The sequence below is a fragment of the Chenopodium album genome, chromosome 1, assembly GCF_948465745.1.
Source record: "Chenopodium album chromosome 1, dcCheAlbu1.1, whole genome shotgun sequence".
NCBI lineage: Eukaryota > Viridiplantae > Streptophyta > Magnoliopsida > Caryophyllales > Amaranthaceae > Chenopodium > Chenopodium album.
In genome coordinates, this window is record NC_137834.1 from 52,701,361 (window position 1) to 52,773,449 (window position 72,089).

The 72,089-nt window shown below is 38.7% G+C and overlaps 2 protein-coding genes across 3 annotated transcripts; both read right to left on the minus strand.

The window, feature by feature from the left end:
* Positions 1-33,340: 33,340 nt before the first annotated feature.
* Positions 33,341-51,445, minus strand: LOC145555994 (mitotic spindle checkpoint protein MAD1-like). 2 transcript variants are annotated; one of them, XM_081617699.1, is made up of 17 exons: positions 51,032-51,444; positions 50,195-50,294; positions 49,827-49,987; positions 49,431-49,628; positions 49,239-49,331; positions 48,005-48,127; positions 44,009-44,256; positions 42,469-42,640; positions 40,837-40,947; positions 40,544-40,747; positions 38,464-38,626; positions 35,804-35,894; positions 35,661-35,730; positions 34,132-34,260; positions 33,831-33,869; positions 33,667-33,757; positions 33,341-33,572 (listed from the first exon to the last, which is right to left on the minus strand). In XM_081617699.1, the coding sequence occupies exons 1-16, from the start codon at positions 51,200-51,202 to the stop codon at positions 33,668-33,670; spliced, it is 2,163 nt and encodes a 720-aa protein (XP_081473825.1). In that variant the 5' UTR covers positions 51,203-51,444; the 3' UTR covers positions 33,341-33,572; position 33,667. The 2 variants fall into 2 exon arrangements, with proteins under 2 accessions (XP_081473825.1, XP_081473820.1); XM_081617694.1 differs by having other exon boundaries at positions 33,341-33,757; positions 51,032-51,445.
* Positions 51,446-57,729: 6,284 nt separating this feature from the next.
* Positions 57,730-58,275, minus strand: LOC145632699 (uncharacterized). Its single transcript, XM_081685047.1, has one exon. It carries the CDS (start codon positions 58,273-58,275, stop codon positions 57,730-57,732), a length of 546 nt encoding a protein of 181 aa, XP_081541173.1.
* Between the last annotated feature and the right edge of the window lie 13,814 nt (positions 58,276-72,089).

Below are 72,089 nucleotides of genomic sequence, written 5' to 3' on the forward strand. Positions count from 1 at the left end.
CTTCTCGGGATCATTAGGAATAGAAAACTGCCTCTGCAAGCACAAATTAAAACTGATTATTAGTTTCTATTTAAAAACAATCATAAGGTTAAGGTATCTTAAATTGTCTAAATGTGCCAAAAACACACTTACCCTTGTATCATCCCAAAATGCTTGAATCAAACCCAGAGGTACTTGCCGCATTACAAGTGTAATGGGGATTTTCCGCGAACATAAGCCAACTTGATTAGCATATTGTTGACGCCATTTGGGCCCGGGTTGGCCTTTGTTGTCATACTCCAAGACCATGGGACCGTCCGGTTTCTTAAAGCTTCTCGTCGGACCCCTTGTTTTTCTTTCAGCCGGTGCCTTTTCCTCCCCTCCACCACCTGTGTTGTTTTCATCTTGTCCTTGGCCTTGACTTTCAGGAGTCAGGTTCTCACCAACAATCTCACGTGCTGTATTTACAATGGCCGGTGCACGTTCAGCTGACATTTCAAAATCGTCAAGCCTACGCTCGAACTCATCTTGAGCCTGATCCTCTGGCTCACCCAAGTCATCCTCCTTATTCACATCATAAGGAGCATCACTATCATCGGAGGCGTCATCCTCGTACTCGTCCTCATACTCATCATCGTCAATGTCCTCTACCAAACGAGGATCATGATCGTCCGCCATGAGATATAAGCACCTGTCAAAGCAATCATAAAACAATATTAGTGTATAGTAAAGTATATGCATGATAGTTATTATGGTTATGTAGAAGCTATTTTAGCCATTTTCACCTACTTATTATGGTCCTATAACCTTGTATATGCATGATAATGAGTACAAAATGCCAATTTCAATCTACATATGGAAAATAGGTTGTTAGAATGAATAAATGTTAGTTCATACACAAAACAAAGGAGTTGGGTTAAGTAGAAGCTATTTATGCCAGTTTCACCTACTTATGGTCCTATAACCTTGTATATGCATGATAATGAGTACACTTAGGCAATTTCAAACTACAAATATATCATTTTCGCCTACTTATGCTCCTATATACATGATAACTAAACTATATTTGAAATGAAACCATTACTAACTTTTAATCAAACTACCTCATTCTGAAATTCCTTCGTTGTGGTCTGATCGCATATAACCTGCTTCGTTGTCTATGTCATTTAGTACTCCAGGTCTAGGAACAGTGAAAGGTGCTGAATCATCAAACGCATCATATTCTTCCTCATCCTCAACATCTCCAATGCCTAGGATTCTTCTTTTGCCAGCTAGCACTATAGACCATTTTGAATCCATTGGGTCAGTTACGTAGAACACTTGCTTAGCTTGAGATGCAAGGATAAATGGTTCCGCACTATCATTCAAGTGGCCAAGATCTACAAGAGTAAAGTCCTCATGTTTGACGTTACGCCTGATATTATCAACCCACTTACACTTGAAAAGAGCAATCGTGAAGTCACAATAATCAAGCTCCCATATTTCTTGAATTCGACCATAGTATGACAACTCTGCATCGACAGGTGATTTATCCTTAGAACTTGCAAACTCCCTTGACGATGCCACAAGAGTTACACCACTTTTTTGGGTGGAGGAAGATTTCAAATCACGAGCCTCGGTCCAAAAAGTGTACCCATTGATGTCATATCCCTCAAATGAACGGACATCATCCCTAGGACCGTACGCAAGCCACCGTACTGTATCTGTCACATTAGTATCATTCAATCCACTCATTACTCGTTCACGAAACCAATCAACAAATTTCTTATTATGCAACTGCATAAGTGCCCTTTCACCTTTGAATGGAAATTCGGCACGCAAACAAGCCATGTGCTTGTCTAAATATGGGTGCACATCTGAAACATGGTGCAACACATAAAGGTGTGCTTGTAAGAACTGATCTCGGTCTGGTGACATTCGTTTCGACCCAATTGTGCCATGACCATCAAGTCTACCTTCATGTCGAGAAGTAGAAAGACCAATAGGTTGAGCAAGGGCTATGTAGTCCGCCACAAAGTTACCTATTTCCTCACCCACTGTCCCTTGCATTATACTTCCTTCAGGTTGAGCTCGGTTCCGTACTTTATCTTGTAATGTACCCATGTGTCTTTCAAAAGGGTAGCACCACCTCATGAACACTGGACCGCACAACTTAATCTCACGCACCAAATGAAGAATCAGATGAACCATTATGTCAAAAAATGAGGGTGGGAAATACATCTCAAATTTGCACAAAGTCATAACCACATCAGCTTGCAAAGCATCTAGTGTACAAGGATCAAGAACTTTGCTACAAATTGTATTGAAAAACGAACAAAGGCTTGTAATCGTTTCCCTCACGTGTTTTGGTAGAATACCACGGATTGCAATCGGTATGAATACTTGCATCATAATGTGACAATCATGGGATTTCATACTTGTCAGCTTTAATTCTCCATTTAAGGTTACAAATCTTTTCATGTTAGATGAGTACCCTGATGGAACCATAATGCCGTACAAACATGCACAAAACATACGCTTCTCTACCCTTGACAATGTATAGCAAGCCGGGGGTAAATAATTCTTTTCATCCTTCCCTTTACCCTTAACTTTCTTCTTTGACGCATCTTTGGCCTTTCCCTTTCCCTTGCTCTTCTCCTTCCCTTTTTTCGAAACACTTCCATCTTCTATTCTCGGCTCCTTTCCCTTTCTGACCTTTTCTTGAGGCCACAATTCTGGACGAATCCCCATCTCTTGCAAATCTAACCGTGCACCCTTTCCGTCCTTTGTTTTGCCTGGGATATGCATAAGCGTCCCCAAAAGAGCATCACACACATTCTTCTCTATATGCATCACATCAAGACAATGCCTAACGTCATGTTCTCTCCAGTACGGCAGCTTCCAAAAGATTGATTCTTTCTTAAACAGAGCAGCTGAGACCACAGTTTTTTCTGATTTTCCAAACACCGTTTGTATCCCTTTCACCCGAGCACTAATCTCAGCACCAGTCAATGGTCTAGGCGCAGTATCCTCTTCCACGGTTCCATCGAAAGCCTTTTTCTGCCTACGGTACGGGTGATCACACCTAAGGAACCTTCGAGTCCGTAGGTACACATCTTTGTGAGAATGAGTCAGGTATACGCTTGATGTGTCATCAATACATATGGGGCATGCTTTTTTCCCTTTGACCTTGTACCCACACAAGTTGCCATATGCAGGGAAATCATTCATGGTCCACATAAGGGCTGCACGCAATGTGAACATCTCGTTCTGATGAGCATCGAAAACGGAAACCCTTTCGTCCCACATCTTTCTCAAGTCGTCAATAAGCGGCGCAAGGTAAACATCTATGTCGTTTCCAGGTTGCTTAGGACCAGTTATTAGCAATGAAAGCATTAAATACTTACGTTTCATGCACAGCCAAGGAGGCAAATTATAAATCACTAAAAGTATCAGCCATGTGCTGTGTTGGGTACTTAGAGTGCCAAATGGATTCATCCCGTCCGTGCACAACCCAAGCCTTAAATTTCTGACTTCATTACCAAATTCCTCAAACTTCAAATCAATGTTCTTCCACTATGGAGAGTCAGCTGGATGCTTCAGCATTTTGTTTTTCTTTCTTCCCTCTACATGCCACCTCAAGTTTTTAATGGGAAGATACCACAACACCTTAGCAGGAGGTCCCTCCGTGCCAGGATTGCAACTCATGCGCTTGTACCGCGACCGCTTGCATCGTGGACACTCCTGCAGTTTTTCATACTCATTTCGATACAAAATACAGTCATTAGGACATGCATGTATCTTCTTATACTCCAAACCAAAGGGACACATGAGCTTCTTTGCGTAATAATAAGACTTAGGAATTTCATTCCCATCAGGCAACATATCACTTAATGCGGTCAACAAAGAAGTAAAACTGATGTCCGTCCACCCATGCTTCGACTTAATGTTGAAAAGTGTTAGCACGGCCGATAGTTTGGAGTATTTTTTGCACCCGGAATACAAAGGCTTTTTGGAAGCCTCCGATAATAATTCAAACACTTCACCTTCAACACCTTGCAACATCTCATCCACTTGTTCATCCTCGACCTCATCCGCCTGATCTTCATCGGCTCCATCCTCACCATTATCAACAATATACTCATCATTCTCGTATTCCTCGTCCACATGAATCTCATTGCTTCTAACACGCACATCATTCCGATCAAGATCCCCACTGTACTCTCCACTTTCTCCGTGCCAAATCCACACATGGTAAAATTGCCTAAACCCACGACATAATACATGATCTCTAATGATTTCAACACTATCGACCACATTCACACAATTACAATCAACACAAGGACAATAAAGGCCTTTGCCTCCCAGTGTGCGTTGATAAGCTAAAGCCCTCTCGCAAAACTCTTGAACCCCATTCCAAAATTCCAATGTATCGCGTCTACCATACATCCAACCACGATCCTTCTCCATTTAGTAAATTGTCTCTAAACATATATATAGCACCATATAATTATAATGTGTAAGTGCTACATATTTTATGTAAATCAAATTCAAGTACAAAACGTGAATATACCATTCATATAGTGAAAAAATGCATGTTTCCAAAGGGTCCTTATCACTCCAACCTAACCCATCCTTGAATGTCTACTCTGACTAGTGAATGTATGTCAACTTTCCAATTTTAAGGAAAATCCGGCAGCATTTCCCCCTAGTTCTCCAAGTACACGATGTAGATAATTAATTACCCACATATGTACCCAGAGAACATAGTGAGGAAATGGTAAGCCGAGATGTTCCTTAAAATCGAAAAGAAAACATACATTCACCACCTAAGTGAGAGTACACATTCAAGAACAGTCCCAACCGGGGACTATTCAAGACTTTCTCCTAATGAGAAAGCCTTGAACGGGTATCTAAGCATATGATGATGCAATTCAAGTATTCTATATATTGTTGTATTTATTTGCAATTAAACAATACACAAGTTGCAATTTCATGAATAAACTTTTATTAAATGGATGAATAGAAAGAAATATAGCTAAGTAAAGTTTAGTAGTCATACCAATATAGCAACTACCCACTTGAGCTCAATATGTACGTAGTCCTCAAGCTAATTAAACTCTTGCTTCAATTCACATATGAATCTATATATTAAAAAAACAAAAATTAGCAACGTCACTAATTCTCTAATATATTCACAAATCTCTAATGTATTCACAATTCTCTAATTTATTCACAACTAATTAAGTGGCAATATCACTATTTCTCTAATTTATGCACAATTCTCTAATTTAATCACAATTCTCTAAATTATTCACAAATCTATAATGTAATCACAACTAATTAGAAGCAAGGTCACTAATATACACATTAAAACATACAAAAACTCGACTAAGGAACAAGGTAATGCAAAATTACTAATATATTCAATCGAGGATCAAGAGTCAAAGCATTCAATCACAATAATTTGACTAAGAAATCACCATCTGGAACAAAAAGAAAAGTGCATGGAGAAAAATAAACTCACTCTTTTTCACCAAGCTTCACTGTAGTTCCTCCATATTCACGGTATCCCCTTCTTTGACAGCAACAGGAATATGATTCCCCGTCTTGTCACGAAGGCCAGGTCCAACAGCAAGAACTTTGCCAGAATTCAGCTGAAATCGAATCCAAGCAACAAAATTCAGTAATAAATCCTTAAACTGATTCAATTATCAAAAACCAAACTCCCCAAAACAAGGCATCATAAACAAATTTCACAGCCAGCAATGTAGCACAAACATACAATTTTAATCCCAACAATGTAGCACAATTTTAATCTAAAATAAGATGAACCCATTAATTTTCTTTGCATTTCATATACAATCTAAGCACAATTTTAATCTAAATAAAATAAGATGAACCCATTAAATTGAAAAGATGAACTTACCTTAAATTAGTTGGAGGTGGAAGAAGACCCTCGCTGTGAGGAGGCGGTGCGCGCTGGTGGAGGTGGAGGCGGTGCGCGCTGGTGGAGGTGGAGGCGGTGCACGCTGGTGGAGGTGGAGGCGGTGCGCGCTGCAGTTGTTGTTGTTTGTTTGTTTATGAAAAGACCCTCGCTGGTGGAGGAGGCGGTGCGCGCTGGTGGAGGTGGAGGCGGTGCACGCTGGTGGAGGTGGAGGCGGTGCGCGCTGGTGGAGGTGGAGGCGGTGCGCGCTGCAGATGTTGTTTGTTTCGCACAGAGAAAGGTGGTGGAGGGCAGGGTAGGGCAGGGAAATTCACGGCGGTGGTTTTCGACACCTGAAAGCGCCAGTGAAGGTGGCGGCTGTGGTGGAGGGAAAAGGTGGAGGCACGACAAAGAAGCTAAGGGATGAATACGAATGAAGGGAAGGGAAGGGAAGGGAAGGAAAGAGAAAGAGAGGAAGAAAAGAGGAAAGACGCGGTTTTTTTTGTTTTGAATATGGCACCGGTTTGAAAGGCACCGGTTCAAACCGGTGCCTTTTTTATTTTTGGCACCGGTTCAGGCTGAACCGGTGCCTTTTCTCTTTTGGTAAAAAGCCGCCCAATTCTAGACCGGTTTTTGGCACCGGTTTAGGCTGAACCGGTGCCATATGGGGGGTGCCTAATGCTTTTTTTCTACTAGTGAAAGTTGATTAATTTGCATAAAGGGTGAAGGACCCATCGATTGCAAATAAGTTTTCAAGGAGAAAACTAACAAATGTGGAAATGTATATGCATACATAGCTAGATTGGATGAAAGGATACAATTAAATTCACGGAGTTGATTTTAATAAAAACCTATTCACCAATCGAAATGCTAAAGCCTTTTCGTGATTGTTTTAGCAAAATTGCTCATATGAAATATGGCAAAATAGATACCAAAACCGCCTTCCTAAAATAGGATTTTGGAAGTGACAATGAAAATAGTCTAAGGGTTTTGAAAATCTAAATAAATGCTAGATTTAAAATCAAGCTTAAGGAATCCGTCATGGGATTAAAGGAAGCATTGCATATAGGAATTGGATCGTGTTTTCTCATAAAGTTAATAAGAGGATTGACTTATGGAAAAACATTGAAATTCTGATGAATAAGAAATTTAGTGGGAGAAAAAGTAAAGGTCCAACGAGAAGTTTACGAACTCTATTGTGAAACAACTATCAAATGCAAAATGTTTAGATTTGAAAGTATTTTGACAATGGACCAAGCTGAAGGCGATACTTAGTATACATTTTGGGAATTAATTTCTATGGTATAGACTTAATTAAATGTTTAAATGAGTAAAGGAATTTACTATATTAAACATGAAAGACTTTGAAAGGCTTTCAACCCATATGTATAAAACTATGTAAATGTTTGAACTAAGTATAAGCTAGGCTAAATACTAAGTCAAACAAGAAAGACTCTAGTAAGAGACTTTCAACCATATCACATAGCGAACAATTTAGCAAAGAGTCGGTGAAATTGAATGAGCTAAAATTTCAAATTGATGGGATAAGGATTTAGAATCATTCTACAATTAAATCCATCATGTAAAGCTATGATATGGTATCGTCACACGACTTACTTGCTTAGAGCATCTAAAGTATGTATGTAGTACCAATCAACCTGAATCTATGTAATAGATCGTTAGATTATGGCCAAGAACATCCAAAGTACATATATAAGTAACAGGATGAGTTCTTGACTTGTGGAGAAAAATACGATTTGAGAATTGATGTTGCAAGCACAAACCTTAACAAGGATTAAATCCTTCACAAGGAAGCCGTTTATAAGCACGAGCTAACAATAAGTCGTGGCTTGAGATTGGTAACATAGACGTGGATCCATGTGTAATGTGCAGGAATTTAAGGAAAATTTCCATGATCACAAGTGATTAGGGTATCCCAAATCATTGTGAGCCGTTTAGAATGAAACCCAAGAAATGCATCATCAGGAAGTCTACTAAAATATATGTTGAGAATATTGTTGCCTTAATGGCGATAATCATCAGGAAAGTTCGTTGCTGAACGTTAATGATTGTAGGTCGTCAAGTTGAAGGTCTCAATCATGAAAATGAGTGGGAGCCATCACTTGGACAATAAATCCTAAACAACATATAATCCATGACACTCTCAAATTTTATCATCTTATTATGAAAGTGATCAGTAATGAAGATGCTAAGATTAGCAAAGTAATTATAACTAAACCTATGCAATGAGTGAACAACAACATTCATAATTGCATGAATGAAATCAAGCATATTAGATATGGGGGTGATTTCTATAATGTTTTATAAAGAGTGATACTCTTAAAACATTCGGAAAAACCATTTATCATAAGATGAACCATTAAGTTTTAGAGTAATTTAAAATTTCATGCAATTTTATCACTCCGTTTGCTATTTAATTGTGGTTTAGAATTAAATAATGAGTCCATTCGATTCTTGGAATATTCAAAATAGGAAATCAAGACCAGTCTTGGTAAGGAAACACCTATTAAGTTAACGCTGAATATTATAATAAAAAATTATCCCTATCGAGGTCATTTAAACGATGGACGATTAATGACCAGTTGAGATTAGTGTGTAGTTTGATTCATAGCACCATTTCATGTGCTACAAGGACATGATTGTCATGAATCATTTGCACGGTATTGGTTTAGAACCATACTGGATCGACCTATGAGAATACTTTAAGAGATTAAAAATCGTCATAAGTATACTTCTCATTATGGCTATCGGAACCTATTTCCTCGACCATGAGTATTGTGAGTTCTCTTGTTTGAGTACTAGTCCGCTTTGAAGTTGTCAAACGTCTACCGTAATAGGGGATTATAACGGCAACACTCGGGCGGCTTGGTCCTCTCAGTAAGAGGAGCTACATTACAAGACTGGGTATGTCCCCCTACTAAAATAGGGAAGATGTCTTTGTTGTATACAAGGCCTCTCGTAGAGCGACAAGACTGTGAAAATGCATGGTCGTGCTCTGATGGATTTCAGAAATCATCTGTTTATTGACAGTCGGACTCGGAATTGAGAAACACTTCTGGACCTAATAAGGATGACAAAAATAATCTTACCATATAGTTCATGAATAGACATTAAGCGACATAGGAAAAAGGTTGTACACTAAATGCGCACTTGTCCGGAAGGACAAGTGGGAGATTGAAGGGAATGGTGTCGTTCGAACATATGTACTATTCAGTTAGTGGGTTCAGAATTACTAGAAAGCTAATATATTAAGTAAAGTCAAGTGATCGGAATGCCTAGGTGGAGGCCGCTTCCGATCAGTAATATTAATGCATAATCAATATTACAGCTTAATCTTGACTGAACCCTTCGGGTCACACCCTTAGCAGTAAACGAACCGACTCGACAAATTAATTCGGAACAAATTAATTCGTCGCCCGAGTATTAAATATTTAGACGTCAGTAATTCGAGCTTGGAGCGTCGAAACCAAGCGTCGGAGAATCTCAAATGTCGAGCCAAAATTTAGGATTTAGCAAGACGGAAAAATGCTTCAAGTAACAAGTAAAATCCTAACCACTCGAAAGGCTAGGAAAGCGCGCCCAATAGGAGCGCGACAGGTGGCCGCACACATGGAAAAACGCCATGTGGCAGCACACAAGGCAGCCACGTTGGCAGCCACCAAGTGGTAGTGTGCCACGTAGGCAGCGGGCCATGTGGTAGAACGCCACGTGGTAGCGGGCGACACATGTGGCAAGGGTCGTGGATCCGGGGCGATGGGTCATGGACACGGGCCAAAATAAAATGGCTCAACTTAACCCAACTTGGGGCTCAAGGTTGGTTGACACATGGTTAGTTCACAATGCATGTGAAGTGCCTTGGGGACCAAGTGGGAAATTGGTCCTCACTTAACCATATGACACTTGTTACTTGTTCCTTGTTTTATTTAACTAAGGATTGAATTCATCAATCTTTCCATGTGGGATCTTTTTGTGAAAAAGTCCCACATTGAAAGATGAGTGGAATTCACAAGCTATCCTTCCTTATAATTAGCCAAAGCATGGCTTGAGAGTTCTTTGCTTGAGTAGGAGTTCAATAAAGCATTGCATTGGCAAAAACTCTTAAACTCACATAATACTCGGGTTTTGGTCGGACCTCGCTAACCTCGAGGTAACGGACCTAAAAGTCGCTAGTAGTTTTTGCGGGTGGACTTTCGTTGGAGGCTCTCGTGTTAGCGGGGCTAAGCTTTCAAGTAAGAGCCCGACATAGTGGGCGAAGCACGCGTCAAAGGTAAATTCCGATTTTATCTTTTTCTGTTTATTTGTTATGCTTTATGGTTTTATTAATTGCGAGTGGTTCTTTGGGTCGGGGTTGTTTCCGCGGTAAGTTGGACTTACCAAACCCCAACACGAAAATCTAGCTAGGAGCAACGAAATCGAGCATCGCAAGTCGAGACAAATAAATAAAAGACGAGACGGTAAAATCACTTGTTACTCAATAATTTACCGAAATATATCTACGATCGGAACGCCCGACGAAAACCGAGTGTTAGGCGCTTTTGGTATAGCAAGGTGGTTAGCATGCGCACCAATACGAGCCTAAGATGGCTGGCTAGGTGTTGCGGCATGCTAGCGCACCATCGCTAGCAAGGCTGACAGCATATTGCTAGCAAGCCATGCTAGCATGTGCGGGGCAGCTGCAACAATAGGGTAGTAGTGCTAGCTAGCAGCGCTCGAGCGTGCTAGCACTGCTAGCAGCAATGCATGCTTGGTGTTGAGGCCAGCCACACAGCCAAACATAGCAGTAGGCCAACCCCGCACAACAAGCGCAAGCTAGGCTGCTTGGGTGCCAAGGCTCGGCCTGTGTAGACACCCATTTATGTCTCCCCAAAACCAAACCCAGTGATGAGTACCTTCACGTCGAATCATAATCGAATGAAGTGAAAGTGTGGAAAGTTTAGTGTTGCGGATAGTTTTAATTTCTTTTCTCTTCTCTCTGTTTTTGAAAACTTATTTTAAGAAAACAGCCAATACATTTTGGTTGGTCCATGGTATAGGTCCAATAGTAGTGTAGTTGGATGGGGCTTGAAAAGACCTTTCCAACGATATATTATAAGCCCAATTCCGATGAATATTGAGGAAGTTATGGCCAATTTACTAAACTAGGCCTGGTTTGAACATTATATGCGGCCCAATGATCTAGGGGAGGGCCTAATATGATTTATCATTCCTAATGCAATTAGGAATGGTTTTAGTCTTCTAAATTCTTCTAGAAGGTTCTTTTCATTCCTAATTCAATTAGCATTGATAAATTGACTTTTGTTGACTTTTCAGAGTTTTAATTAAAATCAAAGAGCATTTTTGAGGGAAATACGATTTTATCCTCCTGTACGACAATTTTAATCTGATTTTAAGAAAACACGTGATTTTCTAAATCTGCGCCAAACGCCAGCTGTAGTGCCTGGCGCTACGCTTGGCGCCTGGCGCCAGCTTTTGCGCCTGGCGCTGGTTCAGTTTTTTGTGCGCCAGACTCTGTTTTGATATTTTATCTTTTTGGCTGACTTTCTCTATAAATAACGTATTAAAAAATCCTTTTTCAATAACCAGTTTCTATCAAGAACCAGTTTTTAATCAATTTTCATTCATCTACAATCACCGATTCTCTCAATCCACCAATTGTCATCAAGATTCTCTTGATTACTCTCTCTCTTTTTCTAAACTAGCTTTTATATACAAAATTCCGCATGCATTAGATCTAGATACACCTAGCTGTTTAGGGTAATTTTACCCCGCCACGTGGTCCAATCAGAGGATGACACGTGTCAGCCTCAGGATGGCCCAAAGTGGACCAATCCCTGCTTGACACGTGTCACTCCAGAAATTAAGGGAAAAAGGCGGCCTTCAAGCCCAAATCCCGAGAAAGCCGCAAAACGGCGCGGCCCACCAATGATTAGGGTTCAGTGACCTAATCAGGGGCACAATTCCCAAAGACCCTATAAATAGGGAGATGTCCCTCTTTTTGAGGGCACGTTTTACCATTTATTACACTTCCATTCTCTCATATCAGAGAAACACCTGAGCTTGGAATCCGAGCAGATACCCACCTATATTTCCGTCCTCTTTATTCCTTTTCAAGTTACTAACTTGACCGTCGGAGGCGGAGCTCCAATCACCCGGAGTCTCCGTTATTTTGCAGGTACAGCTCGGCCGGATCAGACTTCGTGTTGTAACTCTCCCGAGGGACAAAAACACCCAAAACATTTGGCGCCGTCTGTGGGGAGAGTACCTCGAAGATGGTTCAAGAGTCTGTACCACCCCCTAACCGTCTAGGCGATAACCCAGAAGTATTTACAGACTAGGAGGATGAGGATCCTAAGGTCGAAACCTTTACAGCCGATGATGGCTCGCTCAGAATCAAGAGCATCCGGCCCAGAGATATTCTTAAGCGGGGTGCCTCCCAGGCGGGTCCAAGCCGACCCACTGGGCAGCCGGAAGGGGAAACCCAAACGGCCGCTGGATCAGCCCCTGTCACCCGAGACGAACTCATGAGATTCATGACAAGTTTCAAGGGTGAAATTAAAGAGCTGATCACCAAAAGTCGGGCTGGCCCAAGTAAAGGTCAGTCGGCAAAGAAGACTCCACCAGAGAAGGGGAAGTCAGTCAGAGACCGGCAGCCCACTCCTCATCCAAAGGAGAAGGAAGCCGGGACCATTGATTGGTAAAAAATTCTCCTTCTTAGGAAGAACACCAATAACACTCACCGGACTCAGCAGCCGGTGAGAAGTAAAAAATCAACTCTTGATGCCCGGGAGATCATAAACCGGAAGAGAAATCAATCGCTGTCTGAGTCGGCTTCAACGTCGAACTTTCAAGACAGCTTCAACAACATTTCTGCAGGGAGTGCACCCTCCTTGCATGAGAGCCAGACAGGCGGAAATACCGTCCATTCTGGCCCTCACATGATTGGAGTTGTACCGTATGTGCCTACTCAGGCTTACGGACAGTATCCCCCTCACTTCATGCAGCCGACCTTCTTTGGAGGTCAGGCGGCATATCCAAATCTCCAGCCATTGGACTGGCAGCTTCGTTTGCTGCGCCAGGGTGAACAGCCTTCTGCGTTCACCCGGGAGATAACCGAGGCGGCCTAGCCGGCCAAGGTTAAGAATGTATTGGTTGGTACCTATGATGGTACCACCAATCCGGAAGACGACCTCATGGCTTACATCAATCTTATGTATTTGCAGGGGTTGGATGATGCCACTTGGAGTCGGTGCTTCCCGGCTACATTGAAGGGCATTGCCCAACAATGGTTTGGTAATCTGCCAGCCGGGTCCATCGATAGCTTCAGGAAGCTAGCCTTCTTGTTTGCTTCCAACTTCTCAATGAACATCCCTGCTAAGAAAGCAAGCCTTGATTTGAGCATTGTTAAGCAGGGAGAGAGAGAAGGGTTGAGCTCATATGTCAGGCGGTTCAATCTGATAAGAATTCAGATTTAAGAACTGTCTGATGAGGTAGCTTTTACAGACTTTTTCAAAGGTCTGAGAGACAGGTCGACCTTTAAGTTTGACCTAGTCAGAAAAGGGGCTTTCACCCTACAGGCGGCTCTGAGGAAGGCGGAAAGCTACATTCAAGCTACCAACCTCTGCTCGCCTGGTAGCCAGTCAGATTCTAAGAAGTCCGACAAGCAGAAAGACAACCGGCCTGCTCAGCCGGCTAAAAAGAAAGAAGAGAGCAAAAAGAGAAAAGAAATTTGGGCGGTTAGTGATTCTGACCAGCCGTCCCAGAAGAAAAAGAAAGAGTTTAAACCGTACGTCCCCAAGTACAAGTTTAATAAAGACTCCAACTCCATCCTCATGGAGGTAAAGGACCGGTTGTCCATTGAGAAGCCGAATCCTATGAAGAGTTTTGTTCAGTCACGAAACAAAAATAAATTCTGTCAGTTCCATGAGGAGGTCGGCCATGATACCAACGACTGCTTCAGTCTTCAGCGGGCGTTGGACCGTCTGGATGACAAAGTGCTGCTAAAGTCCTACATTTCTAAGTCCCCAGCCGGGGCAAAAAAGAAAAACAAGGGTCAGTCCTCCAAGACTACCCCCAGCCTGCTAGTAGCTCGGATACCGACAAGGAGTCGGTCTACACAATAGCAGGCGGGTTCTCCTGTGGTGGCCCTACCATCCGGGGCACCAAGAGCCATCTTCAAAAGATGGACAAGGATGATGACGAGAAGGCGTCTGCAAGCACCTCCTTCCCAGACGTCTTGATCACTGAGAAGGATAGGGGCAGCGTCCGCCGTCCGCATGATGACCCGGTTGTCATTGAATGTAAGGTTGTCAACCAACTGGTTGAAAGAATCCTTATTGACACCGGCAGCTCATCAAACATCATCAGCCTCCGGTGCTTGTAAAAGCTGAAATACAACGTCAGCAGCATGCATCCGGTCACCCACCCCTTGGTTGGTTTTGGGGGTGGGATGGTCTACACAACCGGAAGAATTGACTTACCCATCCGGCTGGGAGAGAAGGGCCAAGGACGACATATTGTCGTCAGATTCTTGGTCGTTGAGGAGTTGACCGCCTACAACATTATCCTTGGCCGACCGACCCTCAACGTAGCCAAGGCAGTAATCATCCTGTCTCTCATGCTATCAAGTATGAGAGGGATGATGGCACTGTTGGTTCCCTGAATGGGGATCAGAAGATGGCCCGAGAGTGTTATCTCTCAGCCGTCAGAGACACTGTGGCCCCATACGGCCAAGAACCAATAGACCTTGACAATGTCAAGGATGCCGACCCAGCGCCTGTCCCACCAGCAGCCGGGAAGAAAAGAAAGGCACCTATGCTGGTGGAGGTGAAGAAAGGAGAAAAAATAGCAATCACTGACCGGTGAACGGTCAGATGAGCTCCGTCCTCAACCGGCTGGTGAAAGCATTGATCTCGTTTTGGATGACAGCCGTCCAGAACGTACTGTAAAGGTTGGGACGGTTGCTCATGCTACTTTGGGTGCAAGCTTGCACCTTATGCTGAAGGAATTCAAAGACATTTTTGCCATTGAAGTGGAAGAGATGCCAGGCGTCAGCCCGGATCTCGCTGTCCACAAACTCGCCGTGGACCCCAAAAAGAAGCCCATCCGGCAAAAGAAAAGAAACCACGGTGAGGAAAGGAGTCAGGCGGCAGCTGCCGAAGTCAAAAAGCTGCTAGACGCCAGGTTCATTCGGCCTTGTAATCTTCCCGACTGGGTGGCCAATGTGGTCCTTGTTAAGAAACCGAATGGGACCTGGCGCATGTGTGTTGATTACACAGACCTCAACAAGGCGTGTCCAAAGGATAGTTACCCGCTTCCAAAGATCGACAGTCTGGTCAACTCTACAGCCGGTCACGCCTTGATGAGCTTTATGGATGCCTACTCCGGCTTCCATCAGATACCCCTGTGGAAGAAAGATCAAGAGAAGACGGCCTTCGTCACTGATCAGGGGTTATTCTGTTATACTGTGATGCCGTTTGGCTTGAAAAATGCGCCTGCCACTTTCCAACGGATGATTAATACGGTCTTCATTAATCAGATTGGGAGGAATGTGGAGGCGTACATTGATGACATGATAGTCAAATCCAAGCTACAGACGGATCACCTTGCTGATCTCCGAAAAACATTCACCACCCTCAGGCGGCATAAGGTTATGTTAAATCCTAAGAAATGCGTCTTTTGTGTTGAGTCTGGGAAGTTTCTCGGATTCCTGATTGATCAAAGGGGGATAGAGGCTAACCCTGAAAAGATACAGGCGGTGATAGACATGAAGTCACCCCGCTCTGTCAAGGTAGTGCAGAGACTCACCGGCTGTCTGGCCGCCTTGGGGAGGTTCCTCAGTCGGTCAGGCGACAAGTGCCTCTACTTCTTCCAAGCAATAAGGAAAATTTTGGCCTTGCTTTGTATATGGCATTCAAAAAACTGAAGCCTTACTTTTTGGCCCATCCGGTGGTGATTTACACCGACCAGCCACTAAAGCGACCAATGTCTACTTTGGACTCATCCGGGAGAATGTTGAAATGGGCTATTGAAATGCAAAGTCTTGAAATCACTTACGAACCAAGAAAGGCAGTGAAAGGTCAGGCGTTTGCCGACTTCATTGTTGAAATGACCTGTCCGGTGGCTCCGGATAATCTTGATCAGGTTTGAAAAGTGTATGTAGACGGGAGCTCTACTAAGAACGGCTGTGGTGCTGGCGTAATCTACGAGTCTCCTGAAGGGGACAGATTTGAGTATGCACTACGCTTCAAGTTTCAGGCCTCAAACAATGAGGCGGAATATGAAGCCCTGCTAGCCGGCATTCGCATGTGTAAGGAGGCAGGGGCCATGAAAATTGACGCCTACTCTGATTCCCAATTGGTTATTAGCCAGTATGAGGGAAGCTACGAGGCTACTCATCCGGCTATGATCAAATATCTTCAGACAATCAAAAAGAGACCGGGGCACTTGAGGAATTCCGGCTGAATCAAGTGCCTAGGTCGGAAAACAACCAGGCGGATGCGTTATCAAAATTGGCGTCTTCCGCCTGCCATGATACGCCTCGGTCTGTCTTTTGGGAAGTTCTTGAAAAGAGAAGCATCTATGAATATCCCATTGGAGTGCTGGACCAAAGCTCTACCTGGATGGATGGCATCCGGGCTTATCTTTCAGACGGCACCCTTCCTGATTCGCCACAGGAAGAAGTCGTTCTGAAGAAGCGAGCTGCAAGCTTTGAGTTGAAAAATGGAGAACTCTTCAAGGCGGGGTTTCTTAAGCCCCTGTTGAAATGTGTCACCCCTGAAAAGGGGAAGGAAGTTCTCGAAGACTTGCACTCGGGATTCTGCGCCTCCCACATAGGCGGCAAGTCCCTAGCCTTCAGAGCCAGAAGACATTATTTTTGGCCTACTCTTGAAGCAGACGCCAAGGAGTTGGTAAAGAAATGTGACAAGTGCCAAAAATTTGGCAAACTCATTCACCGTCCGGCTACTGATCTGACGGCCATCCACAGCCCAATCCCGTTTGCAAAATGGGGCATGGACATTCTAGGTCCTTACACGCCTGCTCCAGGCGGAAAGCGCTACATCTTGGTGGCTGTGGATTATTTCACCAAGTGGGTGGAGGCTGAGGCGGTTAAAAACATCAAGACCTCAGACGTAATTTCCTTCATTTGGAAGAACATTATCACCCGGTATGGGGTACCTATGTCTATGGTGTTTGATAATGGTCCTCAGTTTGAGACGCCTCAGCTAAAAACTTGGTTGGGAGATCAGGGGATCTCAAGCTATTTTGCATCTGTTGGCCGGCCCCAAGCAAACAGCCAAGTTGAAGCCTTCAACAAACTCATCTCAGAAGGCATTAAGAAGAAAATAGAAAGAGTCGGTGGCTTATGGGCAGAAGAGTTAATCCATGTCCTATGGGCCATCCGGACAACAGCAAAAGGGGCAACCGGTGAAACCCCATTTCTCATGTTTTACGGTGCTGAAGTCGTCTTGCCCATCGAACATTACGAGCCGACTCTCAGAGTCAAGCTATATGATGAAGAGGCAAACTGGGAAGCAATGCGCCTGGCATTGGATTCACTCCCAGAACGCAGGGGCAATGCCGCCTTGCGTCATGAGATTTACCGTCTGAGAATGACTAGAGCCTACAACAAAAAAGTACACAAGCGTCCTTTGAAAGTTGACGACTTAGTGTTACGAAAAATGGAGGCAACCGGTAGGGAAAATGAGCTGGGAAAGCTAACCCCAAATTGGGAAGGCCCCTACCGGATCTATGAAGAGGTGAGAGACGGCACCTACCGCCTAGAAACTCCAGACGGCAGGCTCCTGCCTAGAACTTGGAATGTAGACAATTTGAAAAAGTACTACTTCTGAGAATGTAAGTTTTTTGTAAACAGTTGGTCAATTAATAAAGATTCAGACTTGGTTTGCAAAATTGTTTTGTTGCTTTTTTATTATCCGCCTAGGTAATACTCAGACGGATTCTTCACTTACCTAACTAAGTTTGATACTCAGTAAAGGTTACATTTGCTTGACCTCCTGGAAAATACTCAGACGGATCCTTTGTTTATCTACATAAGTTTGATACTTGGTATGATTTAATAATTGCCCGTCCGTCTGGGTAATACCCAGATAGGATTTTTGGTTTAACCAACTAAGTTCGACACTTAGTGTAAATTAACTGATTAAAAGCTAAGCACAAAAACGCTTAGTGGCTATACAACCGGTCCTAAACAAGACCAAAGGCTAAAATGGCCGGATGGTTGCTCATTTTATAAAATCGTCTGTCCCAACATGGACAAAGGCGTCCAGCGACACCCCTCCGGGTGCAATCGTCGCAGAGAACAGACTATTTGTCGGTTCTACGTACCTATGCAGACGGCAAAAATTGAATGACCGAATCGGTCAACTCATAGCCGTCTGACCAGAATGATTTGTGAAGAACGATCAAGTTACCGAATACCGGATGCCTTGGGGCATCAGTCGGTCACCGGCTGAAGTTCTCACTTCGGTTATTTATTCCAATTTTGCACTCTCTATCCCAATTGGGGCAAAAGAGTTGTTCAATGGCTATGAAATCTCTACCAAGACGGATAAACGCCGTCTGAGTAGTGACTGGAACGCCTGTTGATGTACGGTTGTGCACTTGGTTTGGGGCAATCACTACTATGATTGATTGACTTACAAACGCATCATGCTCTTTGCAGCACCAGACGTTACCAAGTCAATCAACCAACTCCACTTGAAACCAATCACACAGCCGTCCAGGGGCAAGGACAGCCAGGCTTTTGATAAGTTAAGCAACAAATCGCCGCATGCTTTTGATAAGTTAGGCAAAAATGAATAATTAAAAAACTCGCAAAATTGAAATTCAAACGCAAACGCAAGATGATCAAAACCGACTTAGTCGGTCCATTCATTAAAATTCCACCCAACCAAACGGTTGTAGTGGATTAAATGTTAACCGGACCCCGTCCGGGAGAAAGGAGAAATTGTTAATTAACCCGGCTCCTTAGCCGGTAAATACAAATGTACTCGGCACGCAAGCCGGAAAAAACAAGTTTTGGCATACTGCCGCTGAATAAAAGGAAAAAATAAAAAAGAGATTGGCATACTGCCGCTGAATGGTCACTTCTTGCCTGCAGGCGGTGCCTCCTGGTCCTCCTCCTTCTCCTCATCATCTGAGGGTATCTCCTGTGCTTCACCAGGACTCGGTAGCTGAGGCACGGACGACTCATTGTTGGAGTTGACCCAGGCTTCGAAAGAGTCAGGCTCTTGCTCACCTTGATCTCTCAAGTACACCACGTACTCGGCATTGCTGTGCGCCAGTGCCCAGACGCTGTAATCCGTGTCTGGGTACAAGGCAGCCCAGGCGATCTTCATACAGGCGTCATTGTCAGCGTCACTCTCAGCAACAAGGCGGTTTTGCTCCGCCTCCAGTGTTGCTGCAAAGTTCTTCTGAGCCTGAGCAGCCTCCTTCTCCAGTTTTTAAACCTTGGCCTTCAGTTTGGTGTTCTCTTCAGAAACACCCTGAAGTGTGCCAAGGTCCGTCTGGGCCATCTTGAGCGCCTCATCAGCCTTTTTGGCGCTCTCATCCGCCTTTTTCTGGGCCTCCTCCACCTTCTTATGGGCCGTCTCAGCATCACCCGCCCGCTGTTTGGCCGTCTCCAGATCCGCCTCCAGCTGCTGGATTCTAGACGCCTGTGTCATTATGATTGCTTTAGTTTCAAGTTCATTTACGATAGTGGAGTGTAAAGCAATATTGTCAGCGTCTATGGCGGACTTCTTGGCCCTTTTTACCTCTTCCCGTTTGCGAGAATAAGGACGTTTGAGCCCGTCCACCCGCAGCATGGCCTACAAAAAGCAGGCGGTATCAGTATTGCAGGCGGGATAAAACACTTGGAAAAAATAAAATTGAATTGACAAGTTTCCTACCTCAGCCAGAAGGGATAGAATGCGTTCCAGATTGAACGTCTCTATCCCAGGGATACTGTCTTTATCCCTCTTCCGGACGGCTTCCAGCATGGCCTTGGCATGCTTCTGGACGTCTTGCCAGCGGGGAGATTGATCTACACCACAATCAATACGTGATGAGTGCGAAACTAAGGAAGCACCTATTTGTTGCCGACCGTCTAAAGATGACGTCTGTTGAGAATGGGATTTCACCCGCAAAGGCCACCCCAGCTCAATCGGGGATTCAAAAGGGTTCTTACCTTCAAAGCCGTCCAAGCGGGAACCGCTTGCAGGCGTGGTGAACCCCGCGGCTGCTGATAAGGGGTTGACGAGATCAAGGCACACGCTGCCGCCTATCTTCTCATTTCGCCCCGCTATCCGCATCTGCTGATGCCCGGCTGAGGCACCTGGGGTTGACGCGGAGGTGGATTTTTTTATTTTGTTGAGAACGGCGGGGGTCTCCTCCCTAGCCCGTTTGAGTTGTTTCTCAAACGACTTTCCAACCTCTCCTCCCTGCAAAAATAACCAAAGTTAAAGTTTGCATCCGGGAAAAATAATTTTAAAAGATCAACTTATGAAAGGGCCAGGCGTTTGTTACCTTGGCTTTGACCTCAGCCGCATCCTTTTCCGCAAGCGCCTTGCGGATAACTGCAGAGGATCGATTGGGGGTTTTCTCCGTCTGCAACATGTTTAATGCTTCTTCTACAAAAAGAAGGAAATTGGTCAATATCATAAATCAATTTCGATAGAAAGATACTACAGACGGGTATAAACTCAGGCGCATACGTTTGGTAAACATATACCCTAGCCCGCAGGCGGCTAGGAAACACTCGTCCCTGAACCATGCGCTCTTGGGGATCCAGTTCTTGGGAACTTTTATTGTTTCCCCGGTTGACAAGGTCGCGTCTGTGAGGCCGAAAAAGTCTGCCTCAATGATCTTGTCAAAATCTTCCTCTAGGATCCGGGGAAGAGCGCACTTCCGGCCCAACAAGTCGGGCTTCTTATTGTACAGACGGAATTCATAATTCTCCCGTCTGGTTGGAGCTGACATCAGGTAGAACCTGTGCTTCCAGCCGTCGAATTTCGAGACCTTGTCCAAGGTCATCATATATTGGGGCTGCGAGGTTAGAGTGTACCACGCCCTCCAGCCATCTGGGCTTCTGCTAAGATAATGCATACTAGAAAAAGCCTCCCAGCCGGGGTTAAGCCCCTGGAACTCGCAGGCGGCAACATACCCCAGAACGTTTGTCCAAGAGTTGGGGGTAAGTTGCCAGACTCCGAGGCCGTAGCCTCTCAAAATTGCCTTCACCGCCTGGTGAAGGGGAAAGCGGAGACCAGCCTTGAACGCCACCTCATAACAGCCAAAATAGCTGTTGGCGTTCTCTTGATCGTCCTCCCAGGCGACGGTGCCATTCTCAGGCGGCACCCGGATCCTATACCCGTCTCCTAGCGGGTGCATTTTAGTAAAATTCTTTAAGTTTTCCTCCATTTGGATCCGGTCCTTGGAGGAGACGTGGATGTTGAAGGGATCATCCTTCTCGTTCCACTTTTTCCTTTCTTCCTCCTCGCTATCCGGAAGCGGGGGTAAATCGTCACTGCTCTCAGAGGTAGAGGCGGAGCTGTCGCTCTCCGTCTCCTCCTAACTTTGACTCAAGGGGGCAGAGACAGCCTCGTCGCCGCCTTGGTCGCATTCCTCCAAGAAGGAATCAGCAGGAGTTGAAGGGGCGCGCGGAGGGGGTCTCTCCAGAGCCGTCTGGTCTCCCTGACCAGACGTTTCTCCCTCAGGCGTTTGGCCGCCTGAGCCTTCGCTCTTATAATTTGGATCAGTTGTCGTCTGCATTGTCCGAGCCATGGTGTCCTGCACAGACACATAACTGGTCGGAATCCAAGGCAAAGGGTGGTCCCAACACCCCGAGACGGCACTCCCAGTCCTAGACTCAGCCGTCCCTGGTGACCGGCTGGACTCTAACCTAGGTTGTGCCGTGTGTGTTGGTGATGCATCCATTTATTGCAAGAAATATGTACAAGCGGTGAAAAAAGAAAAAGAGCTGAGAGAGACAGAGACGGTTCCTTTGGATGTGATATCTAAAGGTAGGCGGGTCCGGCTGGGTTGATGGAGAACAAACTTTCTTACTCGCGTCTGACTCAAACGGATGACTTCTGCTCTCTCAAAGTTTTCTCTCTAGAAAATTTTTGTAAACGTACAAAATTATGAGGGTAAAACGGCTATATATAGAGGGTAAATACGGGGGCATTTCCGTAATTTACTCGGAAGGTGAACGGTTACTCTTTAATGGTAAAATTACCGCCAACCGGAGCGTGACATGTGTCACAGATGCCACGTGGCGTGCCACGTCACATCTGTGAGGGGCAAATGTTTAGGGTAATTTTACCCCGCCACGTGGTCCAATCAGAGGATGACACGTGTCAGCCTCAGGATGGCCCAAAGTGGACCAATCCCTGCTTGAAACGTGTCACTCCAGAAATTAAGGGGAAAAGGCGGCCTTCAGGCCCAAATCCCGAGAAAGCTGCAAAACGGCGCGGCCCACCAATGATTAGGGTTCGGACCTAATCAGGGGCACAATTCCCAAAGACCCTATAAATAGGGAGATGTCCCTCTTTTTGAGGGCACGTTTTACCATTTATTACACTTGCATTCTCTCACATCAGAGAAACACCTGAGCTTGGAATCCGAGCAGATACCCACCTAAATTTCCGTCCTCTTTATTCCTTTTCAAGTTACTAACTTGACCGTCGGAGGCGGAGCTCCAATCACCCGGAGTCTCCGTTATTTTGCAGGTACAGCTCGGCCGGATCAGACTTCGTGTTGTAACTCTCCCGAGGGACAAAAACACCCAAAACAACCTTCTTTTCTTCAAATTCTCCTCTGAGTCCGTTGACTTAATTATGAGTTGTATTTCTACTGTCTCTTCTTCCATTCTCATCAATGGCAAACTTTCTCAAAATTTTAACCCTTCAAGAGGGATAAGAAAAGGGGATCCTTTGTTGCCATACATCTTCTTTCTATGTATGGAGTTCCTCTAAAGAAAAAATCATGATTAATGTCAAGCCAAACTCTAGAGCCCTTTTAAATTTAGAGGTAGGACAACTGAAATTTCACACCTTCTCTTCGCAAATGATGTGATTATGTTTGGTCAAACTGATTGAAAAACTCTTTCCTCTCTTTCTACCACTCTTCATGATTTTTTCCACATTTCTAGTTAGAGAATGAATGAGGATAAGAGCTCAATCTTCTTTTCTAATAATACTTCTCAATCAATTATTGATGAGTTCCAGCAGACTCTCAATTTTACTGTAATTCCAGGTCTCGGGAAGTATTTGGGCTTTCCACTGACTTCCAAAAAGCCCACTAAAAACATCTGCAGTTAATTGATGCGTGCCATTTTTGGCACTCTTAGGATAGGTTTTCTACGTATTTTTATGTTTGTTTTTAGTCTTTTATGTCGTGTTTTTAGGGAATAATGCTTAATTTGCATGTTTGTGTGTTAGTTTAGAGAAACGCGTGCTTTTAATGGTTTTCTTATTATTTTATTCATTTCTCGGCTATTTCCCTCGCTTCTCCGTTTGTTTGACTTGTTTTGTAGGTGTGTCGAGCTTCCCGGGATTAATCATCACGAAGGAAGCTCAAGCGCATTCAAGGAAGTCAAGGGAGCATAGTTTAGGAAGCCAAGCATGCAAGACAAGCCAAACCGAGCAAGCCTCGCAAGCACGAACCCCAAGGCAGAAGCCACGCATCTAGCGCACAACAGCCACGCACCAAACGCGCAGCAACCACGCACCTTGCTCGCAGCAGCCCTGCCTTGCAGCCGCGGGCGCGGGGTTGCTGCACTTCAAAACTGTCGATTTTGGGCAGTAAGTCTACGAGGGCTGGCCACTAGCTCCCCGCGGGCGCGGGCCTTGGCCCCGCGGGCGTGGCTTCCATGGTGTTTGTTCCCCTCTGCGGGCACGGCCGATTTCTTTGAGGGCGTGGGCTTCCGGGTCTTTTACGATTTTAAGCTTCTTTTCTCCTTTTGTTTATAGATAGTTTTTGGGTTTTCATTAGGATTCAATTCATGTAATTCTTAGTTTTAGAATAGTTTTCTCTCTCTTAGGTTGAGAGCTTCTCTCTCTAGATTAGGCTACTTTAGGAGTAGTTTTAGAGAGAGAAAGTGAGGGATTTTAATGGTGATTGAGAGATTGAAGATACAAGTGTGACAATTCTGTTCAAGATCTTCTCTATTATCAATGAGCATTCTTAACTCTATCTCACCTTATTGCTTTATTCAATTTCATGTTTGTTTGAATTGATTTTGATGTTTAATGCTTGTTTAGTGTAATTGTTCTTGATATTTTGTAAATTCTTGATTTCTTTAGTTGATTGTTGATTAGATGATGATGTTAAAGTAGTTGTATGCTAGGAATTGGGTGAAACTTGTATGATTGATTAATTGTGATTAATTTGGGAATTGTGTTAATTGATTGCTGAGATTAAAGTGATTAATGAAAGTTTGCATGTGTGTAATTCGATTAGGCCTCAAGAATTATGCTAGATTGCATTGTAATTGCTAATGACACGAACAATTGATTTAGTAATTGCAATTATTGATTGGTTTTGATTGTGATTCTCTTAGTTAGTTATTCATAGTAAACCCTAGCTTAACAATTAGGAGATAGCTCTTTGATTCCAATTGATTGCTCTTATCATTAGTCTTCACAACCTTTGATTGACTTGATCTTTCCAAGTTGTTGCAATTGACATGATTACTTGTTGACCCCCATTCCTAGTGTTTTATTTCCTTGGTTACTTGTTTTGTTAGTTGTTAGTATTCTCTCTTACCTTCGTCTTTGTAGGCGTCGTTCGAAGTGCGCCTACGTTAAAGCATGTTGTGAATATGCTTGGCACTCATAGGAAGTGGGAATTGACATAATACGATTAGGGACAAGGAAAGTAGGGAGCCGCCAACAAGTTTTTTAAGGAACTTGTAAACCGTTCACGGATCATTTAAGGCAACCACGATTAAGGGACAACGAAGGCAACAATGATTGACCCGTGAAGGTTACACCCCATTCATAATCCATGAGATTACTAACTCCATATGGTTCGGAACCACGAAAGGAGGATCGAGGATGATGGTACGAAGTGAGTCATGGAGTCACATTCGCCCGTATTGGCCTTTACTCGATTCTTATAGTGAAAAGTGATTCCTGCGATCTCAAAGGCATACAAACATAGATTCAATTTGCTCCAAACTATTATTATGCTAAATTGGTTGAATATTAATGCAACATAATTCTAAAATATTAGTGATCACTTGATTAACAACAAAATTGAAAAGGAACCTAAACCGGTCATCCAAATTATCTTATTAGGCGTGATTTTCAATTACATATTCCCTTTAAACATGCAATATGGCGATCAATAAATATAATAAAATAAACATTAATATTGGAAGCAATTTAACCATAATAGCGTTAGCCAAATCAAATATAAAATAACCCTAATCATGATACTAGCAACAAGAATAAAAATAAGAGTAATTAAGTGATTAATTACTCACTTTCCGCGTTTCCTTTAAATTGCTACATCATGAATAAACTGTTAGTAGCTTCAATTAAAATATAAATCAAATTAAATTAAATCAAATTAAAAGTAGAGTTGATTTGGTCCAAACCCTCAGTCAATTATACCTTTGACGCCTTGATTTAAGTATAGAACTTTGGGTATTATATGGACTCCTTGGAGTGCTTAGGGGAAGTATTATGGAAGAATAGGGAGGCTAGTGTTTAGGCTAAATAGGGAGAAGATAATTATTTTATGATCAAGCTTGTTGATGATTGAAAAAGGGGAGATATGACCTTTATTTATAGAGAAAAAAGAAGGGTCGAAAAAATTAAGATAAGATCCGAATTAAGTCGGAATAAAACTCGATAGGCTGCATTTTTGCGGTTTTTGTTTTTATCATATCTTTTGATCTAGAAATCGGAATAAGATGAATAAGATATCTTTGGAAAGCTCTTGAAGTATACTTTCTAACCCAATTAGAATAAGATTAAAATATTTTATAGAATAAAATATATGGCCGAAATAGTGAGACGATATCAGTTTTGGATAGAGTTTGACATTGTATTCATATCTTTTCCGTTATAGCTCGGAATTGATATTATAATATATCATTGTAAAGATAATTTCAATTTCTATCCAACCATGTAAAATTTGGATAAAAACTATGAAGCACGAAAATAATATCTGTCTATATTTGAATGTCTTTCAATTCGGATAGAAATAGGATTTTCAAAAAAAGGAGTTTTATTCAATTTCAAACTCTTTAATCTTCTCTTTTCAAAAAGGATAATTAAAATCTTTTAGAAACTTGTAGAAGCTTCTAATTAATCCTAATTGGTTTAGGAATTGGATTAAATCATTTGGACCCTCCACATGATCATTGGGTCGTAGGTAAGGTGGGCTTAGGTTCGGTTGGGCTCAGTTTAATATTTTGGCCATAACTTATTCGTTATAACTCGGATTTGGGCTTATAATATATCGTTGGAAAGCTCTTTTTAAGCCCCATCCAATTATTCAATCATTGGACCCTGATTATAGACCAAAATAAACTGAAATAAACATTTTTATAAAAAGGACACGAAATGAATGATTTTAAAGGACACGAAATGAATTATTTTGGGTTTAAAGGCACGAAAAGAGGAAAATAAGTTATGGTTTGACGAATGGGCTAGAAGTTGGGTTGGTTTATGAAATAGAAATATAGATTTAAGCACTCCAAGATTAAATACTCAACCCGACCAATAATAGCGGTGAAAGGTTGTTCATCATCGGGTTTGGTTTTGGGGAGACATTTTTAGGTGTCTACAGTCTTTGACCTAGCTTAGGCGCATAATTGAAAGTGCTTGAACATTACCGTTCCTTTGGGTTCGACCCTTGACTTGTCTCTATACTCGTATTAGGGTTTGTTAAGTGTTTATAAATTTAGTTTGACCGAGGGAAGATTAGATAACGACCACGTCATCGATCATTGATAAGGTAGGGGACAAATTAGCTTCCTGGAAATCAGAATACTTGTATGAAGCCGAAAAAAAAAAAAAAAAAAAAAAAAAAAAAACTCTTATCCAATCCACTCTCTAGGCCATTTTGAGATACTTCATGCAAACCTTGTATTTCCCTCAATCATTCCGCTCAAAACTTGATTTTATGTGCTCAAACTTTCTTTGGGGTGGCTCACATGATAAAAAATAAAATAAAATAAATCACTTGGTTGGCCTAGGATAAAGTGTGTAAACCAAAATCACAAGGGGGTCTAGACATCTTAAAACATGCTGATTTGAAATGTTATTTCATTAGCTAGATTGTATTGGACCATCCATTCGGATAAAGGATGGGCTGCTAAACTGATTAGAGAAAAATATTTTCTCTCTCTATCTCTTCAATTATTCCCAACTATTTTTTCTTTCTCTCTATCTCTCTCTAACTTCACATGCACATATGTACTTTTAATCATTAGTTTTAAGGAATTTAAAATTTTCTTAATTCCCACGCAAAAACCAAAAGAGGGTTTGTATTAAGGGACGAAGGGAGTAAAATGGAATTGTGGAAAGATACATAGCTAGTTAACAAGTCTCTTCGGCAATTTGTTATTAGCCCTATTCCTTCCGGTCATTCAAGCAAATTGCTTAGGTCTTTGAAAAGAAATTTGAAAAAGGAAATGGAGTTGGACTTTTTCTTCCCGATTTCTAATCAGATTTTTTTCACTCATCTCTTCAATTTAATTGTCAGACTCCCATTCTGACCAAACTACTAAATCCATGAATTTCGATTGAGATATTATTTGGAAAGCCCCAACCCAGCCAAAAATCCGTCACTTTTCTTGGCGACTTGCATGGGATAGTGATAAGGGAGGTTTGATTTTGGTGGTTACTGATAATTCCAGAAGAATACGGGAAAATAGAAGAAGAGGGGAAACGTGAGGAAGAAGAAGAAGTTAGAGATAGAGAGAGAAAGAGGAGATAAGATTGTAATTATGATTATGATTTTATTATTACAACCACTGATTCCTTATAACAACTCATCTTGTAACAAACTCAAGCAACAAAAAGCATCTTTTGTAACAAACTAGGAAAACGACAAAAACAAAGCTTCTAACCAATTTTCCTGCCAAAATTAACAACTTGCATAAAAGAATTAATATGCATAAGCTCCTATATCATACCCTCCCCCTTTAAGAGACTTGTCCTCAAGTCAATCAGAAGAAAAACCAGGAAATTGAGCCTCAAAATCGTCCTTGGAAATCCAAGTAGCATCATGAATTGGAGCATTCTGCCAGTGAACCAAATAATGCTGCTGAGAAACACCAGAAACATCTAATACCCGATGCTGAATAATGGCAGCAGGCAAGACAGTTCATGTACTATCATGCTCAATCTCTGAAAGAATCTAAGCCACCTAAGGCAGGTCACCCGTGAATGGTTTGAGTTGAGATACATGAAAAACATCAAGTATCTTAGCTGAACTAGGTAATTGAAGTTTGTAAGCTACCTTGCCCACAGCAGCAATGACTTTAAAAGGACCAAAGTACTTAGCAGCAAGCTTATTGTTGCTTCTGTATTGCAGAGATTACTACTGTACTGCTGCAACTTCAACAAAACCCAATAATTCAAAGCAAACACCCTTTCAGACCTCTTTTTATCAACTTGAATTTTATTCTATGCTGAGCTTTAAGAAGATTGCCCTTAAGAACCTGAATCATGTCCTCCCTTTTTTACATACTGTCAACAACAGCATTCTGCACCAAGTAAGGGAGATGCGAGGGAGGAGGCTGATTGTAAACAATCTCATAAGGTGTCATTTGAGTAGCAGAGTGGAAATGAGTATTGTACCACCATTCTGTCATGGGAAGGTACTAGCACCACTCCTTAGGATAATCGCTTTTCATACACCTTATTCAAGACACCTATTGACCACCTCATTTTGGCAATCTGTCTTAGGGTGGTAGGCAGAAGATAAGAGAAACTCTGTCCCATGTAAATAAAAGAGTCCCTTCCAGAATTGACTCAAAAAGATAGCATCCCTGTCACTTACAATACTTCTAGGCCAGCCATATAACTTAAAGACATAGTCTAAATACAATTGAGCAACATCCACAGCAATAGAAGGATTCTTAAGGGGAATGAAATGGGCATACTTACTCAATCTATCCACCACCACAAAGATAACATTCTTGTTCATAGACATAGGCAAGCCAGCAATGAAGTCCATAGAATTGTTAGTCCAAACTTGTTCAGGAATAGGCAAAGGCTGCAAAGAGCCAGGCTTGGCTGCAGTATCATATTTAGAAGCTTGGCACACAATGCACTTTCTAACATATTGGCTGACATCTCTTGTCATGTCCCTCCAGTAGAAAAGGTTCTACATTCTTTTCAAAGTGTGCTCCCTGCCAGAATGGCCAGCTTCTAGAGAAGTGTGATGCCATTGCAGAAGCTTCTTCTTCAGGTTGTCATCTGGACCAATAACCAACTTATCCTTTCTTCTCAATAATCCATCCTTTAAGGAAAAATGAAGAACTGACTGAACCTTGTAAATTGTCTAAAATAGAAGTTGTATTATCATCCAAGGCATAACTAGCTTGGATCTCTTGAGTCAAGTTAGAATCCACAACTGAGATTGCCATGAACAAAATCTTTGCATCTTGGAGCCTTGATAAAGCATCAGCAACCAAATTTTCTTTTCCAGCTTTACATTGGATTTCATAATCATAACCCATGAGCTTTGATAGCCAAAATTACTGGAAAGGAGTTGAAATTTTCTACTATAAGAGCCATTTTAAGCTCTTGATCAGTCTTGATGATGAAATGAGCTCCCAGCAAGTACTGCTCCCACTTCTGCACAGCAAAAACCATTGCAAGCAGCTCTTTTTCATATACAAATAACTTCTGCCACTTAGGGCCCAGAGCTCGATAAAAGCAATAGAGTGATTATCCTGCATCAAAACAGCACCAATGCCACCCTTTGATGCATCAGTCTCAACTACATAAGATTTAAAGAAATCTGGCACAACAAGAACAGGTGCATTACACAAGGCAGCTTTCAATTGCACAAAAGAATTCTAATTAAGCCAAATCAGACCCCTCAAAGGCACCTTTCTTCAACAACTCAATCAAAGGCACCTTTCTTCAATAACCTGGCTCTGATACCACTAATAAGGGAGGTTTTGGTGATTACTAATAATTCCAGAAGAACAGGGGAAAATAGAAGAAGAGGGGAAACGTGAGGAAGAAGAAGTTAGAGAGAGAGAGAGAGAAAGAGGAGATAAGATTGTAATTATGATTATGATTTTATTATTACAACCACTAATTCCTTATAACAGCTCAGCTTGTAACAAAATCAAACAACAAAAAGCATCTTTTGTAACAAACTAGGAAAACGACAAAAACAAAGCTCCTAACCAATTTTCCCGCCAAAAATAACAACTTGTATAAAAGAATTAATATGCATAAGCTCCTATATCAGATGGACTCCCTTCCAATAAGAATCTCCACAAATGAATCCATCAGATTACTCCTTGCCCCTTTTGCCCTTCAACTTCAGAAAATCCATACCATATTTTCTTTACCTGTCTAAGAGCTTCTGATTTCTGTGGGCTACTATGCCACAAGCTACTTCTGCAATCAGCATTGACCCCCTCCAATGGCTAAACTGGCATGCTTCCAATTTGAAATGCACCAAACCATCTCTCAACCATGCCCCATGGAATGTCTACTTCTGCTTCGCTCATGGCATTTATGGAAAAGAAGAAATGAGTGGATTTTATCCAAGTCCAGCATTCCCATTAACAAATCAGTCAACCAATGCACTTGGTCTGCTTCTAAGTAGTTCTTTTCCACGAACAACTACTCAGAAAGGCCAAAGCCCTCTCCTGTTGCTTGGTCTCCTCCTCCTCACTCTCTAAAAGTTAATTGTGATGCCTCCTTACTCGTTCTCGTATCCTCATATGAGACAGGGTATGTTGCTGTTTGTAGAAACCATTGCGGAAATTGGATCCAAAGAATAGTGTGGAAAGGTTTTTAAGCATCCACTCACGATGCTGAAGTTGGTGCTATTGAAATGAGTTTAAATTGGATCAAACAAATGGAATGGAGTAATGTTATTGTGTCTTCAAACCCAAAAAACCCATTTTACTAATGCTCCAAGACTCCGAGTGCTATACATAATTGCAGGGACCTGCTCACGGAAGCACACCATGTGGATTTGCGCTTTGAGGGCGATTGTCAGATTCTATAGCTGATAGATTAGCTAAATATGCTAGGTGTCATTTGGAGGTGTTGCACCAAACTTGTATTTTGATCAATCCCCCTCCTGTTTGTATTAAGGAACTTAGTAATGACATTGTGTAGGAAATTGAACACTAATCTTTTGATTGCTGGTGATGTCCCAGCGAACTCTAATGATGTAATTTTGGCTACTTACTCTTATCTAATCTACCCTTATTTATTAAAAAGAAAATAATAATAATAATAATAATAATAATAAAATAAAGAGGGGGGGCGAGGTCCTTATTTACCGTTACTATACTAAAAACAATGATGAGCTTTTTGGAAACGGGAACAACTGTAAAATCAGGGTAGCAAAGCCCTAGTGTCACGGTTCGGAAATTTGGGCCCCGAAACGTGTAGCGCTCTCTAGCCTTTTGGCGGCGAGAACGGTAGTCTTGAGTGGAAGAGGGGATTGTGAGCACAAAGCAACACAAGCGGGCAATTAAATCACAGGAGCACTCACATTTATCTGAGCAACGGAGTGTGGGTGGTTGGTGCTTGTGACGGCCAATACTGCGGGCACAAGCGGGTCCAAATCACGAGTTCTTAGTGCATCAAGTTGGTTTGGAGGGGAGCTATTATGCAAGTAAGACACAATATCTATAAAGGTCTAATAACAAACGAGCATAAAAATAAGGCAACACTTGGTAGAAAGCTTAAGATTGCATTAATCATTCACCCTCTAAAGCATTGTTATAAAAATCCCGATTTTTTTTTTTTTTTTTTTTTTTTTTTTTTTGAAAGATATAAAAATCCCGATTTAAATCTTAGAATCTTACGATTTTACGATTCATGTATATCATACGATTCGATTTACGATTCTACCTGATTTTACATATTTTTCTAACTAGCGAAATCCTTACAAGTAAAAAACATGTTTATATAGGTTTTTATAAATAAATATTGTCAAGTATTAATTGCTTAATGGTTAAATAACTATTATCTATCAATAATTAGGTTTCAAACTCATAATTTCAATATATTTAATTAAATTTATATTTGACGTCTTGATTATGCATGTCGATAAAATCTTACGATTCTACGTTCGATTTTACGATCCGATTCTGATAGCCCTTTCCGATTCAAAGTAGAATCCCGATTTTAATAACTTTGCTCTAAAGAGCTTTAATTTGATTACAAGGAGAATCCCTAATGAACACTGAACTGACGGTAACACAATAACACCTAGTAACCTTTCGGGATAATGAAAGTGATGAACAAAAATATATTTTCTGGAAAATTTTGGAAGAACAATTTAAATGCCCCCCATAATGTCTAGGTGGAAGGTAATTAATGGAGTCACTCCCGCATTATGGGACTTTAAATACTAAGGTGAAAAAATTAAAACATCATAAAAACCTTATTGTCTCACCAGAGAATCTATCAAACATTCCAATCGTCTGGTGTCTAGAAGAGTTTTGCCATGCTCGAACCAAGGACAGAGTACTGATCAAAACTTGGAACCCAATTGCTAAATTAAATCTTTGTCAGATACATGTTAATGACAATGAAGATCATATAATAGAGCAAATGATTTCCTCCCAACCTTATGGAGCATTTTGAGCCATGACCCGAACAAGAATATGGAGTGTATAGATGAGGCAAGGAAGTGATTTGAAACTAAAGCAACTGAGGACAAGTAGCTGGGAATGATCCTACCATTATTGACGTGGATAGAGCTTGGGAGCGGAGGAAAGATTCCAAAGGATGGAATGGAGGTGCACGGTGGGTCATCTACCAAAACAACATTCAGAAAGGATCATAGCAACACAGGCACGACAAACAAAGATGAAAGGCTATTTGCCTTTGTGATGGAATGGAATAGAGATCTAAACAAACTGCATGAAAGCTACTAAGGCAATAACACACCCTACGACCATGAAATTGGAAAAACAGAACTTGGCATGGGATATTACATGGTTATCAAAGTTACTCCACTATTTTCTAGGTCAGGTGTCGCAAGAGCTCACATTGTGGCTGTTAAGACCAGGAGCGCCCAGCTTCTCCTTCTCATTCCCCCTAGCCACACCCAATTTTTTTTTTTTTAAATGACAATAAATTAAGTAAACAAAACATTTCCGTTAAAAAAAATAGTAAACAAAACATGACTTTGTCACAAAAGTTTTCTAAAAATGGAATTTTCTCATTGCTAAATAGAATAACATTGGGCAATGCAACACACTGGTTAATCAAAATAGCTTGCCAATACAAGCAGAGTCCACATTAGATTTTCTAAACAGCAGTAACACAACAGCACAGGTAAAATTTTTCAGAATTGTGATACACGGGTATATACTACATTTGCTCAGCAAACTGCACAACATAGCTGTGAAGTGTATCCTAGCAGCTCAAAAGCGCAAAAAGACAATGCCATCTTTTAAGATCAAAAAGTTTTGCAACCTTCAGTGACTGCAAACCTATTTTTCAAGATTTGGTAATACAAGGGATAACCCAAAGAACGAATTAATGAAAATCTTGAATTACTAAAATATAAAAGAGATATTAACTTACATTATGATAGAGTGCGCCTATTGAAAGACTCTATAGTTAAGTTGGCTGTAAAAGCTGGAATTGAGTTCAGCTTTCGAATAAACATCTCAACCTACAAAAAAAGAGAGAAAATTGTTCCTCAAGATACAACGAGAAAACCTATATATGCTTAAGCTGTCATCTACCTGTCGCGATATTTCACGCTGTTTTGCATAGTCATTTATCTACAAGATCCAAACATCATATATTAATACAGCATCAAATTGAAAAACACAGTCACAGGAGTACAAAGTTTGTGAAAGATTAAAGTCTACCGATAAAATAGTAGAAGATAGTGTGTATGCAGGAGAATATTACATATCATACAAAGACAGTTGTCAGAGCTTCACTATTCATGTAAATTCACTTGTTATTTGATACACAATATCATAAAAGTATTAAGCTGTTTATTTCCACATTATAAGATCATAAAATAATTTGCCTTACCAAAATGTTTGTGTTACCCGACTCATATTCAAATTCTAGCTTCTCATCATCACTTTGCGCATAGATAGATTGAAGCGTGAAACGCGTTATAGGAATACCATTTGGACGATGTCGATCATCCATAACAATCTGTCAAATCATGTATGAGTAGATGCAAATGAGACTCATCAAATGTCCACACTTAATAAATTAGATCTGAACAAAATTACATATGAAATGAATCTCAGCTCAAAACCTATGAACACTTTTTTGTATCTCCCTTTTGCACTCCTAGCAGTTTCAATTCATTCGATCACATCAATTTTTTTCTTAGCAATCATAGTTTCTTTGATACGACACTTGCATGTTGATATTCAATAATACACATCTTCTACTAATGCGACAGATTTACTCCAACTGCTGTTTGCAGGAGCAACCAAAGTTGTATTCCATAGGAATTAGACCTAAGGAGATTTTGGGAATTTCATTTGTAGGAATTTGAACACAACATATTTACTTGTTTATCATTATAAATTATAAGAAGAAAGTAAGGGTTGATGAGTAAATTTCTCCAAGTCATCTTTGCATTCTCTGAATCTCAAATATGTCACTTTCTAAAACTATACCAAAAAGTTATTTTTTGATCAATCGGAAGATAATACTATGTTAGAAAGGAAAGAGGAAATTAGTTATAATAATCAAAGAAAGATGAATATATGTACCCCCTCCATTTTTATTTAACTGTCTAATTTGAAATCAGTGGAAATTCCAATGCAAATGGAACCTAATATTTAAAGGATAAACATTAAAACATATATTTCATCTATTCTCCTAATATTAAAACAATTACCATTTTAATAAGTTTCATAAATATTGCAACATTACCATATATGCACATGTTCTCTCTCTCTCTCTCTCTCTCTCTCTCTCTCTCTCTCTCTCTCTCTCTCTCCTCTCTCTCTCTCTCTCTCTCTCTCTCTCTCCTAATCTTAAATCTCGTGTCTTCCCCCTTTGTTGCAATATGGAGGGAACCGAGGAATTACTTCAAAACATAATCAATCATAAGGCACAATTTTTAGTTTCCAATAATATAATATTTATATATTTGTGCAGTACATAACTTAAAATATGTTAGTTACAATATTTGATTGAGAAATGTGTACATTCTAAATAGAATAATCAATAAGGAATAGAGGGAGTAATTTTTTAAGAGATAATTATAAAGCTAAACACAGCCACTAACACGATATTGTCACTGGCCGCTAAAGAGACTGACATTCTTGACCCCGGAGCTGGACTCATAAGCCAGGAAATTTTATATCGTAAAATAATACGAAATTCAATTTTTAACAATTTAAAATCAAGAATATGTACCTAATTCCTAGCAAGATATGGTATTTGGGACTTTTCAATTCACCTCAAATACCAATTTTGATCCTCGAGACACAAGAGACTTGAACACATGGACATGTAATCCGAAACAAGTACCCAAGTTTAAGAAACATAGTTGGTAAGTTATAGATATTTTGGAAATTTCTCCTTTAATATACCTTATAACCAAAAAGTTCACAGCATGCCCTCCTGAAAACTGAGATTCTATCAGCAAACACAGTCTTGTACCTGGTCGATCAATAGTTTACATGTAAGTAAATGAGGAAATTTGGAGACTAGCAAATCAGCTACTAATCCTGACCTTTCCTCACGCTTCTCAAGTGTTGCTATTTGCTCTTTCAACTGCACTATTTTACCAGAAATATACGAGTCCACTAGCTGCCCCGCATCAGCTGTTACATTTTTTAATAAAAAGAAAAAAAGGATAAAAAAAAAAAAAAAAAAAACAATGTTAATTCCTGAAGACGGCTCCACCGTCAATAAAGATCCATCTTCTTAGGAAAAGCACGAAGCTGCACAATAGACGGCAAAGTACGTTCATAAAAATAAATAAATAGCCCAAAGCAAAACAAACTAAAAACAATAAAATAAAATCAGCATGCCTACCTAAAAAATGGTGAAAGAGACAAAAGAATCATTTTTATTGAAACATAGCCTTGGTTGGGGAGGTTAGCCTATAACTGTTTCTAGTCATTTTTATTGAAACATAGCCTTGGTTAGGGAGGTCAAAGCCTTTTTTTCGGTGTTCCACCCGGTTCACCCTTTAGGCTAATCCTGATTCAGGGATCAATTCTGAATGGTTAGGTTCCAGTCCCCTCCCAATTGTTGTTACGGGGGGTGATGGACCAAGATCAGCCTATAACCCTATAACTGTTTCTAGTTAAAAGGATACCATTCAATGTCATTTCCTCTGGTGATGGACCAAACAATCAAAAAGTTACAGTCAAAATTATAAATTATGATTTTTTTTTTTTCTTTTTGGGGGAGCGGGGGGGGGGGGGGGGGGGGGGGGGGGAATCAAGGAGCCTTTTAATAATTTGTTGTAAGTTCTGTAATAAACATACAAAAAGCTAAGTAATTTTCATGCTTTACTAGTTGCTAGCAGTTTAATGTTTTCCAGATAAAAGAATCAATATCTTTATGGAGGAAGGGGATCAAAATTCCATGTAAAAAGAATATTAAAGGAGAAATGTCCAATCCTGTTTTCATTTGACAGAACCATTCAAGGTAAGACCCTGGTCCCAGAAAGCATAAGTTCAAACTCTAAAGCATAAAAAAATTATTATATTCCCTAATGAATCTTTTCAGAAACGTATGTTTCATTATCATTACCCATATAGTAGACAGAATGAAGCAACAAGCAATAAACAATATGAGAGAACACATATTTCACCAAATGATACTGAAACATAGTGTCTAATACTTCCTCAGTTCCCTAAATAAGAGGGTAAAGGTGGCAGTCGTAGTAATGCTGGTAAAAAAGGAGAGGGGATGGAGATGGAGGTTGTAATTGAAAAACATGAAGAACATGGGAATGGTTACTGCCCTGGTGGAGTGGAAGAGTCAGAAGTGGGATTTGGACATGGAGAGGGGGGTGGGTCATAAACATAGAGGGAGTAATGTGGAGTTTTTTAATTAATTTTATGTTATTAAAGTAAGGGTAAATAAGAATATTACATTATAAAAATTACCTAAAAAGAAATGGGTCAATTAAAAAGAAATTTCCTAGAGATGAATTTTATCTATTAGTTTCTCTTAAAATCTAACAGACCAGCTAGGAACAAAACCTTATCTACAAACTCATTTAGCAGGCACTAGAATTTGGGTGCAGGTAATGCTTTGCACTAAGGTTTAACAAAAATAAGTCAAGTTCATTGTGTTTGGGAAACACAAGTTCAGCAAATATTAGTTCTCTAAGTCATTGAAAAACACTTGAGTTTTTCAACTTCAAAGTAAAATGAGTAAGTCAACTATCTCACTAAATCACACTTTGGTTTACAATTACAATTTATTAAATCAACCATCTCAACCATCAATCCTTAAGCTTTAATTTGTGCAATACACAGTCAGGGAGTCAATAGTTTAATAACATTCTCCTTCCTTTTGAAGAGATAAGGTCGAAAAAGACTTTGCAATTTTGTGTTCAGCTTCAAAGAGTCTTATTACAGACTGCATGCGTCTAACCCTCGCCCCATACACCACAAGTGTCAGGAGCCTTTTTATAGACATAAGAGTAGTAGCATGTGTGCTATGTTTATTTCTAAGCTGAATCAACAAATGACGTGGCACTCATGCATTCTTCCAAAGTTTAAAACATTTGAACTTGAAACCTATAATATGTTATTCCATAAAAAGGGATTTATTGTGTTGTTGACTGACATGGTAATATACCATGGAAAGGGAGACCTGATGGGAAATTTTCAATAAGTTGCTCTGACTCAGGTACACAAATCTCACACACATACACACACACACACACAAATATATATATATATATATATATATATATATATATATATATATATATATATATATATATATATATATATATATATATATATATTTATATATATATATAACTCAACAATTTTGTGACAAACTTTAACGACTTTGGTCAAATAAGTGTCCTACCCATGTCCAAGTGTCAACATAGCTAACAAGGTTTCCTCAATATTAAATTGATCCTTTCTCTAGATACAGATGGTGGATACTTGTTTGACCCAAATACTATTCATAAGAAAATCATGGTTGAAAAATAGAAAGCTTCAAATGCTACCAAAGTTGAGTTATTCATATCCTTTAGCAGCTTAGCAACATACAAAAGAGAATAATTGAAATGACAGCCAAAGGAAGGAATAGGATATGGAAAAAAAAAAAAAAAAATTTATATTTTAATTTCAGGAACTATATAAATCATCGCAAGAATAAAATGCAATAAAGTTAAGTAAATATAGTTTGGACCTGATTGTTTCTTTAGTTCTTCTACAACCTGAAGTTTCTCATTAGCCTTCTGAAGTTCACAATGTAAGGCTTCTATAGTTTGTCTAGCCTCACTCTCAACCCCCAGAGGATTCACCATTCGCAGAACTTTTGTATTAGCAGACGAAAAATCACCATGTCCTAACTGCCGAGAAGAAAACAAATGAATCAATAACGCTGTATCAAGAAAAGAAAAGAAAAGGGAAAAAGAACAAAAAAAGGGGGCACTATATAGCTGGTACGCCTGGTAGCATACTAACAACATGGTTTCATCCTCTGTTGTAGAATGCACATACCTGCACCTGTCCTTTACCAAAAAGCTCTTCCCCAACTAGCCTTAACATATCATGAATACACATTATTACAAGACAATGTCAATGACAATAGAAAGCCACAATCAACTTGTGGGCTTGCTCAATTAGATCAGGGAAGAATAACTGTAAGCTCCCACAACCCTCCATTCCTTCTCTCATCTTCCCACACCACACCCCCCCCCCCTTCCCCCCCGACCCACCCAAATAAAAAAGAGAGAGAGAGAGATATCAATTGAGTAAATTGCATGAAAACTATGCTGTACATCAGCCATACAATTGTACAGTAGCATTTGAGTAATACATTGAACTTGCCAAGAAGAATACAAGAAAATCAGCAGAAGTGTGTGACGCTCTAGGTATTGCCACTACACAGCATTTTTAATGCCCCTACACTTAATTTGGGCTTGTGGTCCAGTACCAGTGTACCACATGAATTCAACTTCAAAGAAGAGAAAATTGATGCCAGCAATTTCCTAACAATATTCAGTTGCCACTAGTATCAGTCTACACTTCAATAATGTGCATACATGTCACCCTAAAAACAAAAGAGGTAAAGGAATATAGAAAAATAGCCACCCACAACTGACCACAGACCCACAGCATATAACACCATCCATCAATAGATAACCACATGTAACCAACCACTACCTATAACTACGTGCTACGCATAGAACTGTTGACAGTAACCTTCTAAGCATGTCTCTATCACACTACAGCTTCCCTGACCAGATAATAATAGTCCTAGAACTTTTTGTTTTCTAAGCCCATACGTATAGAGCTTTGAACTTTGTTTATGGAAAGTATGGACCACGCTTGAGAATCCTTTTGCACTTTGCAACATGTGATTCAAACTTACATTGTTTGGAACTTCTCTTTAGTTTTAAATTATTATTGAATGATGTTTTGCCTTTATGTTAAAGTGGTAACATCCACAGGTTTTCATATTTAGCATGGAGACATATTAATTTATGAACACTAATTGTAACCTTCATTAGTCATTACTTTCCTTCCATTACCTAAACTTCACTAATACTAATACTCATACTAATACTTTTACTAACACTAATACAAATACTAATATTATACTTACACTAATACTTTTACTAACACTAACACTAAGGCCCTGTTCACTTCAACTTATTTTTGCTAAACTTAAATTATTTTTACTGAAATGAAATTATTTTTGCTGAACTGAAATTATTTTTACCGATTGCCTGTTATATTTTTTCTTTAAAATTACTGATTTTTACTCAACTGAAATTATTTTTATTAAATTGAACTTACTTTTACTGATGAACTTATTTTTACTAAACTAAATTTATTTTTATTGTATATTATTTTTTTAAGGTGAAGTGAGTAGGCCTAATACTAATACTAATACTAACAATAACAATAATACTAACACTAATACTTTTACCAACACTAAAACTAATTCTAACACTAACATTAATACTAATACTACAATTAATACTACTTCTAATACTAATACTAAAGCAAACAAACTATGTTAATGCCTCATAAAAAGATGGTGGACACACACTTTACCCTAACCACATCAAACAAAACATTCAAGAGGAACGTAGACGGCCAATCATGCAACAAAAAAAAATATTTCCATGTAATTATCACAATACAAGACACACATCCAAGAACACCTAAATGAACTAGGCAAATTTCAACTAGAGTAGAGAATATACAAAAACTATAAAGCAAGAATTTTTTTTCTTTTTCTTAATAAGCAATCATACTTTGGACTCCAAAAGAGCAATATCAGAACGAAGACGGTCACCCTCTCTCTCTAAAGACTTTATTTTTCGTGCTTCACTGTTTAGCTTCTCATTCAGCACCCTAATCTCGTTATGATGACGATCATCAGCTGCTTTATGTTCACTAAGATTGATCTCCAATTCTTTGATGTAACTGTCTTTTTGGGCAAGAGATGATTCAAGCCCCTGAATTCAGAACATAAATAAAATAAATTACCATTAGACAACCATGCAAGTGCACAGTAATTAGAAACTAATGATGAAACTGAAAAAACCTGAGTTAAGGCTCTCCCGACAGCTTCACTACCAAGCTCTACATTCGTCTGCTCTTTCAACTCATTATAAGCAGTTCTTAATTGATCTCTTTCTTCATTAACTGATGATAGCTGCATTTTTCAAATGAAAATAAGAACAAAGGATAAGTCATAATTGCTAAATAGGGTAAATAAGACGGAAAGGAAACCAATGAAAAGTATTTAATGTACAACAAATAGAAAATGCAAACCTCACACAGACACGAAAATCTTTTCCAAGTAAAAACTCAGACACCAACATCTCAATCTAATTGATGGCAAGCCTTTTATGAGACTAAATAGGATTCCCTAGTGCTAAAACTTACACATTATCAGCATGTCCTATGGTTAGACACTAATTTAAGGTGAAATGAAGAGTCCAATAGTGATACAATATACGCAAGTCTTCTTTCATGTTTAAGTGCAGTGCATGGGGATTGTGGAATCTTCAGCTTGCCCCTGAATTATAGCATATCTGTAGCAAATGCAGCTTGAAAAGTCTGGAACTGGCTAGGGAGAGGAGATTGCTATGCCACAACGCTTTTATATCAATTCAATGGTGCATCCATATAAGTGGTTAGAACCAAACTTGAGCATCATTTTAGAATTCATCTTTTCTGTAGGATACAGTAACTTATATAGCTTCCTTTTGGGCTCAGGTGACAGAGGTTTTCGAGTTTCACTCAATTTTCAAGATTCAAAGCAATTAAAGTAATTCATAATAAATTTGGGGATTAATCTTCTAATTCATAAAATCTTTGTACAAACAAATTATTTCCCTGATTACAAAATGTAGTTCCTTTCATAGTAGAACCTTTATTCACAGTGATTCTGTTAAGACTTATACCTTATTGTAACTTTTAGTGCTGCGCATTAGTGCTGAACAAAAATCCTAGAATTTAACATATGATACTCAGCTCTTGTAGTAACAAGATGGTGGGCTGCAACATTCAGGCTGTGCTAAGCATAGGCCTATTTGTTTCCTCATTATCTTTACAATCAGATATAGCATTAGTGCATTGCCCAATTCTAAAAAATTTCAAGAAGATTCTACTGTCATAAATAGCTGCTTAAGATACACTTCACTTTTAGGATTCATTTACAATCATAGCATTGACAGACCACGAAAAAAGATGCATACAAATGATTTTAATTTTATCAGTCAGGTTTAACAGCTTTAAGCTCAGAGTCATGGTTTGGTAGCTCTAATTCATTATTTTACTATTTGGATTCTGGAGTAAACTCTTAGACTCATTCCAATTATAATATATTAGACTTCTTCTATTTCCTTTACTTTTTGACAAGAGCACTTAAGAGAAACTGCATAAAGCACAAGGGGCAACAGTATAAGCAGAGGTAAAATGTCTCCCAGATTCTAAACGTAGTCTAGTCTAGAACTCTAATTCACAAACTTTTCTTGCTCAAAATAACCTCTTACGAAACGACCACATGTAACTCTACATCAGTATACCAATTAACCAACAATCAATCAACTGAAAACTAAAAGATTCATTGAAATTTGGGCAAGCAAAAAATCTTAGTTAACAGACAATCTGATTAAAGGATAGAAGTCCTTAAAAGCAAATCAGAGGAAAGAAATACAGTAAAACATACTTTCGATTTTAGTTCCTTAATTTCTAACTTCAATGATTCTTCCCTCTCCTTAGCTAATGCTGTTTCTGATTCAACATATTTCTTATCAGACTCAGCACTCTCCAGAGCTACCTCAAGTTGTTTCAAGCGTGTGTTTGCCTCTCCTAGCTTTGACATGCCGTCTATCACCTCCCTGTATTACCAAAAAAGCACTCAGCATGAAATCATGACATACTGTGGCACGCTTATTAGCACAAATGGACAAATTAGATAGATAAGGCAGATACATAAGAGGCACATCCCAAAGTCCAGCTTCATCTAAACTTGTGCTCATGTTTATAAAATATCACAACTATCGGGAGGATCACAGTAATGGTCAGTGTCATAGAAGCAGCATCTCAAAGGTGTTACAGCCAGCTTTACTGCAATTGTGGCATGGATTTACAAATTGGAGAAATTCCACTTTATTGACCAAATGAATGTTGGAAACATACTTGTTGAATTTTAAGAGCACACTTTTCATAGGACCTTATAATTTTATATTAGTCACTGGAAAAAAAAGGGTACTCAACGTTTACAGTGCCTAAATAATGAAAGTAAACACTAACTATACTTAAACATACAAAATATAGCAGTAACATAATGGACCATAATGGATTAACAAAGGCACATGATTTCAATAAACACATGTGCCAGAAATTTTTCACAATAACACTAATCTGAGAATCTTTTATACGAAGACCTTCAAGTAACTAAACAGCCTTGATTTGATTCCATACATATACAGAACATATCCAGTGTTCATCAAAACCTTTTTATAAGATAAGCAACTCTATGTCTTGATGGATAAGTAGACAAATTGATGAAAAAATTGTACGTACTTGTTACAAAGATGAAAAAATTGATCCCGAAAGTGCATAACAAGACGAATCTTACAAGACCACACATGAATACATTCTTCCTTAAAATCCTTTTGTACTCCCTCTATTTTTAAATACTTTTTGCACTATTCATTTCAACTTTTTGTACAATTCATTTGTCCTCTTTGACTAATGTTTGTGATTTATACATAAGAAAAGATAGTCTTGTGGGAATAATCTTAATGAATAGGTTATTAATTTTCAATTGCTAGAATTTATATTTATTGATAATTAAAAATACTATTGATCAAAGATTAGCATCGACATGCGTGCCCTGGAGAAATGGAGCAAGTATTTATAAAAGGAGGGAGTATAAATTAGTAAATTACTGAAGATGGTCAAAGTGTAAGTTGTGAATAGTGTCAAGAATGAAACTGTAAAGAACATTAAGAAAATGGAGGTAGTAATTTCCATTGAATTCTTATTTTCCAAGCATACAATAATATACTTAATGAAGCTTTTCTTTCAAATTTGACTACTGAACTATTGAGAACTTAGCAAGAAAAGCCTTTGTTTGCAACTAGAAAACATATGTACTTGGCCATTCTAGAATTCCAAGGGTTTTAACTTCATATTTCCATAAATTATGTATTGAACAAGAAGATAGAAATCAAAATTGTGCTGCAAGTTTAGGCACATACTTCTGTAGAGCAACAAACTTAAGGGGGACATCATCGGAAGATTCAACTCCGGGAATTTCTTTCAAGATTTTCTTCCAAGAAGCCAATTCATCCTCCAGTACATTCATACTTAACTGAATCTCTTGTAACTTAGTTAGATCTGCCTCTGCCCTTTCCCTCCACCTTTTTTCTTCTATGAGCTTCTCCTTCAACAGCTCGATGTTCTCATGAGATGCTTTCAACTTCCTTGCCTCAAGCACTTCACACTCCTATTAATGTACAGAACCAAAAATAAAGAGATCTGGTGAGAATCAATACCAAACATGTCAATTTATCAACAGATAACAAGCAGAAAAAGCTGACAACAAAAAGGCAATGAGACCAATGCCTGAAGCCTCGACTTTATACACACAATGAAAGAGTTTATCTAAATGCAAAGAATCTCTAACACTTCTGGCTTTGTGTTAAAGATTTATTAGTGACACAATAACATTCAAAACACCCTTTTATCTATGATTTTACTTTCTTCACCCCACCCCCAAATCCCCAATTTAGGTGATGTTCAAATAATATTGAGCAGAAAAATTAGAGAACCCACAACAATATACTCCTCAGGAACTACAAACAGATAAGAGCTACAAGAAAGAAACACTATACCAGCCTCATAAACACACATATCCAAAGCACCACTTGTTATCTTAGATTAAGAAAATTTTTTTTCAAATGAAATTCTAAGACAATGTACGGTCAATCCTCCAGGGACCAAGAATACAATGAAACACTACACCAGCCTCGCTTTGATTGAGTAAGGAATTTCAGGAAAGACCAGTGATCAAGCGCCCATCTGTCTATAGAGTATTAAAAAAATAATATTAACCACTAATCTCTCGCAAAAAGGGTTACCGCAAGACCCCTAATGGTTTTATTCAATCATTTTTCTTCGATCAATTGACGGTAACTTATGGCAATTCATGTTACCGCAAATCGTTTTGGGACTAAGGCTTTGTTGTTGCTTTCTTCAATTATTTACCCTTATAAGCTATGTTATTCAGACTTAATATTTTAATTAAAGTACGTGTCGTATTCTAACTCTATGACCAAAATCCTGAAAAAAAATCATAAAATTGTTGAGTCGACTCTTGGACATGTGTACGTGTCAGAATTGGGTACCTGGGCCTGAGCAACGTAGCGCATAAGCTGCCACCAACAGTAAATTCTGCTGCTCAATTCTATTAACACTCGTAACAATAATACAGCACCGGTTTATCACAGCAATTTACACTACTAATGACAGCAATTAAGGGAAAGCTTGGTTGTCAATTGATTAATGGAAACTTACGATTACAGGGATAGTCAATGGCTTGAGGCCATAAATCTCATGGTAGCTTTAGGCTACTACTGTCAAAGAAGTTCTTACTTAATTTCTGGATACTTGACTTACTGCCCTCCTCTCTTACTAATACTAAGCTACTCCATGACTAAAGAGATACATGTGACAATTAGACATAAAAATAGCACAACCAAAATAAGACATATAAATTACTACTGCTACTTTCCCTAATAAATCCTTTATGATATTTGTCTCTTCTCTTTGTTGAAGTTGACTCCCTTAGATGTCCCCATCATTGACTCCTTCTATCAAACGGTTACTTGTTCCTCCTTGTTGAACCTTGTGCACTCCTGACTTGGGCCTCCTTAAATAAACCTTGATGGGCTGGGCCGTACCCCTAGCTGAATCCATAACAGACTAAGGCTTTGTTGTTACTTTCTTCAATTATTTACCCTTATAAGCTATGTTATTCAGACTTAATATTTTAATTAAAGTACGTGTCGTATTCTAACTCTATGACCAAAATCCTGAAAAAAATTCATAAAATTGTTGAGTCGACTCTTGGACATGTGTACGTGTCAGAATTGGGTACCTGGGTCTGAGCAACGTAGCGCATAAGCTGCCACCAACAGTAAATTCTGCTGCTCAATTCTATTAACACTCGTAACAATAATACAGCACATGAAGAAGAGTTACAAACTACGGATTTCTCCTCTGCTCTTACAAAAAATTAAGGCAACAAAAGGGCAACCAAAAATTGGATCCACCAGTAACAGTTTCTCTGCTATCTAGGTTGCTATACTTAGTTATAAAAGACACGAGGCGCACCAAGGCGCAAAGGGTCCCCGGAGCCTAGGCGCACGGCGCAGGGGCGCGCCTTTTGTATAAGAGGGGCAAATATTTTTATTTTTAATTCTTATATTAAATAACTGCTTTCTTGGTATTAAATATGTGAAACTAAATTTGTTTATTTTTTTTTTTTTTAAAAAAAAAACCTCCTATTTAATTTAAATTTAAAAACTGATTAAAAAAACTCACTTGTATTATTAATACCGACTTTTAAAAAAGCAAATTTATTTTTAAAACCTGATTCTTTTTTGTAAAAAAAAACTTTTTTATAAAAAATCAGAAATGAGGATATATGTTTTAAATGATCCCTTAAAGAAAAAAGGAAAAAAAAAAAAAAAAAAAAAAAAAAAAAAAAAAAAAGAAAAGAAAACAGGAAAGGAAAAGGTGGACAAAAGGGAATGATGAAGAGAGAGAAAGATAGGAAAAAAAAAGATCGAAGGAAGAGAAATAAAAAAGATCAAAGAAAGAGACTAACCTGGGAGAGTTTGCCGGCAAGGCGGCGACTATTCCGGTGTCGGGATCCACCGGAAAAGCTCACCGGCAACTTCTGTTGCAGCAGCAACAACTAATTTCCCAATTATTTCACAATTCGCGAATAAGGGTTTCTCATATTTAGGGTTTTTTATTTTGGGGTAAAATCGATGCTTATTCATGCAATTGATTGAGGGGATTTACTCGAAAATGTAAACAAAGTCTGGGTAAGATTTAATTTGAATTTTTTTGGGTCTCCTTCTATTAATTCAACTCAAATCTCCTCTTTCTCTCGCGTTTGAACATAAAGCGGCCTAGGCGCAGCGCCTTGCGCCTTGGCAAAGACGGTATGAGGCGCAGTAAGGCGCGCGATTTCAGTAGGTGCTTGCGCCTGCAATGGTTAAAGCGCCATGACCTGCGCTTTTGTGAGCCTTGCACCTAGGCGCACTTTTTAAAACTAAGTTGCTATAGGAACAGAAAAGAGGAGAAAACTATAATTTAACCTAGGTGCAGCAAAAAAGGGCTTCAAAAAGATAAAGCTGCATGGTACTTTCAAGATGGAGGACATACAAACATTGCAAATAGACATGGTCATGCTGAGCCTGCAGGTCCAGAGGTGTAGCAACCAAACACCAGTACAGGTGGTCATGATGAGATCTTTAGAACATACAATTGAATAATGGAAATGAGGCAACAACTACACGACTGACTAATACTAGCCTTGATCTCTTTCGACAAATTATTTCCCTTGTATATTTAGATATTAAAATAAAAAAGAAAAGTCAAAGCCCTCATAAAACATTCACAATTACGAGGAACCATATTCTACCCAATTGCTCATGTCATCAGAGAACTCCACTCGATTAATTATTAAGAGAACCACTAAAATATAATCCATCAGAAATTCCAATTGCTATTCTTAATCCATCTTTCTTCTTTCCCAATATGTCCTTTATTATCACTGACAAGTCTTATAGCTGTGACACCCATCAAACCCCAAATCAGTTCGCAACAAAAGAAGCACTAACTAAAATATCTTACGACTCCATCTCTGCCCAAGCTTAACCAGTTAAAGAAAAGGATTCACCATTTAACTAAAGCAATATTGACAGAAGGCCTAAAAACGCTAAAACTCGTTAGTCCCTACAACTTTTAATGTATTTAAGAGAACAAGCCTGATCCACATCTTGCAGGTAAAACTAAAGCTGCAGAATTTCCAAGCTACCCTGCAGCCCCAGCCCCTCCCCCTTCCTACCAAAATCTACCAATAATTCTTTTGATGAGACAAAATTCTTGACTTTTGAAGTCCTATACATGTAATAAAAGCAAAATGCACAAGAAATGACTTTAAAATACACTACACATACATAATTTCTTAGCTCCTCCTGCAAATGCTTCACTAAGACATCGTGCTGAGAAGAACTAGAACCCTTCTCTGGGCATGTAAAGCTTGATATTTTTGTTTCTAGCCCATTCTTCTCTTGCAAACACTGCAAATTACACAACATACTATAAATTAAAAGTATAGAAGAGAAAAGGAGTCTTTTGAAAAAAAACATTCAAAGAATAGAAACACAAGGCCATGCCACCACACTCCTGAAAATCACAAGTTGGACTCCACTAAAGCAAGTTATTAACTACATAATAAACTCTTTTAATATATACAAGTAAAACACTACACTTTCTTATTGGGGCTGTTTAGTCCTTTATTCTTGATCTTTATTACAAAGTCTACAAATCAATTATGAAGCATTTCAATAGCAATTTCAATACAAAAATTTAATCTTTTATAGAACCTCAACTAATTCAAGGAAGAGGATAATGGTTACCATATTGCAAATTTCAATAGATATAAAAAATACACACACACACACACACAAGTAAGTTAAGAAATACAATTCTATTAATATGAGACTGAAATTACAAAAGGGAACTAGGAGTCCATCATACTCTGGAGGCAGATATAGACAAAGAGATAAAAAAAAAATCCAATCTCACAATGCATCAAAAAGGATATGACATAAATAATCCCATTAGATGTGTCTAAATTCTAAAGAGAGGCTAAAAACTCCACCTGATCCCAGATTCTAAATCACAAAAAATCCATTACTGCAGACAAAACAAAGTTTTGTCAACAACTACCAATTAAAGCATGTGTTTTGAAAACTAACTATTAAATTTTTTTAAAAAAAAACTATCACAAAGTTGTAAAAAGTTTAAGTAGCATTACCACTCTAATAATTTTGGCTAAAATTTTCGGCATTTGGGTCTCACTTTTTACCTTTATGAAGGGTAATTTAGTCAATTTACATGGTAATTTTATGAGGTAAAGGTAAAAAGTGGAACCTACATGTCAAATATTCTAGATGGAATTATTAGAGTGGTAGTGCTACTTATTTTTTTTTTACAATTTTGTGGTAGTTCTTTTAAAAGAAATTTTTAATAGGTAATTGTTTTCAAAACACGCGCTTTAATTGGTAGATCTTAACAATATTTCCCAAAAAAAAAAAAAAAAAAAAAAAAGAGTGCAGTAAGCCCCTTTCAGCTAGAATCTATGGGATGACATGAAGTTTAAAAAAAAATACAAAGAATTCTTCCAACCTTATTGAGCTGTTTGCTAACATCTTCCAGCTTCTCCTTTAACTGCTCTGACTCCTTTACAGCATTACTAGATTGAAATTGCGCTCTTTCAAGCTTTAAAAAAAAAAAATCAAAAGAGATTAGGAGGAAACATGATAAATATATGTTATAGATTTTTAAAAGGAACAATGTAAATCCATCATTTCTACTCACTTCAGCCCTTAACCTAGACATAGAAAGCTTTGAATCTCCTTTCAAATGCTTGAGTTCGTCTTGTAAATGATTCTTTTCTCTTTCTGTGCTGTCTGAAAGCTGGTTTAGCTTCCGCTCTAAACGGTTAGCTTTCTCTTCAGCAGCAGCTGCTGAAGATTCTGAACTTCTGCGCAGGCTTTCTTCCTTTTGGAGCTTAACCTGAAATGCAATCCCAAAAACCAAAAAAAGAGCTCAAAGGTTAATACCATTAAGGTAAGTTTTATATCTCATTGTACTAAAATTTGTCTTCTTTATTTCTTTGTATTACAGGTTAAACCATCTCAAGCAAGTAAAAACTAAATTACAAAAACACAAGCATATTAGATCACAACCCCTATATCTTAAGTTAGTACTCGCCTCAAGTTCATTGCATTGTTGTATTTGTTTTGTCAGTCGCTCCTGAGATTCCTTGATCTCCTTCAAGAGCTTATCCTGCAGTGACTGCTCACGGCCTCTAGCAGCAGCAAGCTCCTGCTCGGCATACAGGAATTGATCTCGATATTTCTTCCCTTCTTCTTCTGAAATGATATTATGAGCAGACATAATCACAAAATGTTCTTTTAACCAATTCCATCTCTATAGCTAACAATAATGCCATACGAAGGAACCATATTATTTGACTCGAAAGCCAAAAAGAAGTTAATATGAAGCTCAACTTTTATTCAGAATATAAAAGAGTTCAATACATACAATATGTTGCTGAAATAAAATTTCTCATAAACTACCTGCTGTCAAGAGGTTCTCGTTCAATGTAGCTAATTTGGACTGATTTTCAGCAATTGTTTTTTCCATGCTAGCATAATTATCCAAAAGCTCGGCTTTAACCTGCAAGACAATACAAGACTATTATAAGTACACGATCAATTTGTAAAACCATCAACGGCTAAATTTACAAACTATAAAAGACCAAGACAAACAAGTATGCAACCGAAAAGTGACTTCTATTACTACTTCCACGGTTCCACCTTCTGGAACTTATAGTCAATCAGTCATATTGCAACCTTCTGGTTTCGCCACAAACTCGCTAAAATACGTCACACAAATTGTCAAATTCCATCTCTCTCCTACTCAGGGAAGGGTTATGTACCAAAAATTTATATTCATATTCTACAAAATGTAAAATTTTATCTCAACATACTAAAATAATATACTCCGTATGTGACTATTAAATCCGGACCAAGGAGCATATATTATTCAAATAAGCTAAGGCAATGATGAACATTTCGTATCCTACTATTACCTCAAAGTTGGTAAACACACTACTCACCAGGAGATTATGAATTGGCAATAACCATGAAAATCAACATTACATTTGATTTCTTTATGCAATTGTTGGTATATAGGAGTAATATATAACAATAATTGCTTCAATTATAAAATCAAGCAAATAAAAATAGGCTACTCACTAGAAAAATATGAAATGGCATTAACCATTTTGATTTCTTTATGCAATTGTTGGTATATAGTACTAACAATTGCTTCAACTATAAAATCAAGCAAATAAAAACCCCATATAATTTGACAAAACAAACAAAGTTATATACTCCACTAAAAACCAATACCATTTGACGGCATTGATAGGTGCAAAGCAGATGATCGGAAGGAAGAGGAGAAGATTCGGGTTGCGGCGAAGGAGGATCCTCGTAGATGACAAGGCGGCCCGCGGGAGAATCATCCTCTGGAGGAATGGATTCGGCCCTGCGTTTCCTTGGAGGTGGTGTTCTCAATATCATTTGGGTCTACTAAAGAAAACTCAATTCCTTAGTTTGATATCCTAGGGTTCTGTGTGTTTTTGGAATTGCAAATTTGGGTTTTTGCTATCGACTATATTTGAAATGAAATTGAAACTTGAAAGGCGCCAAGTTTGATGATACAATTTCACGCTCTGCGTGTTGTTTTAGTTGTATTAGAGAATCAAAATTGGAAGGGATGATGAATCATGTTGTGTGAGGGTTGTACGGATGGAGAAGTAGTGAGTGTTCTTTGAACTTTTTTTTTTTTTTTTTTTTTTTTTTTTTTACAAAGAGTACTATTAATGAAAAGTATTATTACAACCTAAACTAAGTACAGAAAACAGAAATACACGATAGAACATTGGGGGTCGGACCATACAACTTCTTACGTTTAGGAAACCAAATGTACTCAGTGGGACAAGAAGCTATTCTTTTAAAGTCACTTAACCTGCAAAACAAAGAGTTAGTAAAACATGCTGGAGACCTACTTTGCATAGTGGCATATTTCCTTCTAAACCTGGGACGGGAAGACGAGACTAAACCCAACAATACCAATTTGATGTTGGTGCAATGGTGACTAGGCAGCACTTGGTACGGAACACCACTGTATTTGATTTCCTATTACTACAATTGAAATGGAAGTAAAATCTAACTACTTAGAACTGAGATCCAAATCGGACTAGCCGGTTCGGATCATTTTATTCACATAATTAGGGCATGTTCATATTTACTGAATTGAGTTAAACTGAACTGAACTGAACTTGATTTGGGGTATTTAATACCCCTATGTGGACCAATAAGAGAGCGACACGTGTCTCTCTAAGAGGCGTCCAATTGGACTCCCCAGAGGGGTGACACGTGTCACTCGGATACGCCCCCTGGAAATAGCGGCGTTCAAGGCCCAAATTCCAAGGGCGCCGCAAAAGCGTTGCCCTAATCCCTAGGTCATCAAACCCTAAAGTAGGGCACATTTTCTTAGGATCCTATAAATAGGGAGATTCCCCCAATTATTGGGACAGTCTTTTGACACCTCAAACTTTACGTCTTAATCATTAAGACATCTATTGCTCTCTAAAACAAAGAACACCTGAGCTTGGAATCCGAGCAGATAACTTACTTTCCACACGTTTTACTCCGATTCGTACTAATTTAATCTTCGGAGGGGGGCCTTCGCCCATTCGGAGCTCCGTTTGTTTTGCAAGTACAGGCGCCCCTTGACGAATCCAGTCTTTGAGTTGTAACTCTCCCAAGGGACACAAAAAACCCAGAAACTTATGGCGCCGTATGTGGGGAGAGTACCTCTAAGATGGCATCTCAAGATCAACCTGTGCCGCCTCCATAGACCAATCGGCCCCTGGAAGAAGTAGTGGTCCAGTCGGGCCATGACTCTTGTGACGATGGAGACATCGAAACCTTTGTGGCCCCAGACGGGTCCCTCATCATTAAGCGCATCCCTCACAAAGACAGGCGGGAGCGCAATGCTAACAAGGCGGGTCCAGTAGGCCCCCTGGATAGTCAAGTAAGCCCTCAGAGCAGCCGACTGATCCTTCCCAGGCGACAGGGTCAGCCCCAGTCACCCGAGATGAACTCATGAAATTCATGAGCAGCCTCAAAGGTGAAATTAAGGATTTAATCAACAAGCGGTCGGCTGCTCCTAGAAAGGAACAGTCGGCCACAAAACCAGATTAAGTTGGAAAACAGAAGTCGGTCCTGGACCGTCAGCCGACCCCTCATCCTGCTACAAAGGAGAAGGCTCGACCCTAGTTCGACCTTTCAAGACTTATCATGATAGCTTTCAGAATCGGTGACAAGAAAAGCCATCCGGCATGTACAGCCGGATGGTAGCAAGAAAACATTTTCTGATGCTCAACAGTACATCGAGCAGAAGAAGACCCAACAATTGTCAGAGTCGGCATCTACGTCGACTTATCATGATAGCTTTCAGAATACCTCTATGAGGAATTCTCAATCCATACAAGGGGCCCCGTCAAGCGGCCCCCTCGTACAGTCGGGGCCCTATGTAATTAATTCGGCGCAGTATATGGCACAGCCATTATACAGGCCGCGTGCTTTGCCCTACATCCAGCCTGCCTTCTTCGAAAGGCAAGCGGCATATGTAACACCCCCAAATCTCCCTCTACGTAAATACTATAGTTATACATATACAAATACCGTAGATATAGACTTGGGCGTATTACCGCCACGTGAAAACGTAAGGCTTAACTAATTACTCAAACTGCAGCGGGAAAATAACTAACTTTTATTAATAATAAAATGAGTAACCATAATAACTGTTTCAAAATAATCCAATCAAAACTCCACACATAAATAAAATTAACTCCTAACTATGTGATCCCAATCCCGACCCTAGTATGCGCACGAACAACTCCACACCTGAAATCAAGACTGCTTACCAAAAATGGTAAATAGGGCGAACCAAAACTAAAAGGAAAACGGATTAGCACAAATGCTAAGTACGTATAAGTACAAGACATGTAAATACTTTTATTAGTCAAACATGTTTTCGAAATAACCATTTAACTTGTCACAAGTCATTTTCAAAATTAGACTTTCAAAAATTAAACCTTCCAAGGGTAGTAATTTTCATCAATCAAAGCTTTCCAAACCAATAGATTTTCAATTTATAAACTTCCAATTTTAAAATATAATTCCAAACCAATTTTCCTCACCTAAGTGTGCACACACCCCAAGCAAGTTATATTATACTCGAGGAAAGACCAGATCATACAAAGCTCATGGTCTTACTTAACCAGTCCCGGGTAGAGGGACAATTAAAATATCAAATACTCAGACTCATAATGAGCTGCAAATTTTAGATTAACTCAATCAAATGATTTATAAATTAAACAAACTTTTATTAAATCAATCAACACTTTTAGAGATCAAACCTTTAAATCATAAAATCATATATTTTAACTCGTCATAAAAGTCATTAACTTAAATATTCATATGTATAATCATTAAAACAAACATTTACCAAACACGCATTCAAAATTGTATCAAGGACCTAGCCACCTATATGTACCTTGATCACGAGAACAAATAAGGTACGATCACTAAACTTGACCACGATCGAGGGACTCCTTCTACACAATTAAAATAACCTTAATTAATATAAGGTTAACAAAACTAACACAAAACTATAAATAATACCCTATTTGTGCATGGACTACCTAAATATTAACCTTTATAAGATCAAGTCTTATTAACAAGTTATTTTAGTATCAAAATAACAATCTTAGTATCAAAATAGTATTGTTAGTATCATAAATGGGTATTAGAAAACATAATAATAATAATAATAATAATAATAATAATAATAATAATAATAATAATAATAATAATAATAATAATAATAATAATAATTTATGATAAGTAAGGGAATATGAAGAGTAATATGTATATATATTGGCAAGGGGTAAGGAGGGAAGGTGCGTATTGCACCTTATTGGCAGCAGATAGCGTCAAGCAAGGACGGCAGCGACAAGTTGTTTCCGGCGACAGTAAGGTGGCGGCTAGGGTGGTGGCAATACTTGGTTGCGGTTGCGGTGTTTAATCAAACAAGAAGGGAATAGAGGAGGGCATGAGATTGAAAGTAGAGTAAAGAGTTTTTTGATTTTTGGTGTGAGAAATTTGTGAAGGGTTGAGGGTTTATTTATAGTGTTTAAGGGTGGAAAAGATAGAGTTCAAGAAGGTATAAGATTAGTGTGAAAACTAGATAAGTTTGGTTAGTTAAAGGAAAAATGGAAACTAATAATCTCACCTTTGGGTTTTCTGCTCAAAACAATCCCACCTTTTCGAAATCCCAAAACAATCCCACCTTTAACCCCCATCTGCTCAAAACAATCCCTTTTACCCATAACCTGTTTAACCGGTTAATAGTTTTATTTTTTTAAACTTTATTTCTTAAGCTATCCTCCCTAACCCCTTCATTGTCAGCTCCACCATTATCACCACCCCTCCACATCCACCACCTAATCAACACCACCACACCACCACCTGACCCAACCTTGCCAGCAGCCTTCCCACCCAATTCCGCCTAGTCCACCACCTAACCCACCGAACTCCGCCTAGTCCAGCAGCCCTCCCACTCAACCCCAAAACACTAGAATTATACCTGACCTTAGCGATCCCGCGACCCACCTAACCTTCACCGTCGGAAAATCTTACCTGACCCACGCAATAAATCTTGAACACTAATTGGGTCTTCCATTAAAGCACCTTGCAATTGTTGAATATTCTTCTTCTGACCAATTATCTTTTATTTTCTCGCTATTATTATTATTGCAAATCCTTATTGCAATTGTTACTGTTGTGGAGTTTGAGTTGTATGATGAAATTGCGAATTGCAATTGGTGGAGTTTGAGTGGTATGGAATTGTGGGTCAGGTGGGATTTTCCGATCAGTGGCCTGGGTATGGTTGGGAGTACTCTTTGTTAGGCTCCGGCAAAGGGAGGTTGTTGGGTCTAGTGGGCGGCTGGTCCGGCAGGGAGGTAGTTGGGGAAGAGGGAAGAAGACATGTTTTTTTAATTAATCTTAATTTTTTTTTGTTTTTTTTTTTAAAAAAAAAAACCAATCAAAAGACGACACGTGGCAAGTAACCTTTTGAAACAGGTTACCAATTTTACAAACCGGTAAAAGGTTTGTTTTGAGCAGATGGGGATTAAAGGTGGAATTGTTTTGAGATTTCGAAAAGGTGGGATTGTTTTGAGTAGAAAACCCAAAGGTGGGATTATTAGTTTCCATTTTTCCTTAGTTAAATGAACTTGAATGCCATTTAGTCTAGGTTAATTTATGTGAAAAAAATGAAAGATATTAGAGAAAAAAATAAGATAGGTGTTAATTGGTTAAAGAAATAAGATAGGAAGGTAAATTAGGAGATTATATCACTTAAGGAATTAAGGTTGAAGATAAAAATCTCAAACACACGGCCAACTTCTTCTTCTTCTTCTTTTTTTTTTTTTTTTTTTAAATAAATGAAAATCATACTTAAATAAGTAATTAACAAATATAAATATTTTATATAATAATAAAACTTAGTTAGTTGTAAATCATATTAGATATTATCTTTACAAACTCTTGAAATTGCTAGTATAAAATATAAGCCGACCTTTAAAAGATAATTAAGCCTATATTATTAATTTAGAAATCCAAAAATAATTAATTGTTCAAATGATTAAATACTTGTATTTGGCGCCAAAATTTAAAATTCATTTTGGCTCCAAATTAAATAATTTAATAACTTTCCAAAATATTTTCTAAAAAATCAGGGTATTACAGTCTACCCCCCTTAAAAGAAGTTTCGTCCCGAAACTTAAAATTATTTAATAACTCGAATTAATACTCTAAATTATCTTAAATTGGTTAAAATTTAGTAAGTTCATGCACAACCTAAAGACTTTACTCAAAAGACTCACTTAATAAAGACATAAAAAGGAAAGCGCGAAACTCTATTGCATTCTACCCCCCTTAAAAGGAAGTTACGTCCCCGTAACTTAACCACTCACCATGAAAAGGTTAGGGTACTTTTTACGCATTTCTGCCTCAGCCTCCCAAGTTGCTTCCTCAACCTTATGGTTCGACCATAGAACCTTGACAATCTTCACATCCTTGTTTTTGGTGCTTCTAACTTTACTATCTAAAATTCTCACCGGTCTTTCTTCATATGTCAAACTCTCATCTAGCTCAATTGTCTCTGGTTCTAGCACATGTGCAACATCAAGAACATACTTGCGAATCTGGCTCACATGAAAAACATTATGCACCCTTTCCAGATCCAACTCGTTGGGTAAGTCCAACTTATATGCTACTTTCCCAACTTTATGAAGAATCTCATATGGCCCAATGTACTTTGGGCTCAGCTTTCCCCTCTTACCAAATCTCATTACCCCCTTCATAGGAGATATCTTCAGCAACACCTTCTCTCCTATTTGGAATTCTACATCCCTGCGCTTCTCATCATCATAGCTTTTCTGTCTATCTTGGGCTGCTTTGATTTTCTCCTGGATCAACTTCACTTGCTTAGTAGTTTCCTCGATCATTTCAGGCCCAAGTACAACAGTTTCACTTATGTTACTCCAACAAACTAGGCTCCTACATTGCCTTCCATACAAGGCTTCAAACGGGGCCATTCCAATGCTTGCATGATGACTATTATTATATGAAAACTCAATTAAGTCTAAGTGGTCTTCCCATGAACCTTGATACTCCAATACACATGTTCTCAGCATGTCCTCCAAGGTCTGGATGGTCCTTTTAGTCTGACCATCAGTTGCAGGGTGAAAAGCTGTACTCATCAACAACTTTGTTCCCATGGCCTTTTGCAAACTTTTCCAAAAGTTAGACAAGAACCTCGAATCACGATCTGAAATGATATTTGTAGGCACTCCATGATACTTCACCACAAACTTCAAATATGCCCTTCCTAACTGATCCATAGACCAAGTGTTTTTCATAGGTATAAAGGTTGCAGACTTGGTCAATCGATCCACAATGACCAAATCGTGTCATTCCCTGCCCTGGTCCTTGGTAATGCCCCCATAAAATCCATGGCGATCGAATCCCACTTCCACTTTGGTACTTCCAAGGATTGAACCATTCCTTGTGGCCTTCGATGCTCTATCTTCACTTTTCTGGCATGTTAAGCATTTTGCCACAAACTCTGCTACTTCTTTCTTCATGTTTGGCCACCAAAAGACCTTCTTCATATCCTTATACAATTTATCCCCTCCAGGAAGCATTGAATAAGGAGAGCTATGGGCCTCCTCCATCAGTCTCTTCTTGATGTCTCCACGATGTTGTGGAACACACCATCTCCCTTTGAAGCGAATACTTCCCTCATCTGCAATAGTAAAGTATAAAACCTGCCCTTTCTCAATCTTCTCTTTTATTGCCTTCAACTTCGAGTCTCCCAACTGACTTTCTCTAATATTATCAAAAATAGAAGGTTTCATTGTCAAGGCATTCAACATCTTACTGACCTCTCTGTGCTCCATCACTTCTAAATTCATCTTCTGAAATTCCACACACAGCTGGTCTGGTAAAATCATCATGTTCATCAAATGGCTAGTTTTCCTACTTAAAGCATCAGCTACCACATTAGCTTTTCCCTCATGATATTGGATATTCATTCACACTATAATCTTTCATAAATTCCAACCATCGCCTCTGTCTCGAGTTCAAATACTGCTGAGTGTAAATGTACTTTAGACTCTGATGATCAGTGAAAATTTTACAAGTTGCACCATATAGATAATGTCTCCAAATTTTCAAAGCAAACACAATCGCAGCTAACTCCAAGTCATGGGTTGGATAGTTCACCTCATGCAGTTTCAACTGTCTCGAAGCATATGCAATGACCCTCCGATTCTACATTAAAACACAACCCAATCCAAACTTCGATGCATCACTATACACCTCATATTGCCCACTTTCATTTGGCAAAGCCAACACTGGTGTTGAGGTTAACTTGTCTTTCAAGGTCTGGAACGCTTGTTCACACTCCTAGGTACAAACAAACTTACATTCCTTCTTCATTAAATTCGTCATGGGCCTTGCAATCCTCGAAAAATCCTTCACAAATCTTCGGTAATAGCCTGCCAATCCCAAGAAACTTCAAACATCTGACACATTCTTAGGTGTTGGCCATTCACTCACTACATTGATCTTCGAGGGATCTACTGAAATTCCTTCCCTAGAAATCACATGACCCAAAAGGTTACCTTTTCTAACCAAAACTCACACTTCGACATCTTAGCATATAACTGGTGTTCCCTCAGGATTGACAATACTTTCCTCAAATGATTTTCATGCTCCTCCCTATTCTTGGAGTAGATCAAAATATCATCTATGAAAACTACCACAAACTTATCCAAATATGGCATAAAGATTCGGTTCATCAAATCCATAAAAACTGCAGGCGCATTATTTAACCCAAATGGCATAACTGTGAACTCATAATGACCATAACGCGTCCTGAAAGCACTCTTGGCAATGTCTTGCTCTGCAATTCTCAACTGATGGTACCCTGGCCTCAAATCTATCTTGGAAAATAATCCATCCCCTTTCAACTGATCAAACAAATCATCAATTTTAGGCAAAGGATACTTATTCTTGACTGTCACATTATTCAACTCACGATAGTCTATGCACAACCTCAAACTTCCATCCTTCTTTTTCACAAACAACACTGGAGCACCCCATGGAGAAGAACTAGGTCGAATATATCCCTTATCCAACAAGTCATCTAACTGTGTTTTCAATTCCTTCATCTCAGCTAGAGCCATCCTATATGGAGCCTTCGAGATAGGTCCAGTCCCTGGTAGCAATTCTATGGTGAACTCAACATCCCTTGCTGGTGGCATCAGGATACACATCTGGAAATTCCTCAACTACTGGAATACTCTCTTTCTTCTCATCCTCCCTTCCCACTTCCTGAACACTACACATGTATATAGGATAACCCTTCCTTACACAATTCCAAAATTGCAAGGCATAAATGATTTTGATCCCTAAACTCTTCCCTTCCTTCCTATAAGTCACTGTCACATTACTCTCACTTTCTGAGCAGCACAATCTATGTGAGCCTTATACTTTCCCAGCCAGTCCATTCCTAAAATCACATCTAAGTCTTGCAAATCAAACACAATTAAATCTGAAGGAAATTCTACTCCAGCTATGGTGATAGGTACTCCTTTATGTGACTTAAAACAATTCCTCACTTCCCCAGTTGGAATAGAAACATCTAGAGACGCTAACAATGGACTCTCTAACTTTAATCTCTGGACTAGAGATTTTGAAACAAAAGAATGAGACGCACCCGAATCAAACATGACTCTAGCATTCAAAGAACAAACAAGGAAAGTGCCAATTAATTACCACATCATTAGAACACTCAGCCTCACGACGATTCATCACGAAGACACGACCCTTAGGGGCCCCTCCTACACCGCTACTGGTTCCATTCCTCTAAGCCGATTCATTGGTCTGGGGTGGTTTAGGTGGGTTATTGGTCTCCTGGACTTTCCCCATCTTAACATCCTTCTCCTTGGTGTAGCACTCGTACTCCCGATGCCCCGGTTTCTGACAGTAACGACAAGTCACAGGGTTTCCCTCACAGTCCTTCCCTGGGTGGTTTTTCTCACATCTCTTACAAAAATAACTTCTCTTAGGCCTGGTGTTATTTCCATTCCCATGATTGTTATTTCCCTGTCCATTAGCTCCCTTCCCAATGTTTCCCCTATTGTCCATCCTGTTGAATTGCCCATTTCCCCCCTAGAACTCTCCCCAATCCTAGGCCTCTTATCAACTCCATGTGAACCCCCATCACTCTTCCTTTTCCCTCCAGATGAGTTCTCTAACTCTCTCCCTCGGATCCCATATAGGTGGGCAACTCTCCCATAGACTTCATCTAGTGTTTCAAAGGTTACTCCTCCCAACTTCCCCTGAACACTTAGGGTCAAACCTTGCTCGAACCTTTGGGCTTTCAACTCCTCTGTGGGTACTACCTCAGGTGCAAACCTCATCAACTCAATAAATTTATTATAATATTAATTAATGGTCATATTTCCCATCCTCATATTGGTAAACTCCATGCATTTCTGCTTCTTCAGGTAGGCGGGATAAAACTTGTCTCTTATAGCCTTCTTCAATTCTTTCCACCCAAAGTTAGGGGTTTCTAAAAGCCTAGTCCGGTTTTGACTCCACCACAGGTCAGCTTCTTCCCTCAAGTAATAAACAACATTATTAACCTTCAATTCTTCAGGATAGTTAATGGCATCAAACAACTTGTCAAATTCCCTTATCCAATTCTCCAAACTAGCAGGATCCTCCTTCCCAAGGTAAGTGGGTGGCTTTGCAGCTGCTACTCTCTTAAAAACTTCCCCAAATTGATCTAAGTCGTTGCTACGATTCCCTTGACTCACTAGCTGGCTCATGCTTTGAGCAATGGTAGTTAGCTTCCTAAGAGTAAAGCTCATTTTGGAACCAATGCGTCTACTATTTCCGGCTCTTAGAGACATCCTCAATAACTTAAAATAACAAATACCCATTTATTATATAAGAAAATTTCATAAAACTCTTATTAACAATTGAAACTCCATATTTAGCCACATAGGCTTATTAAAATAATTAATGCATCTTGTCACTATAAATTCATAAGGGCCACTAGTTGGCTTACAAAACAAAACAATTTGCTACTAATGGAAGAAATCAATCAATTATTATTCTGAAGTTCTACTCATGGTCTTAGCTTGCCGGATCATCTTTCTGGCCACGTCACCTGTGTTTCCTGTGGAAAGCTGAGGGGAATTGGGTTCTAAAGGTTTAGCCATGTGGGTTGGATTTTGGTTACATTCAAGCAAGAAGGTAGGATAAAATTCACTATAAGTTGGGCTACGACACGAGCCATAGCTAGAGTTGCAGTTTGGGCTAACATAGGGGCTAGGGTTACGGTTTGTACTGTGCTTTGGACTAGATACTCGACCTCTTGGGACAGGGGGTTCAAGAGAGTGAGGTGGGGATTCAAAGTCATTTGGGTGAGGGATTTCTAAGTCATCGGATGATGTATAGTCAAGATGCAAATGTGGAGGTGGTAAGGGTGGCATATCATAGTTTAGATTATTTAACTTTTGGACTTCTTGAGGTGTAAGCCGAAGAGGAATTTCAGCAACTATTGGTCTTGGGATTCGGCTCCAGTCAACTTCGGCGAAATGTAGGTCTGCTTTAAAATTGGTCAAGGTTCCTAGCCATTTTCCTTCATGCATATAGGCTTCAATATTCCACAACCCATTAGGTTTAATTAAATTTCTATAATTTCGGATTAATGTATTATATTTAGGTGTGTTGGGTAAGTGAACTAAGGCCAGTAGGATGATCCATGGTTCCTCGATCCGATCATAAATTTCATATTCCTGTGTCTTTTTATATCAGTAGCATGCCAAACAATGTCTATTATAAAGTCGCACACAAATATAGCATCCGATTTTACTAGCATTTGATTAAAGAAATGTCTTCTAACAGTTTCCATCATCTGTGATAACATAAACTATTTAAGTAAGCAATTCAAATTTCCTCAAGGATAAATCCAAAATGAATACCAATGGAACCAAAATTCCATAACCACACAAATAACTAGACGACCTTAATTATACTTAAACTAATTCACGTAAGTTGTTTCTAAAATCGAATAGTTTCAATTCATTTTATTTTCAAAAATAATAATGTACTCGATTCATGATATTAGACGGTCGAGCCCGCGTCTCCCAGGAAAGTTACCTACAGCGTCGAGGAGATCCTTTCCTAGACAGAGAGTCGTACCCATTATAGGCCTCCGAAGAGAACCCGAGCATCCTTTTCTCAATCATCTTTCCAAAAAAAATAGTTTTTATAGAAAATAATTTTTCTTTTGAAGAATTCGAAACTCTATCTATCCTATATGCCCACCTTAAGTCTACCCATAAGTTTTAATCTTTCTTAGACCTGGAAATCTGATACCACTTTGTAACACCCCCAAATCTCCCTCTACGTAAATACTATATTTATACGTGTACAAATACCGTAGATATAGACTTGGGCGTATTACCGCCACGTGAAAACGTAAGGCATAACTAATTACTTAAATTGCAGCGGAAAAATAACTAACTTTTATTAATAATAAAATGAGTAACCATAATAACTGTTTCAAAATAATCAAATCAAAACTCCACACATAAATAAAATTAACTCCTAACTATGTGATCCAAATCCCGACCCTAGTATGCGCACGAACAACTCCACACCTGAAATCAAGACTGCTTACCAAAAATGGTAAACAGGGCGAACCAAAACTAAAAGGAAAACGGATTAGCACAAATGCTAAGTACGTATAAGTGCAAGGCATGTAAATACTTTTATTAGTCAAACATGTTTTCGAAATAACCATTTAACTTGTCATAAGTCATTTTCAAAATTAGACTTTCTAAAATGAAACCTTCCAAGGGTAGTAATGTTCATCAATCAAAGCTTTCCAAACCAATAGATTTTCAATTTATAAACTTCCAATTTTAAAATATAATTCCAAACCAATTTTCCTCACCTAAGTGTGCACACCCCCCAAGCAAGTTATACTGTACTCGAGGAAAGACCAGATCATACAAAGCTCATGGTCTTACTTAACCAGTCCCGGGTAGAGGGACAATTAAAATATCAAATACTCAGGCTCATAATGAGCTGCAAATTTTAGATTAACTCAATCAAATGATTTATAAATTAAACCAACTTTTATTAAATCAATCAACACTTTTAGAGATCAAACCTTTAAATCATAAAATCATATATTTTAACTCGTCATAAAAGTCATTAACTTAAATATTCATATGTATAATCATTAAAAACAAACATTTACCAAACATGCATTCAAAATTGTATCAAGCACCTAGCCACCTATATGTACCTTGATCATGAGAACAAATAAGGTACGATCACGACAACTTAACCACGATTGAGGGACTCCTTCTACACAATTAAAATAACCTTAATTAATATAAGGTTAACAAAACTAACACAAAACTATAAATAATACCTTATTTGTGCATGGACTACCTAAATATTAACCTTTATAAGATCAAGTCTTGTTAACAAGTTATTTTAGTATCAAAATAACAATCTTAGTATCATAAATGGGTATTAGAAAACATAATAATAATAATAATAATAATAATAATAATAATAATAATAATAATAATAATAATAATAATAATAATAATAATAATAATAATAATAATAATAATAATAATAATAATAATAATAATAATAATAATAATAATAATTTATGATAAGTAAGGGAATATGAAGAGTAGTATGTATATATATTGGCAAGGGGTAAAGAGGGAAGGTGCGTATTGCACCTTACTGGAAGCAGATAGTGTCAAGCAAGGACGGCAGCGACAAGTTGTTTCCGGCGACAGTAAGGTGGCGGCTAGGGTTGTGACAATACTTGGTTGATGTTGCGGTGTTTAATCAATTAAACAAGAAGGGAATAGAGGAGGGCATGTGATTGAGAGTAGAGTAAAGAGTTTTATGATTTTTGGTGTGAGGAATTTGTGAAGGGTTGAGGGTCTATTTATAGCGTTTAAGGGTGGAAAAGATAGAGTTCAAGAAGGTATAGGATTAGTGTGAAAACTAGATAAGTTTGGTTTGTTAAATGAACTTGAATGCCATTTAGTCTAGGTTAATTTATGTGAAAAAATGAAAGATATTAGAGAAAAAAATTAGATAGGTGTTAATTGGTTAGAGAAATAAGATAGGAAGGCAAATTAGGAGATTATATCACTTAAGGAATTAAGGTTGAAGATAAAAATCTCAAACACACGGCCAACTTCTTCTTCTTCTTTTTTTTTTTTAAATAAATGAAAATCATACTTAAATAAGTAATTAAAAAATATAAATATTTTAGATAATAATAAAACTAAGTAATGTGGAGATGGCAAAGTTCTCTTTGAACGCCTATTAGATCTGAGAGATTGTTGCGGTAATGAATCGAACCGTATTAATCTATCCCTGCTCCTTGACCAAGTACTGTGAAATAACATAATTCATGTAATTGTTCGACTCATTGCTCAAGATAGGAAAGGAAGGGAAAAAATAGACATTTGAAAACAAGTGAGAAAAATCTCCACTCATTTTTAGTACGACAGAAAACGATGCATGCATGGTCCTAATATACCATCATAAACAATATAGTGCATGACTCGGAGACAAAGTGTGTGCAATCAGTCAACATGTGTGATTAGATGAGTTTATTAAGACTCGTGGTATGATCGCATGGCTAGACATGAGGACGTTGTGAAAAACAAAGGACCCAATGACCAAATAGCACGGAAGACTAAAAGACAAACTAACTTGATTAATTTTGTCCAACTTTAATGTTTATGCTATTTACTAGGTGAAAACGGTCCATTGGCAATCATTAGTCATAAATAAGATCAACCACAATCAAAGACAAAGAACACATGTTAAGGTTAGCAGAAAAAATCACAAGAAACTAGGAAGAGGACTAGAATTCTAGAAGAGTTAGGACTCATGGGTATAAAAAAAATCTATAATCCTATGTTATACGAGTTGACACGAATTAAAGGATTTGGATAATACTAACTTGACATGAAAAGATATAAATTTTTTTTTTTAAAATAAAACAAAAGAAAGTTGATGCTAAAAAGACACCTAAACCGGACAAGCTGTAGTATATCGATTATAAATTTTTATCTGTGACTCTGATTGAGACAAAACCAACGCCAAATGAAATATAAAACCTGGGGCTACAGATCCATAGGTGGCACGACACGTAACTCTTTCTAGAACTCCGGCTATGACCAAAACAAGTTAACTCTTGTGCAGTATACGAGAATTAAAATCCGGGTGACTCAAAAATTTTAAAAAAAATCTATGGCTCGACTCTAATAATAAAAAAAGGGGTTTGATAAGAGAAAAAAAAAAAATTAAAAAAGGTCAATAAAAAAAAAAGGAAAATATTACTTTTACCACCAAAAAATTTGGACAAATTGTTTTTTTACCACCTACTATTTTAAAAGTTGTATTTTACCACCAAATAAAACTCAAAAAATTATTTTTTACCACCTACCGTTTAGAAAACCGTTAAATCTAACGGAATTTTTTAAAATTCTTCGATTTTTGTGCCCAAAATATATTCTTCATAAGTTTAGGGGGGCATTTTGGCCCTTTGGGTCCATTTTGAAGTCAAAATTAATAAAAAATGATCGGAAATACCTCGTTTTGCGTGTTTAAAAATACATCGAATTGCGTGCACGCAAAACGAGGTATTTTCGATCATTTTTTATCAATTTTGACCTCAAATTGGACCCAAAGGCCAAAATGCCCCCCTAAACCTAAAAAAAAATATTTCAGGCACGAAAATCGAAGAATGTTTTTTAACACCGTTAGATTTAACGGTTTTCTTAACGGTAGGTGGTGAAAACAATTTTTAGAACATTATTTGGTGGTAAAATACAACTTTTAAAATAGTAGGTGGTAATAAACAATTTGTCCAAATTTTTTGGTGGTAAAAGTCAAAATTTCCTAAAAAAAAATACACACATAAGCATATCGTCACGCATGATGCAATGAAGTTCGCAACCTAAAGTCAAGTTCTATGTTCGACTATGGTCAAGCTTTTGGGTGTCAAAGGGTACCATGGTTAAGAGTTTGGACGCATTAGCAAGGCAGCCTCCCTTGAGGGTGTATGCCAACGGGCGGCTCCGCGAGTTCGTGATGAAATCGAACTCGACTCCATGGTTTGGGTGGATTTAAAAACTCGGATGAACCCTTATTGCCATGAGCGTTTTCGGGTTGATAGAGCATAAATCCCCCGGGCTAGCCACATACGTAGAACACGTACTATTGTGGCAAAATAGGTAAGCTAAAAAAATCATATGCTTATGTGACAATGCCAATTAAATCGCAGGAATACAATTCAAGAATCTTTAAAGTCTCATCCTCATCTTAATTAAATACCGATCACTCAAATCGATAAATAACCAACAATCCTCCCCAGTGGAGTCGCCAAATTGTAGGCGTCGCTCGAAGTGCGCCTACGTTAAAGCATGTGTGAATATGCTTGGCAATCATAGGAAGTGGGAATTGACATTACGATTAGGGACAAAGCAAAGTAGGGAGCCGCCAACAAGTTTTTAAGGAACTTGTAAACCGTTCACGGATCATAAAAGGCAACCACGAATAAGGGACAACGATAGGAAACAACGATTGACCCGTGAAGGTTACACCCCATTCATAATCCATGAGATTACTAACTCCATATGGTTCGAAACCACGAAAGGAGGATTGGGGATGATGGTACGAAGTGAGTCATGGAGTCACATTCGCCTGTATTGGCCTCTACTCGATTCTTATAGTGAAAAGTATTCCTGTTATCTCAAAGGCATGCAAACAAAGATTCAGTTTGTTCCAAACTATTATTAAGCTAAATTGGTTTAGTATTAATGCAACACATAATTCTAAAATATTGTGATCACTTGATTAAACAACAAGATTAAAAAGGAACCTAAACCGGTTGTTCAAATTATCTTATTAGGCGTGATTTTCAATTACATATTCCCTTTAATATGTAATATGGTGATCATAATAACAAAAATAGAATAAACATTAATATTTGAAGCAATTTAACCATAATATCATTAGTCAAATCAAATATAAAATAACCTTATCATGATGCTAGCAATATTAAAATAAAATAAGAGTAATTAAATTAATTAATTACTCACATTCCGCGCGTTCCTTTTAATTGCTACATCATAAATAAACTGTTAGTAACTTCAATAAAAATATAAAACAAATGAAAATTAAATTAAACTAAATAAAAGTAGAGTTAATTTGGTCCAAACCCTCAGTTAGTTATACCTTTCACGCATTGGTTTAAGTAAAGAACTTCGGGTATTGTATGGACTCCTTGGAGTGCTTAAGGGAAGAATGGTGTAATTAGGAATATAGGTTTAAGGCTTAGAATATGAGAGAGAGAGAGAGAGAGAGAAGAGAATGATTTTTGGTGTAAAAGAGAGGAAGAGAGGAAGAGAGAATGATTTGATGATCAATATTTTTGATGATTGAAAAAGGGGAGATATGACTTCTATTTATAAGGAAAAAGAGGGTCAAAGAATCAAGAAAAGATAAGAATTCGAATCGGATAAAACTCTTGCGATAGACAGCAGTTTTTGCGGTTTTTGTTTTTATCATATCTTTTGATACAGAAATCGGAATAAGATGAATAAGATATAGTTGGAAAGATCTTGAAGTCTACTTTCTAACCCAATCAAAATCATATTAAAATATTTTTTATAATGAAAGATATGGCCGAAATAGTAAGACGGTGTCAGTTTTGGATAGAGTTTGACATTTTATTCATATCTTTTCCGTTATAGCTTTGAATTGATATTATAATATATCATTGGAAAGATAATTTCAAGGGATATCCAACCATATAAAATTTGGATAAAAAATATGAGTCACAAAAATAATATCTGTCTATCTTTGATCGTCTTTCAATTCGAATAGAAATAGGACTTTCAAAAAAAGGAGTTTTATTCAATTTCAAACTCTTTAATCTTATCTTTTCAAAAGGGATAATTAGGATCTTTTAGAAACTTATAGAAGCTTCCAATTTATCCTAATTGGTTTAGGAATGGGATTAAATAATTTGGACCCTCCACATGATCATTGGGTCGTAGGTAAGGTGGACTTAGGTTCGGTTTGGGCTTAGTTTAATATTTTGGCCATAACTTATTCGTTATAACTCGGATTTGGGCTTATAATATATCGTTGGAAAGCTCTTTTAAATCCCCATCCAAATATTCTATCATTGGACCCAGATTATGAGCCAAAATAAACTGGATTAAACTTTTTATAAAAAGGACACGAAATGAATGATTTTAAAGGATACGAAATGAATTATTTTGGGTTTAAAGGCACGAAAAGAGGAAAATAAGTGAAGGTTTGGGGAAATGGGCTAGGAATTGGGTTGGTTTATGAAATGAAAATATGGATTTGAATATGGATTTAAGCACTCTAAAGATTAAATACTAAACCTGACCAATAATGGCGGTGAAAGGTTTTTCATCATCGAGTTTGGTTTTGGGGAGACATTTTTAGGTGTCTACAGAAGCCCCCACTTTGACTGAGTTTGTAGAAACGTCAGTTTCGAAAACGATAGTTAAAGTAGTCGATAGGGACTGAGAATGATTTAAGACGTTCTGCGATCCTAAATCACTCTGTATACGCCGTTACCTGCAGAAAAATGTTAGCTCTATAGATAAAAGATTAAAGGGATAGAATGCTTATCTGATACCAGTTTATCGGTGACAAATGAGTTTGGTAGCTTCCTATGCTTGAAGGAATCCACCGGATGACGTTTGCTAAAATGCTTTCCATGCTTGAGGAAAGCCGACTAACGAGTTTGATATCTTTCTATGCTTGAAGAAATCTAACGGATGATACTTTCCATGCTTGAGGAAAGCCGACATATGAATTTGGCTGTTTTCTATGCTTGAAGAAACCCACCGAATAATACTTTCCATGCTTGAGGAAAGTTGACAGATAATTAGATTGCAAGTCTCTGTGTATCGAGAACCTTGCGCCGTGAAATGATGGTGGTTCGATTATCTCCGAACGTGGGCTATAGTTGGTCCGCTTGTCCCCGGACGTAGGTTGTAGTTGGTTCGCTTGTCCCCGAACGTGGGCTATAAATGGTTCGCTTGTCCCCGAACGTGGGCTGTAGATGGTCCGCTTGTCCCCGGACATGGGCTGTAGATGGTCCGCTTGTCCCCGGACATGGGCTGTAGATGGTCCGCTTATCCCCGGACGTGGGCTGTAGATGGTCCGCTTGTCCCCGGGCATGGGCTGTAGATGGTCCGCTTGTCCCCAGACGTGGGCTGTAGATGGTCCGCTTGTCCCCGAACGTGGGCTGTAGATGAGACCTGCAAAAATAAATTTGCCAATGGACTCGTATATATTGTGATTGACTTGACCACTGACTTGACCAAGTTTGACTTGATGTGACATGACATATGTATGACTTGTGAGTGTGTGTGTGTATATGTGTGTGTGTGCAGACACAAGCAAACGAAGATGCAAAAGCAAAAATTTTCCGTCAATTTTTGTCATGAGTGGAGGGTACCGACTTTCTCCCGAAAAAGAAAGATGTGAAAACTGAACTTTTATTTTCGAACTTCCCTCGATGAGAAAATTTTGAAAAAGTTTTTTTAAACTTCCCCAAAAGAAAAGACGCGAAAAAAAGGAAAGAAGTTTTGAACTTCCTCGTTGAGCAAGACAAAATGAATCGCATGGATTGAATTGCTTTTCTTGAAAGTAATATATGAATGATGCATGTCCTTAGGCCAGGAGGCTAAGGACAATTACATCATTGACACGATATATGAATTAACTTAGGTCTTGGAGCTAAGCATCATTTATGGTGTAAAGAAACGATCTTGAACGTCACTTAGGTCTGGAAGCTAAGTACGTATACAGATGAAGTGATTATTGCATAATGAACGTTGCTTAGGTCAAGGAGCTAAGCACGATATGCTTTGTATGATTAAAAATCATTGATGTATAAATGTTTCTCAGCACATTATGCGATGCATGAAACAATGAATATTGCTCAGGTCAGGAAGCTAAGCAGGTATACAATGTTTCTTCTAATGAATGTTGTCTTTAAATATGGTGAAACATGCATAGTGTTGAAACAAGATTTCATGATAAAGGGCTCTTAAAGGGAAGGATGATTGATATGGATATGGATGTGTGAGTGAAGTGTGTGAATGTGATACTAAGGCTGGCTGCAAGGGTTATGGCGATGGAAAGAGATGTGAGAAGAGTCAAAGATGATGACTCTTTAGGCTAGGTAGGCTAAATGATGTGGGTTCAAACCCCCAAGTCTAGCTCTAGATGGGTAGGGGTAAGCATTGGATATTCTTTGACTCGATCATGCATGGATATGAATATGAATGTGGCCGCACCTCGATGTGAGGTTGCCTACGTATCCGTTAGGAATCAGGCCGAACGTAGCTCTAACTGAACTTTGCACAAGTGTGTGTACACCTCAAAGAGGTCTTTCAAGGGTTGTAAGGTGGTTAAGCTGAAGGTTTAAGGAAGAAAGGGGTAAAAGGCTCAAGACTCGAGAGAAGCCCCCAAGATATGCAATTGTGCATTAGATTTTGCAAGTTTTAATTTTCATATATTTTTTTGTTTTGAATTTTGCAAGTTTATTTTCATTTTTTCTTCTTTTTTTTGCTTTTTTTTTATTCTTTTGAATCAATGTGGGCAATCTCAGATCATGCGGTCCATCACTCACTTAGCATTCATGTTTCTTAGGCACGGTACCAAGCACTCGATGAGAGACGCAATTTGAGACGTGTTCATATCAAAGACATTGGAACACTTGCCCTTAGACATTGTTTTATTGTTGCTTTTCTGTTTTTTTTTTACTTGCTTTTTGAATGTTATACAATTACACATCTTCCAATCCCAGGGTTAAGTGAATGTGGGTTGAATAAATGAGGCCAACCATTAGACGAGGCTCAAAGTGGTTGATGAAGAAATGGATATTTGATTAAAAATGGTTTAAGGGGAATGACAGGGTTGCATAGGTGCCTCAAGTCATCGGTGAACCTTGCGTTTAGTTCGGTAATTGTTTTTTTTTTTTTTTTTTTTTGAGAATGAGTGAATGAAATTTGCTATGATCGAGATGTAAAGGAAATTTACTCATTTTATTAATGGAAAAGGTGAACGAAATACATGAGACATATAAAAATTTGAAATGGAAAACCTATGCTAGACATGAATGGGGGAATGGAGATGAATGAAAAAAAAGAAATCATGAAATCTTGCACAAAGGATCTGCTATGCGCCTTGTTTTCATTACTTCTTGCCGCCTGGAGGGACAGGAAGTTTGTTTGCATCCACCAAGTCTTGAATGACGTCCTTCAAATTCCAACATTGCTAAGTAGTGTGCCCCCTTCCTTGATGGTACTTGCAATGGGCATTGGGATTCCATTTGGCGCTCCTTTCTTCAGGTTTTGGCTCTGAAAATGGCCTAATAGGTGTGATCAAGCCTTGACTGTAGAGACGATCAAAGGCCGCATCATAAGTCATTCCTAAAGGAGTGTAAGTTCTTTTCTTCTTGGGTAATGGAGCATCAAGAGCTAACACTTCATTGAGATCAACTTGGCTTATACTGTTGGTAGTATTTTCGTGCTTAGAAGACGAAGAAGAAGGATGGTCGTTCTTCTTGTTTTCCAAGTGTTATTATTGTTACTACCAGCAGTCTTTATAAGCTCATTCTCGATATTGATGTCGATGT

Bases quoted from the DNA above. Each gene is read 5' to 3' on its own strand.
- LOC145555994 (XM_081617694.1), bottom strand. From the start codon at position 51,202: ATGATATTGAGAACACCACCTCCAAGGAAACGCAGGGCCGAATCCATT. The intron at 35,895-38,463 runs GTCCAAACTATA...AAAATGTAACAG, and splicing joins AGAACTAAAGAAACAATCAG to CTGATGCGGGGCAGCTAGTG. The intron at 35,731-35,803 runs GTCAGGATTAGT...TTGATCGACCAG, and splicing joins CTTGAGAAGCGTGAGGAAAG to GTACAAGACTGTGTTTGCTG.
- LOC145632699 (XM_081685047.1), bottom strand. From the start codon at position 58,275: ATGATGATTTTACCAGACCAGCTGTGTGTGGAATTTCAGAAGATGAAT.